The sequence below is a fragment of the Chionomys nivalis genome, chromosome 2 (genome assembly GCF_950005125.1).
Source record: "Chionomys nivalis chromosome 2, mChiNiv1.1, whole genome shotgun sequence".
NCBI classification, from domain to species: domain Eukaryota; kingdom Metazoa; phylum Chordata; class Mammalia; order Rodentia; family Cricetidae; genus Chionomys; species Chionomys nivalis.
Genome location: NC_080087.1, coordinates 78,697,975 through 78,753,404, shown reverse-complemented (window position 1 = coordinate 78,753,404; position 55,430 = coordinate 78,697,975). Strand labels below are relative to the sequence as shown.

General features: G+C 50.3%; 2 protein-coding genes across 2 annotated transcripts; both read right to left on the bottom strand.

The window, feature by feature from the left end:
* Window positions 1-15,824: 15,824 nt before the first annotated feature.
* Window positions 15,825-29,962, bottom strand: Kcnn4 (potassium calcium-activated channel subfamily N member 4). The gene is made up of 9 exons (XM_057761781.1): window positions 29,480-29,962; window positions 25,674-25,769; window positions 23,313-23,734; window positions 21,770-21,905; window positions 19,577-19,687; window positions 19,034-19,152; window positions 18,768-18,837; window positions 16,707-16,874; window positions 15,825-16,333 (listed from the first exon to the last, which is right to left on the bottom strand). Exons 1-8 carry the CDS (start codon window positions 29,636-29,638, stop codon window positions 16,710-16,712), a joined length of 1,278 nt encoding a protein of 425 aa, XP_057617764.1. The 5' UTR covers window positions 29,639-29,962; the 3' UTR covers window positions 15,825-16,333; window positions 16,707-16,709.
* A 15,602-nt stretch (window positions 29,963-45,564) lies between these two features.
* On the bottom strand, window positions 45,565-50,580 carry Lypd5 (LY6/PLAUR domain containing 5). Its single transcript, XM_057763294.1, has 5 exons — window positions 50,523-50,580; window positions 47,872-48,000; window positions 46,702-46,878; window positions 46,186-46,332; window positions 45,565-45,824 (listed from the first exon to the last, which is right to left on the bottom strand). Exons 1-5 carry the CDS (start codon window positions 50,578-50,580, stop codon window positions 45,565-45,567), a joined length of 771 nt encoding a protein of 256 aa, XP_057619277.1.
* Window positions 50,581-55,430: the final 4,850 nt, after the last annotated feature.

Below are 55,430 nucleotides of genomic sequence, written 5' to 3'. Positions count from 1 at the left end.
CTATTTCATAACTGTAATTTTGCTATTATGAATCGTAATGTGAATACCCGTGTTTTCCCATGGTCTTAGGCGACCCCTGCGAAAGAGTCGTTGGACACCCCCACCAGGGGTCGGGACCTGCAGGTTGAGAAAGGGCTGACCTAGAGAAAGGTCTAGACTGGCATCTGTGGCGAGTGATGGGCAGCAGAAGCCTCAGGTGTACACGGCCTGATTGAGGACAGAACTATCATATCAATTACTAATGGCTGCTAGGAGCCTGGGTCTGCAAAAGAGGCAGACATTCAAAAGGCTTCACGCACAGCATGAAGCTTCAAGAAGGCATAAGACAGTGGGCTGCACTCATGGGGACTCAGCCAACCACCAACGGAAAGACAGGTGAATGGCAATGTGCCACCTCCACCAGTTCTTTTCCTTTTTAAAAAGGCCTCAGTGCTGTTACCCTGCTGCCCCTGTCTCTTATCCTACCTGCGTGCACCCCCTTTCTTACCTTTGCCTCCAGAGTGCTGGGATCCCGCCCCCTCCAGCTTTGTTTCCTCCCTCTTTCTCTTTTGTACTAAGAAAAGAAAGAGAACCTTGCTATGTAGCATTTCAACACACACACGCACACACACACACACACACACACACACACAGTATGATCTCCATGCATGCTAATCTCAGTGATGGCCGGAACTCAGACAGCATCCCCCCTTCCCCACTCCCCAGCTCTTCTCTCCATTCTCCTGTGGGCAGCTGCCAAGACTTAAAGTTTGCCTTCCCTTTCTTTCAAATTTCAATACAAGTGCCCTCTGGAGTGCTGAGATACAGACATGCTCCATTATACCTGTGTGTGTGAGGCTGGGGATTGACCTAGAGCTTCATGCATCCTAGATAAGCACTCTGCCGCCTGGACCACATCCCCAGCCTCCGAAGGAGTTTTGTAATTAAAGCTTGGCGACAGAAAGCATGGGTTTACTGGCTGAAGGTGGCCTGCAGGGCATGGCTGTTGGAGGACTGTTCATAAAGAGCTCAATGCTTCTGCAGTCACTGGAGCTTTAAGCAGGATGTCTGGCCTCTGGGGGTTAGGATGAGGCTTGAATTAAAGGCTTGTCTATGTTGTAACATTTATTGTGTGTGCATGGGTGTGCACGTACACATGGAGGTCAGAGGGTGACTTGCAGAAGTCAGTACTCTCTTTCCATCACATGGGTCCCACAGATCGGACTGAGGGCCCAGGTTTGGCAGCAAGCCGGCTCACTGATCCCTGAGTTAAGGTTTTAGCATACATATATTTGAGATCAGGTATTGGGCACTGAACTTAAGCGCTCTACCACTCAGCTACAACCCAGCTCTCTGCTTATATTTTTTAAATTTTTTTAAATATTTATTTATTTATTATGCATACAATATTCTGTCTGTGTGTATGTCTGCAGGCCAGAAGAGAGCACCAGACCTCATTACAGATGGTTGTGAGCCACCATGTGGTTGCCCGGAATTGAACTCAGGACCTTTGGAAGAGCAGGCAGTGCTCTTAACCTCTGAGCCATCTCTCCAGCCCCTTTGCTTATATTTTTTAAAGATTTCTTTTTTTATGTGTATGAGTGCTTTGCCTGTAAGTATGTTTGAGCACCATGTGTATGCCTGGTGCTGTCAGAGACCAGAAGAGGGCATTGGATTCCTGGAACCAGAGTAACAGAAGGTTTTGAGCCACCACAAAGGTGCTGGGAATTGAACCCCTGCCCTCTACAAAAGCAGCCAGTGCTGTTGACTGCAGAGCCATCTTTCCAGGCCAGATTTTATTTTTTGAGACCAAGTCTTAAATTACCCATGAACTCACTCCAAAAATAGGCCTCTTCTGGCTTCCACAGGCACAGCATGAATGTGGTGCACAGACACACATGCAGCAAAACACTCATACACATAAAAACAAAAAATAGACGTCACTTACGTCAAACTCTGGCCTCCATGTTCACTCACGCGGAGTGAGTGCACTCATCTGTGCACACACCACCAAATGGGCAGGGAGAGGCTAAGCATTGACCTTGGGCCACTGTGTACCAGGCTGTGCCTCCCTCTGTCTTCTCTCGGTACAGCTCCCTCCCTTATTGACAGGAAAATGGAAGCTGAACTCGAAGGCCCTGTGGTTAGGGAGCTCAGCTACCAAGCCAAGGTTGACTCACCCAGGGAGAGCCCGACACTTCCCTGCGAGAGTCAGCCGCACAGTCCGCCACAGAGAGTTCTCAAGCTAGCAGCCGCTCAGGCTGTTCAGTTTTCTGTTGATGCCTACACACGCATCCTGAGCCTTCCTTCTATAAACACGTATTCCTGTGTATACATGCATGTGGCAGTATTCTTTTTAATTATTATTTAATTATTTTGTGTGTATGAGTGTTTTGCCTGCATGTGTGTGTGCTTGGTTCCCATGGAGGTCAGGAGAGGGCATCGGATCCACTGGGAATGGAGTTTCAGCGCTCATCATGGGGTGGATGCAAACAGCTCCTGGGTGCTGCCAACTGAGCTCCCGTTTCAGTGAGAGACCCTGTCTCATGGCAGTAAGGTAGAGAGCAGTGGAAGAAGACACTCAAGGTCCTCCTACGGCCTCCATGGGTGTGTGCACAGATATGTGGATCCACACTCACGTGCATGCACCCCGCTTCCACACACAGGCCCGTCGTATGTCTGACATTGTGACTACAGTTACGACCAGTAAATCCTCCATGTGAAAGCCCTGAAAAACAGGCTCATGTGTTCTTAGCAATAATACCACTGAGTGTACGAGGTCAGGCAGATGTCAATTAGTCAGCAGCTGTCAGGCTCTAGATCCAGGTCCAGGCGCTATAGAAGAGGAGATAAGAGAGAGGGGGAGTCAAATTTCTCACTATTCTTGCATTTGGAGGGAGTCCTGCTTCTAGACTCCTGTCTTGGCGAACTCTTTTTTTTCTTTTCTTTCCTTTCCTTTCTCTCTCTCTCTCTCTCTCTCTCTCTCTCTCTCTCTCTCTCTCTCTCTCTCTCTCTCTCTCTCTCTCTTTCTTTCTTTTAGACAGGGTCACCATGATGCCCCGTCTGTCCTGGAATTCCCTATGTAGACCAGGCTAACCTCCAGCTCACAGAGATCTGCCTGCCTGTGTCTCCGGGTTTCTGGGATTAAAGCTGGGCACCCTCACACCCACACTTTTCTGAAGAGGAAACAGAGTTGTGGGGAGACTGGGTAGGAAGGCTGCATGCTGGGCTGGATTTCCATCCCCAGAATATCTCCTTTTTCCTTGTAGAAGCTCAAAGTGGGCTTGGACTTCTGGGGGTGCGCGCGGGGTGGGGGGGCATACTTTTTCTCTTCTCTTTCAAAGGTTTTATGACCTTGTTTGTTTGTTTTTAAGCTAAACTGCAGAGCAGTTTGCAAAGTTTGTGTTAATCCACAACTGAACTGAAGGGTCCTCTGATGTCATCTGAAGGTCAGCGGGTTCTTCTGAGTTCTGTAAACCCAAGGAAGGATTATTATTTAGGGGCTAACATCTTAGTCATTTGTGTGCGGCTTTTTGGCATTAAAAATGCTAAACCAGAACAAAGGAATATAATCCTTGCCAAAGGCTTAGTGAGGGCCATGAGCTTGTCCTGAGTTTTGGGTAGCCCAGGCTGACTTTAAACCCCTGATCCTCCTGCCTCCACCTCCCGAGGACCATAGGCATGTGCCACCATGTTTGGCGGGAGGGGGGGGCACCTCTGAAAGAATCAAGGAAGGAGACTTAATCCTTGCAACTGGACAGTTGGAACACTTCACAATTGTGTTGTGGCCTACATACGTTTATACCAAAACATTGTGTGGGAGCTGACGAGATAGTTGAGTTGGTAAAGGTTCCTGCTGCTGTACCTGATGACCTGAGTTCCATCCTCAGCACCCACATGATAAAGAGAATGACGTTCTAAAAGTTGTCCGCTGCCTTCCATGTGTGTGCATGCCACACACACGTGCACATGCATAGACACACTTACACCTGAGACAAATGTAATAAAATTCATTGCCCACCATACACATTCACTTTTATGTATTAGTTTTACAAAGAAAATAAAACTCTAAGAAAAAGACAAGGGGATTGAGAGTTTTAAAAGTCATAGAGCGTGGCAGAGCCCCAGAAAGTTACTATAGGGGATGATGCTTGAGCAAAGGCATTAAAGGGCAAGGAAATGAGTCTTCAGAGGTTCAGAAGCCCCCAAGAGGTGGAGTGGGCCTGGGACAGGAAGAAACAAACTCAGTCCGCCCTCCCCCATCTCTCTCTACAGCGCGTCTGACTGCAGGTGTGGGCAAGGGGGTTCCCCACCATGCAAAGCAGCATGAACTGGGTGTCCTCTAGCTAGGGTCCCACAAGGTCATTTGCTGGCAGCAGCACCTCACAGATGGGGATCTGCCCCTAATACTGTCCCCCCCCCCAAACCAGACACAAGCCTCAGGTGTCCCATTCCCGTAGAAGTCAGGGAATGCTGGGTGCTAGCTCTTATGAAGGATGGAGTGTGTCATAGAGTTGGGTGTGAGAGAAGATCAGGGGCTGCCACATCTCTAGGGGCATGGCCAGAAAGCTTGTCTTTCTGTTTTGTTTTGTTGGTTTTTTGAGACAGCGCCTCACTATGTAACCCAGACTGGCCTCAAACTCAGGTCAATACTCCTCCTACCTCAGCCTCCTCGGTGCTGAAATTTCAGGTGTGTACCACTTGCCTTTAAACTTATTTTTGTTACATTTATTTCTAGTGTATGTGGGGAGGTCAGAGGACAGCATTTGGGTTCTCATCTTTCAACATGTGGGGCCCAGGGATTGAACTCAGGCATGGCAGCAAGGGCCTTTACCTACTGAGCCATCTTGCCATCCTCTCCCTTTGGATTCTTTATGGGGCTGCATTCCATAGGCGTACTTGATGACATCACTGGCCATTGCTAACCAAGGTGGCCTTCACCTCTGACCTGTCCCTGAAAGTTGGGATGGGACAAACCATAGAGATGGCCAGGGGGGCCAACAAAGCAGCAAGAAGAAAGCGGGGACATGAGTACTTAGGAATGGAGGCACAGGTTGGTTTGTTTTTCAAAATTTCTCACATTTGTTTATCATGTGGACATGGAGTAGGGAGACGTGGAATAGGCAGTAGGGTATGAATGTGTGAACCATGGTACACAGGTCGGGACATCAGGAATCATTTTCCTCCTCCTGCTCGTGGGTTCTCAGGAGAGCTCAGGTCATGATGCTTGTGGAAAGAGCCTGAGATGGCCTACACCCAGAGGTAATGTCTTCCTAAGTCATGTATGGATTTATAACTTCAGGTGCAGTAAGAAATGGTTGGAGGACTACATACAAGGCCTAGCATGTTCTGATGTGTTATTGTTATTAATAATAAAATATTTCCCTAGTAACCCCCAAACTTCACAATGGTGGTTGCCTGGAGGTTAAGGTGAGAGACACATGTGAGTCAGGACTGGTGGTGTGGGCGGTGGGGGTGGGGGGACACCAGAATGCACTGCGCTTTCTACAAGGACTCTCTGGGTGCTTTGAGGAGAAAGGCCTGCAGCGCTGTCAAGTGCAAGCAGGGCATGTGGAAGCCACCGGACCTGTCTAGGCAAGATGTCCCGAGATGACTTGGGAAGGTAGAGGAGCTGATTGACAGGGAACTTGGAAAGTTGAGCAGAGGGTTAAGCTGGAGTGAGAGGAAGTATGACTCAGGGTGACAGACAGTTATCTTAGGGATCCATTGGGCAACATGATGACTCCACATGATATCCACCTGGGGGATGCGTGGAGTTTGCTGAGGGAAACTTAAGGGTTCTCATGACAAGAATCTAGGTGCTAAGGTAGTGCTCATTTTAGCACAAGTTAGCCTTCTGTACTTGTGTGCACATACTAAAAACACCACGATGTTTAAAAAGTTCTTTTTGAGGGGCTTTTAGTGGTTAAGATCCAACTGCTCTTTACAGGACCTGGCTCAGTTCCCAGCACCCATATCAGACAGCTCAGAACCTCCAGTGGCTCCGGCTCTGGGAGATCTGATGTCCTCTAGCCTCCACAGCCACAAGCATGTGGCATAGGTAAACACAGGCTAGCGCTCGCTACACATGAAAATAAATGCCTTTTTAAAAAAGAGAGTTCTTTTGATGCAGTCTCTTAACCCCAGCTGGCCTCTCACTCACTACATAGCCCAGACTGACCTTGAACTTGTGACCACCCAGCTGGGTTGACAAACGTACACTGCCACACCTACCTTAAGCAAGGGTCTGGGGCCTGCTTAACTTGATGAATGATGCTCCTTATGGCATGTGGGAAAGGACAGAACTAGATAAACTTTAAGGTTGGCAGAAAGCCAGGCATTGTGGCGCACACCTATAACCCCAATCTCAGAGAAGTTGGGGTAGGAAGGTCCTGAGTTCAAGGCTAGCCTGGGCTCTACAGCAAGAGCTTCTGGCAGCAGAGAAGTTGGCGTTTGGAGATAACATTTTTTTCTTTTCACTAAATAATTTTGAAGCCTACACAAGGGTATGATGGAGTCAAGAACTCCTGCGTGTCTGCTGCCCAGTCTGGAGGCATCTTACCTTGTTTCCACCACCCCCGTGCCCTGCCCCCCAGGTGTGCTTGTTTTCTGTGTTGACTGAGCTTGGTTGCCAGCTTGGCTGACACTCTTGGAGGGGACCTCGATAAGGACTTGCCTCTGTTGGATTGGCCTGTGGACATGTCCATGTAGCATTCTCTTGATTGCTGGTTGCTGGCAGAGGGTCCACCTACTGTGGGCAGTGCCACCCCAAGCAGGTGGTCTGGGTTATAAAATACAGCAGTCTGAACAAGCCTCTGCGAGAAACAAGCCGCCAAGCAGAGCTGTTCCGCGTTCTTGGCTTCAGTCCCTGCCCTGACTGCCCTCAATGATGAGCATTGCCGTGTATGAAGTACAGCCCCTCCCCTTTCGTGGTCAGAGTTGGTTTTGAGATTTGTTTATTTATATACGGATGTTTTGCTGGCACGTGTGTCTGTGCTCCATATATGTGCAGTGCCCATTGAGTCCAGAAGAGGGCATCAGACCACCTTGGAACTGGAGTTACTCATGGTTGAGAGCTGCCGTATGGGTGCTGGGAATTGAACCTAGGTCCTTTAGAAGAGTAGCCAGTACTCCTAAGCACTGAGCCATCTTTCCAGTGCCTTGGTCAGTGTTTTTTTTTTTTAATACATTTTTAATTGGAGCTCTACATTTTTCTCTACTCCTCTCCCTGCTTCTCCTCTCCCCCTTCAGTCCTCCTCCAAGGTCCCCATGCTCCCAATTTACTCAGGAGATTTTGTCTTTTTCTACTTTCTACTTCCCATGTAGATTAGATCTATGTGAGTCTCTCATATTGTCTATGTTCTCTAGGACTGTGGTTTGTAGGCTGGCTTTCTTTGCTTTATGTTTAAAAATCACCTATGAGTGAGTACATGTGATAATTGTCTTTCTGTGTCTGGATTACCTCACTCAAAATAATGTTTTCTAGCTCCATCTATTTGGCTGCGAAATTCAAGATGTCGTTATTTTCTCTGCTATGTAGTACTCCATTGTGTAAATGTACCACATTTTTCTTATCCATTCTTTGATTGAGGGGCATTTAGGTTGTTTTCAGGTTCTGGCTATGACAAACATAGTTGAGCACATGTTCTTGTGGCACAATTGAGCATCCTTTGGATATATATATTCAAAAGTGGTATTACTGGGTCTTGAGGAAGGTTGTTTCCTAATTTTCTGAGAAATTGCCACACTGACATCCAAAGGGGTTGTACCAGCTTGCATTCCCACCAGCAATGCAGCAGTGTTCCCTTTACCCCACAACCTCTCCAACATAAGTTGTCATCAGTATTTTTGATCTTGGCCATTCTTACAGGTGTAAGATGGAATCTCAGAGTTGTTTTGATTTGCATTTCTCTGATGACTAAGGATGTTGAACATTTCCTTAAGTGTCTTTCAGCCATTTTAGATTCCTCTGTTGAGAGTTCTCTGTTTAGGTCTGTACTTCATTTTTTTTTTTTTATTGGATTATGTGATCTTTTGGTGTCCAATTTTTTGAGTTCTTTGTATATTTTGGAGATGAGACCTCTGTCTGATGTGGGGTTAGTGAAGATCTTTTCCCATTCTGTAGGCTGTCGTTTTGTCCTTTGCTTTACAGAAGCTTTTCAGTTTCAGGAGGTCCCATTTATTAATTGTTTCTCTCAGTGTCTGTGCTGCTGGGGTTTATTTAGGAAGTGGTTCCCTGTGTTCTTCCCACTTTCTCTTTTATAAGGTTCAGTGTGGCTGACTTTATGTTGAAGTCTTTGATCCATTTGGACTTGAGTTTTATGCTTGGTGATAGATATGGGTTTATTTTCATTCTTCTACATGTTGATATCCAGTTATGCCAGCACCACTTGTTAAGTATGCTTTCTTTTTTCCATTTGATATTTTTGCTTCTTTATCAAAGAGCAGGTGTTCGAAGATGTGTGGATTGATATCTAGGTCTTCTATTCAGTTCCATTGGTCCTCCTGTCTGTTCTTATGCCAGTACCAGGCTGTTTTCAGTACTGTAGCTCTGTAGTAGAGTTTGAAGTCAGGGATTGTGATGCCTCTAGAAGTTCTTTTATAGGGGCTGGAGAAATGGCTCAGTGGTTAAGAGCACGGACCTGGGTTCAATTCCCAGCACCCACATGGCAGCTCACAACTGTCTGAAAATCCAGTTCCAGGGGATCTGACACCTTCACACCAATGCACATAAAATAAAGATAAATAAATCATAAATTTTTAAAAAAAGAAGTTCTTTTATTGCACAGGATTATTTTGTCTATCCTGGGTTGTTTGCTTTTCCAAATGAAGTTGAGTACCATTCTTTCGAGGTCTTTGAAGAATTTTGCTGGATTTTGATGGGCATTGCATTGAATCTGTCTTGGTCAGTGTTTTATCAGAGTAATAGAGAAGCAAACTGATACGTTTTCCCTTGGATTTTGTCTGTCTTAAACAAACGACAGGTGTTCTGTCCTCTTACCAATAATTACACAGGTATGCTAAGTTTACATGTAGCTTGTATTTAAAGTCCTGAGACCTGCTGAGGTCATCTGGGCTGAAGGATTGGTGACGACAAGTGAGGCTTGGCCTCTTGGAACTGGGGATGGGGAAAGGAGCTGAATGCTGGAGAGGGGCTGAGGAGCAGGGACGTTAGGAAGGCCATGACTTAGAGCCAAGGGAACAAAGCGTTAGGAAGGCCATGACTTAGAGCCAAGGGAACAAAGTGCTCCAAAGAGAAGGTGATGAGCTGGAGGTGAACCTGGAGACCATCATAAGAGAGACAAAGGCTGCTTTGTCTGTGAATATGATGCTAGGGACTGAGTCCGGGGTCTTCCATTAGCTAGGCAAGTGCTCTACCACCGAGCCACGCCCCAGCCTCTCACTGTGGGATTCTAGGCAGGGGCTCTACCACTGAACCACACCCCAGTCCCTCACTGGGGATTCTAGGCAGGGGCTCTACCACTGAACCACACCCCAGCCCCTCACTGGGAGATTCTAGGAAGGGGCTCTACCAATGAACCACACCCCCAGCCTCTCTTTAATGATTTTACTTTGAAACAGTATTTCAGTGTCTCAGTAAGTAGCTCAGGCTAGCCTAGAACTCACTTCGTAGCTTAGGCAGTCCTTGAACTTTTGAGGTCTTATAAGTAATTCCTATCACAGGCCCAGGCAAAGCGTTTAAACTCTCCATTCTAACTATAATGAAAATTTCTCAAAATCGAAGTACATATTCTGTGAGATGTTTGTCAGCATTTATCTGTCGGTCCTTTCTTGGGAGAAGTGTAGCTTTGCTGAGATAGTCCATGAAGAGTGTGGTGGCACACGCCTGTTATCACGGCCCTCAAAAGGTTGAGGCAAGACGGTCACTAGTGGCCTACCTAGTGAGGTCTTGTCTCAAAAAATGCAAAGCACATGAAAGACACAAAATGGGTGACCTTCTTGCAATAATATGGAATAATTTTTCAATTCTGAGTCATTTTTCTAGGTCAATTCTCCTACTCTAGAAGGTTCTGATGCCCCAACACCTGTCATGATGGATGAACTAAACTGGTCTCCAACCTAACCTAAGTGACATGAGCCAGCTTGCCGTCTGTGTATCTGCTTCATCAGCTTTTGGTGTCAAAGTCTTCCGTGTCACGTGTCACCCACCTTGTGTTCCTTAAGGGCTGGCTTTGAATGATTTCCAGAACCAATAATTGTATGGTATTTGTTTTTGTTTCTTTTTTTTTGTTTTGTTTTTGAGACAGTCTTCAAACAAGAGATTGCCTTCAAAATCACGGAGATGGGCCTGCCTCTGGCTCTGGAGCGCTGACATTAAAGGTGTGCGCCACACCTGCAAAGTGTGCAGTGCTTAAAACCAAGACCCATGCAGCCCAGCGGAGAGCACTGCACGCCCAGCCTGTGAGAGCCTGGGTCTGGTGCCTGTATAATACAGAAAGGAATGGACGAACTGAAAGGCTGAACTTCAGATCTGAATGTTTGGCTGTTTGGTGGCTGGTGGGCCTTAAGTACCCCGTAGAAGCTAAAGTGTCTCTTTCAGTCCCGATGGGATGTTTATAAGACGCGCGTCCGAGCTGAGCGCGAGCAAGTTCTAGGAGAGATGAGAGTTAAAGTTAGTCTTTCCCCGCCTTTTGCCCCCCTCCCTCCCTTGATCCTCTTCTTCTCTCCTTCTTTCTCTTTGTCTCTTTTCAAGACTGGGTCTCACATACTATAGACTGCTGGCTGCAGATGACCTTGCCTGCCTGCCTGGTCCTCCTACCTCCACTCACTGAGCACTGGGAGTGTGAGGTTACAAGCCAGCACTGCCATGCGCAGCTCAGGAGTCTGTCCACAAGGAAATGAGGGAGGGTGCCGACAGGACAGAAGGCTCACCTCGTTTGGTAAGAGGAAGGAAGGTTTTGGCATTTGGCACACCCTCTGCCCCGTCACCGCCTGGCTCTGGTATGCTGGCAGAGACTCCCCAGCACATAGGCTCCAAGCAGGTCTCTGCACAGCCAGTGGAGTGAGGATGTTTACAGAGGATGATAAATCATGCTACAAATGCCGGAGATGGTTGTTCTAAGCAATGGGGCGAGGGAGGAGGAGAATAGTGGGGTAAGGGAGCCACAGAAGGGGACCTACTGGGACAGGGAGGGGGGCTGGGGAAGGCAAACAGAGCCAGGCCTTGAAGAAACTCCAGGTGAAGGCTCATGGAGCCCCTGACACCCCAGAACACCCCTGCCCTGGGTGGACATTATGTCCATGGAGGACCTAACAGCAGCTGTGAATCCCACTCACTTCCTAGGCCCTAAGCAGGTGAACCCCAAGATCTCTTCCAGGTTAACCGCACCAGGAGGGATGGCATAGAAAACAGCCAGGGGGTGGAGGACTGCAGTGGCCCTGAGAGACTCCTTGCTTGGGTTGAGTTGTGACTAGTCATGAGACTGTATCTGTCCAAGTGCGCCAAGCTGCCAGTGAGACGGCTTAGCAGGTACTGGTGCTCCCTGCCAGTGCTGACATTTGGTCTCGGTTTGATCCCTGTGTCCCACAAGGCAGAAGAGGCAAACCAACTCACACAAGTTGCCCTCCAACTACCACACACATGCTATGCCATGTGCATACCCACACGTGCACACATGTGCACACCCGAAGAAAAAAATCCCCAGTGAGGGGCTGGGAGAATGGCTCAAGTGATAGAGCATTGCCTGAAATTGAATCCAACAGTGAGGATGGAGATAGAGCACCAGCATGCTGTCTACTGCATATAAGGTCCTGGGTTCAATCCCCAGCAGTGTGAAGTAATGGGGGTCGGAGGCAGAGATCGAGTGTCTGTGCTAGGCCTTGCAGCTAGCCCTTGACAGAAAACCCTTGGAAGCCACTGTGGATTTTGAATGGGGAATGGTGCAATCAGTCTGGATGTTAGGAAGGTCCTCAGGGCAACGAGGAGTATGGTATACATTAAGGAGGGAGGCTGGCCTCTGGCCCTTCTGACTCCTCTATGAGCCCTGCTCCCCCACATGTCCTCGTGGGAGTGCAGGCAGAGCAGAAATAGGAGAGGGAAGTAACCCAACTCATCTCACCAGACTGTTGGAGGCCAGCGCCCTCTGACTCAACGTCTGCAGCTCAGCTCCCGCCTGGCATGGTGCTTTTAGGAAGCATTGATATGATGAAGGGGAATGTACAGCTATGGGAAGAGGGGAGTCAGGCTCTGAGCCCCCCTGAGAATAGGGACAGAGCCGAGCTACCCCAGGACAAGGGGTCTCTTGTGGGGGCTCCCACTGTCGGCCAAAATCCGCTTGTGTTTCTGCCTTTGTTTCAGTCAAAATCATTAAAGATGTGCATGCATGTGTGTTTGTGTGTGTATGTGTGTGCATGCATGCAGGTGTGCACGTGTGTGTGTGTTCATTCATGTGTGCATGAGTGCATGTGTCTGAGTGTGTGTGTGCTTGTGTGCGTGCGTGTGTTTGAGAGTCTGTGTGTGTTGCTGTGAATGGAACCCGGGAGCTCCTGCATGCTGGGCAAACACTTTGCCACTGAGCTGCATTCCTCACCGCCACCTCTAAGTCCGAGTTCTCTGATGGCAGGGTGTTTCTGACCACCCAGATATATAAAACATTTTTCCTTAGGGACATTTTCTAAGATTGCTGGTGTGCGGGGACCTTCGGTACTGAAGATGTGACAGAGAGCTAGTTAGCATGATGGCCATCCCTTCAGCAGAGCAGCTGTGAGGACTTGCAGGTCCCAGAGATCAGTCTCTGGCCTCATGGCCTTGGGAGATGGTAGAGTACAGAGACTGGGAAGGCCAGCTGAAAGGGCACGCCATCTGTAGAGCTGTGGGGAAACCATCATTCTGTTCCCATATCCCTAGCTAAAGGGTTCCAGAAGCAGCAGGGAAAGTCAAAGATGCTAAAATATAATGTAATGGGGACTGAGCGACCTCTTGACTGAGTAGTGGGGTGCAGGACCACATCCCACTTCTCTGTGACTCCTCATTTCTTTATCTATTAAGAGACAGAATCTCACTCTGTGGCCCAGGCTGGCCCCGAACTCATGACCTCTTTCCTCAGCCATCTAAGTTCTGGGATTAAAGGTATGCACCCTAACATTTGGCTTCCCCTATCTCTTTGCTATGGTTTTGGATAGGTTTCTTTGACTTTTTTGTTTTGTATAGTGTCAAGATTTGAACTCAGGGCGTGACACACTCTACTGCTAAGCTACAACTCCAGCCTGTGCAGATTTACTGTCTGTCCACTACTCAGTTAACTCATGTAGAAAACTCAACCCTCCCCTACCCCCATGTTTCCTTTCCCTGCACTAGTAAAGTTTTATAAAGAGCTTAACATGGTGCTTGGCTTGATCAATATTATGATGACAGGAGAGGTCACTAGAAAGGGCTTCCTGGAGGAAGGGGCATCTGAGCCAAGGCCCAAAGGAGGAGTAGGCAGAAGTTTCCCAGCTGAAGGGAATCTGGAAATAGTGGTCCCATAGGAGCGAGTTGACAGGATATAGCCCTAGACCTGCGGGCCTCTTGCAGGGGATGGACATCTTTGGAACCCCTCCAACCTGTTTCTGGAACCTCTGCTTAGCCACCAAGTGGGCAGGCATGCAGAGGAAGGACAGTGGAGGCAGTAGGTGGTGGATACTCCAATTTAGCCCAGGGGCGAGACTAGCAGAGGACTTGGAGGGAAGTCCAAAGATAGCTCAGCCAGAATGACTCGTAGCCTGGGCTTCCCCCTTCCAAGCCAGGATGATTCAGCCTGGGTAGCAAGAATGCAGCCTGGGTCCCAGGCCCAAGGCCACTGGGCTCTGACTCACATGGGGCAGGGCAGGCGGGCAGACCAGCCAGGGGACACGAGGGCCAGCTGGGAAGCTGGGCTGTGCAGCCGGATGTGTGGCTTCCTGGCTGGGACCTTGGATCAGGCCTGTGTGCTCTGCAAGCTCAGTTTCTAGTTCTGTGTAATGGGGAAGCTGAGGCATGTGTGATGGTGGGGGTTAAGGGTTTCTAAAGACAGAGAGCTGGAGAGAGGTTAAGGAGCAAAGGCACTTGTCTCCAAGCCTGGTGACCTATTTGGGACTCCTATCGAAGAAGGAAAGAATTAACTCTTGTAAGTTGTCCCCTGACCTGCCACATGTGCCCATGGTGTCCACACAAATACACACATACAACACACAAAATGTGTTTTTTAAAACAAAACAGGGTACTAGCCAGAGGTGGCACATGACTGTAATTCAGCACTTAGGAGGCTGAGCAAGGATTGAGTTCAAGGATAGCCTGGACTACAAAGTACCAGGGTAGCCAGGGCTACAAAATGAGACCCTGTCTCAAATAAAATAGCGGGGCTGGGGAGATGCCTCCGTTGGCACAGTGCATGTGGAGCAAGCATGAGGCTTGGATCCCAGAACCCGGTGACATCAGCCAGACGTGGCAGTGCTTGGGAAGGCAAACACAGGCTGATGCCTGGCACTCCCAGCCATGAATGGGTGTAGCGTGTTCCATACCAAGACAAATCTTGTCCCAAAAGAAAAAGCACAGAAAAGAAAGGAAAGGTAGGGGCCCAACCTAGCAGCTCACACCTTTAATCCCAGCACTCAGGAGGCAGAGGCAGATGGATTTCTGAGTTGGAGGCCAGCCTGGGCTACAAGAGCAAGTTCCAGAACAGCCAGCGCTCCATAGTGAGACCCTGCCTCAGAAAAAGAGAAAGGTAGACGAGAGCCCAAAGACGACACTCAAGCTTGACCTGTGGCCCTTACATGCATACATACTCACACACACACACACACACACACACACACACACACAAACAATACAAAATGCAAGAAGCAGGGTCCAAAGAGTAGGTGCTCTGTCAGCTCCGGCTCCTCACTTCCTGAGACCCAGGCAGCTCCACGTGAGCAGTTGTGAAACTACTGTGTGCGGCACAGTGGGTGCCTGCTCATCCCTCCGTGTGACTGGCATCTAGGACAGGGCCAGGCGTGAATGAATAGGGGGAAGTCAACGAGGACTGGGCAGCCACATACCGTGTGTGAAAATTATTAGCCATGGTGAAAACAGACCCTCCCCCTTGGGCAATATTACATGCTGGCCCGGCCCTCTATGGCACTGTTTTTCCTTAGATCTTCCCAGCAGTTCCGTGGAGACACAGCACTTCACAGGTGGTTAAAAAAAGTCTTCAGAGAAGTGAATGAAGCTGCCTGTCCTAGGTCAACAGCAAGTAGAAGGCAGACTCAGAATCTTGTTGTCCATCTGCTGAAATTCAAGTGCCTTGCTCTGGCCTCGGATCTGAACACGGTGTCCATGACAGCAGCCTGGCTTCTGAAGCTGGCGTGGGCACTTCAGGAGACTTGGATAGCGCTTTTTGTTGTTTGTTTTCCATTTATTTATTTGTGGGTAGTGGGTAGTGGGTGGGTTGTGGTAGTCAGTAGGTACCTCTACACCAAGCTGGCCTTGAACTCACAGAGATCCTCCTGCCTCTGCCTCCCAAGTGCTGGGATTAGAGGTGTGGTGCCATAGATCCAGAAACAGAGCAGGGACAGCGAATGATGCTAAAATATAACAAGCGTGGTGATTTGCATCTGTAATACCAGCTTCTCAGTAAGTGGACAGGTAGAGATGGGAAGGCCAGGGGTTCAAGGTCATCCTTGGCTACATGAGTTAGTTTGAGGCCAGCCTGAGATGCTGAAGACCCATTTTCAAAACACTTGGTGAGGTATTTGCCACCATACCCTGCTCAGGCTTCCTCTATAGATGGAAACTGAGCTTGGACAGGGCAAGTGCCTTCCACAGGAAGGTCTGAAGGACTCTGGTGTTGGGAAAGAAACGACTGCGTCTGGCTTTGTTTACCATTTATTACAAAGTGTGATAGTGGACAGGTGAGCGGCACCCACACCCCTCCTCCCAGCAGACGTCTCTGCATTCCGGGGAAAGTGGCGTCTTCCATGGCGTCCACTAGGGGGCACCAGCTCCTGCCTCTCGGACCTGGTTCCTTCAGCGAGGCCAGCCCTCGGTTAACTGAAGCGTCCCAGCATCCTGGACCCCAGGCTACCAGTTGCCTCTCTCCCCAGGAACCCGTAGTCTAGCCCTAGGCACCTTCACCTCTGACAGAGCTTGAGAGTTCATGAACAGCAGCACAGCAAGAAGGCTTCTGATGAGCACATGTGTGAGGTGGTGGCCATGATCCCATCACGGTTGGAGATCCAAGCCGCTACCACCAGAGAGTCCACGCATCTCAACGTGGGCCCGCTTTGGTCCTAGCATCTTGAAGTGCTTTATTCATGGGACTCGGTCAGAAGTGGTAGGGAGGATGTTGTTGAGGTCAGTCCTGGGGTACATAGCCTGATTCTTCTTCTGTGGGTGCTGAAGACAAAGGGGTGGTAGATGGGTAGTAGGTTAGAAAGTGCAGGGCAAGGACGCCAGAGGTGGAGGCTGTCGGAAGCCAGGCAAGGGATGAGAGAAAGGTGCAAAGGTCCAGGAGGGGGGTACAAGTGGACATGGGGACAGAGACCAAGCAAAGAAAGGGAGAGGGCCAGGTGAGGGGCTGGGGCATGATTCAGTGGTAGCGTCCCTGCCTAAAATCCCTCAGGCTCCCTTTCTCAGTCCAGCCCAGAACTCAAAAGCCCTAAGAGGTGACACAGCTTAAGAGAAAGGTGACTTTATACATGGTTCAACAAGCCACCAGATGCCTGTCTCTTCCTTAGGACTTTTCCTGGCCCAGTCCCTGCCCCCTTACCAGCTACGTGGCCTCCTGCCTGGGTTCTGGTAGCTGCTGTTGCTGCAGGGCAGTGCCCAGCAGCTCAGTCAGGGCATCCAGCTTGCCTGCCAGCCCGTCGATTCTCTTCTCCAGGGCCCGGTGCGAGGTGCTGAGACCCAGCTGCAGGTCACACAGGATCATGTGCATCTGAGTGGGAAGGGAACGCTGGAGTGAGGGTGTCTAGAGTTCCTGTCTGCTCTGCAGGGTAGGACGGCAGAACGCAGACATGCCCTCTCTGGCCCTTGAGCACTGTTCTAACCGTATCTTCTGTGAACCTCTCAGACCCTGGTGTTTGGCAGGTGCTGTTGTTAGGCTTAAAATTCTCCTAAAAATCACAGTGGAAGGGGCTGGAGAGATGACTCAGAGGTTAAGGGCATTGGTTGCTTTTGTTGGAGGACCTGGGTTTAGTTCCCAGCACCCAACATTGGGTGGTTCACAACTGCCTGTAATTCCAGTTCCAAGGGTTCTGATGGCATTCAGAGGCAGAAGGCATACACATTCATACATACAGGCACAACAATCATACACGTAAAGTAAGACAAATCTAAAGAAAACTGAAGTCTAGGGGCAGGCATAGAATGCGGCTCAGTTGGGAGAGTTCTTGTACTCCCAGAACCCTGGGTTTGATCCCCAGCGTGGTGATCCACATCTGTAATCCCAGCACTTAGTAAATGGACAGGCAGAGATAGGAAGGCCAGGAGTTCAAGGTCATCCTTGGCTAACGTGAGTTAATTTGAAGACCCCTTTCAAAATAACCAACCAAAGAAACAAACAAAAAACATGCCCCAGGGGTAGGAACCCTGTTCTGGTGGAAACAGCATGGAGGTGTCACGAGAAGGCCTAACATGAAGTATGTGCTCATTCAGATTCATTAATCATTTGTGGACTTGGTGATGCCTGGCCTCCAGACCCAGGCAGCCTTATTCTGGAGTGGATCCTGAGGATTCTTGGGGGTCTGTAAGACTTTTTGGGTTTTTTTTTGTGGGGGAGGAGCAGGCTGGAATTGAATTTACTGTGTTATTGAAGTTAACAGGCAGATGGAAACTGCCATGCGGGCGCTGGGAACAGTAGTGCCTTAACTGCTGAGCCATCTCTTCAGATCTAAGTACCCTGAATTTCTGATCCTCCTGCCTCTGCCTCCCAAACGCTGGAGGGTTGGGGACTAAACTCAGGGCATCTCACATGCCGGGCAGGCACACATCCTCAACCTTCTGAGCTTGCTGCGGAAACTCCAGTTCGGTGCTCACACTGCATCACTCCCACCTATTCTGGCTGACCCAAGCCACCCTGTCCTTCCTCCAACGTGTCATGTTGTTTGGGGACCTGTGTCTTTGTGTTTACCATGGCTTTGGTGCCAAAGGTGGCTGTTTGAGTAGTGCTGGGCTAATGACAAAAGGCAAAGGCCATAAGGAAAGAACAACATGAGCCAGGCCAAGGGGTACAACGTCACCAACGCTGGTGGAAACACGGGAGCTGAGCCTTAGCCACACAGGGACCCCTTCTACCCTCAGGCAGCCACTTCACAACAGCATGGGAACTGGCTTTCACTAAAACAATGTCATTACTTGTCATTGTCTGTCAATTTCTTTTCCAAGTTGGGCTTGTTGCCAGTGTTTGAGAGCTGTGTAAATCTGCCTGCTTTTATTTGAGTAAGAATTGTACCTGGAGGGGAATTTTATATATGTCCACATGTAAGTAATAAAGATAATTTGAAACCAAACATCGGCATTCTTTGTGTGCTTTTTTCTTACGTCTAAAAGGGAACGGTGTCTTACATGTGCGTAGGAAGCTTTTTTCTTCATTCCATAGCCTTTGCCACACATCTGTGCGTTCCAGCCCCTGCAGTGATTCCTATTTATTTATTTATATTTTTTAACCTTTCGTTTTTCTTTCTTTTCTTTTTTCTTTTTTGCTTTTTTTAAGACAGGGTTTCTCTGTGTAGACCTGGAACTTGCTCTGTAGATCTCTATTGAACTTATAGATCCGCCTGCCTCTGCCTCTGCCTCCCAAGGCCTCCCGCACACCTCAAGGGCCTGGTACCTTGGAGATGTCCACCATGGAGTTCACTTGTTCCCGGAGCTTCCGGTGTTTCAGCCGTACCTGGCGGAACCTGTGGGGAGGAGGACTCAATTACAACCCTGGTCCCTGATTACCTCAGAGAGCAGGGGTGAGGAGGGGAACAGAGCACAAAGGAACAATTCCAGGAATCCAGGACCACCGACACTGAATCCCCATCCAGGTGGACAGGCTTGAACACGCACACAGGAGCCAACAGAGAGGTGACAGGGACCCCGAGAGACCCTCACGTGTAGATGGCCGACAGCAACTTGCGTTGATGCCTCCTGGCCGCTCGGGAGTCCTTCCTGCGAGTGTGCTTGTAGTACATCCAGGCTTCCTGCAGGAGGCGTGCTGCTGACTCCTTCATCTGATGGGGGCACAGTGTCAGGGAGAGGGATCCCTTGTAATCTGAAAGACCTGGCTTGGAGTAGGGGGACTGGATTTTTTCCTTTAGGGTCTTGCTATGTAGCCCATGTTGGCCTCAGTTTTACTGCCTAATCCTCCTGGGGTTACTGGCATGAGCCTCTATGCCTAGCTTGAAGGGAAACTGGCTTTTTTTTTTTTTTTTTTTTTTAATCCAGGTCTCCTGTTGCCCAGTTGGCCTTGAACTCACTCTGCAGCTGAGGATGACCTTGAACTCCTGATCCTCTGACTCCTGGGATTACAGGCCTGTACCACCGTGCCATTTATATGGTGCTGGGCATTGAACCCAGGGTCCCATGCACCCTTGGTAAAAGTGTTCTAACTACTGAGTTACAGCCCCGGTCTGGGTGCCCAGTACCCAGCCTCACCTCTTTGGCATAATGAATATCCATCATGAAGTTGTGCACGTGTTTTTCCGCCTTGTTAAACTCCAGCTTCCGGGCCACCACAGCCACTAGCAAGGCAGTGCAACAGACCCCCTGTGAGTACAGCAAGCAAGGCATGTGAGGCTATGGGACTCCGAGGATCAGTCGTACGTCACCAGCTCCCTTCTGTCATCTCACAGCCACAGAGAGCAGGTACAACCATTGCCATTCCACCACCATCAGAGCTGCCTTTCAGGCTGGCCTTGAATAAGTTCCGATCCTCCTTCCTCCAACTCCAAAGTGCTGGAATTACAGGCACTATCACTGTGCCCAGTTAATACAGTACTGGGGACCTAACCCAGGTCTCTATGCGTGCTGGACAAGCCAGATTCCCAGCCCTGTTTATCTGGGGGTGCAGATTCACTCTATGTAGCCTGGGCTACCCACAAAGCTGCATCAATCCTCCAGCCTGTGCCTCTCTGGTTCTGGAATCACAGGCATACCCCACTCGTCCCCGCCCCACAGCTTGAATGCCTCTTTCCTTAGAGGACTATTTTGAAGAGGGGAGGTAGTGTAAATGCCACCAGCTGCCACCTGCAGAGCGTCAGAGCAGAAACTGGCAGAGGACCAGTCTGCTACAAGGCTGGGCTCTGCGACACACACCTGTGTACCCAGTGCCAGGGGAAAGAGGGGACAGCACTGAGGCAGGAGGATCAGTGTTACATGGCACCTTTGAGGCCAGCGTGGGTGGGCTACATGAGCCCTTTGTCCACCCCCTCCCCCCCAAAAAAAAACACAAAAAAGGGTCATCAAGATGGCTTAGGGGGTAAAAGGCACGTGCCTGATTATCTGAGTTTGAATCCTGGAACCCTTACGGTGGAAGGAGAGACCCCACTCCCTCGACATGAATGCCAACAGACATGCCCTCCCAAATAAATAATGAAATATTATTTGAAAATGGTGGTGTCTAGTCATCTCATTTCACGTAGTTTCAGTTTTTGGTCAAATGATACAGTCCTGAGGGTCCCTGACTCTTGGGAATATCCTCTGGCCTTTCCTTTGACCCAGACACTCACTACTGTTTGGGTGTCGCATTGACTCAAGGTTGAGGGACTCAACATGTGTGTGTGTGGGGCGCAGCATCGGAGCAGGGAGCTGGTGGCTTGGGTCCCCTGTGGGAAGGCCTAGACCGAAGCACTGGGAGCTGGGCCCTGAAGGCAGGGGCTGGGTGAGAGGAACTGGTAGGGGAGGGTCTGTGGTAAGGAGGGCAACAGTGAGAAGGAAACAGCCTGGGGCTAGGAGCTTCTGCCTTGGCCTGGTGGGGCAGCCAAATGGTGGGGATCCGTTAAAGCAACGGATCCTCCAACCCCCGCTTCCTCATGGAGAGCTCAGGAGCTGGGGTCAGAACAGATGTGTAGGATTGGTCATAGCAACCGTCATCTCCCCCACCCCCTCAACCGTCACCCCCCACCCCCTCAACTGTCATCTCCCCCCCAGGGCATTTACTGAATACTTCCTGTTTTGAGCTTTTGATATGATGTTCTTCATTTACCGCTCAACAAACCCCCAGGAGGATGCTGGGACTGGGACCCACCCACTTTACAGACAGGAACACTGAGGCCCATAAACATCAAGTGGTTTGCTTGAGCTTCCAATTGGCAAGGAGTAAAGTGGGGTTTGAATCTATGAAGGCTGGTCCCCAAAACATACTCCAGGCGATGACTCTATGCCCAAGGGGAGAACAGGAGACTGGATCCCTTGGCTCAGGAAGGAAAGGCTGGGAAATTGGGGCCTGGGTCTGAGGAAATGGAACCTGGGTTCTAGGAAGGAGTAAAAGGCAACTGTCTCAAGAGAAAATGGATTTTTAGTATGTCATTCCAGCATGCTGAAGGCTGAAGCAGGAGGACTGAGGGTTTGAGGCCAGCTTGGAGTATATAAGGAGGTTGAGGCTAGCCTGGGCTACTTAGCAAACCCAACCCCTAACTTAAAGGAGGAGGAGGATAAGCGGGGGAGGGAGAGGACGAGGAGAATGCAATGGTTCTGGGTATCTGGGTCTTGAATAAAGAACGAAGCTGGGGGTGGGGTTCAGACACCCACATTCCTCAGGGACATCAGGGAGGGCCTGTGTTGGCTCATAGTTTCCCAAGCCATGAGGTTAAGCAGCAGGCAGGGTGAGGGGTGGGGAGTGGTACTCACCATGACTCCAGTGCACAAGCAGACAATCTTGCCCCACATGGTGCCAGGTACCACGTCCCCATAGCCAATGGTCAGGAATGTGATGGGTATCAGCCACAGCGTGTCTGTGAGGTGCCCGGTGGCATTGACAGCCTGCCTATGGGCAAAGGGAACTTAGTTCTGAGACCCCAGCCTGGGGGTGCTGGTGCTCCCGCTCCTACCTCCCCACTCTTAATCCAAAGAGGCACCTGGATGGAAAGCCAAAAATGCAGGTCTTTTTCTCTGCCATGTGACCTGGCTCAGATGTTCAACCACTCTGGGTTGCAGAAATCCAGGTCTGGGATCCAGATCGTGCTGGGACAGTGGCTCTCAGCCTGTGGGTCACGACCCCTTTCCTGGGAGTCGCTTATCAGATATCCTATATATCAGATATTTACATTATGACACATAACATATAACTGTAGCAAAACTACAGTTATGAAATTAGCAATAAAAATATTTTTATGGTTGTGGGTTCACCACAACATGAGGAACTGTGTTAAAGGGTGGAAGTGTTGGAAAAGCCAACAGCCACGGATCTAGATCCTGTTTGAGCTCAGCTAGGCAACCAGGGCTGCTAGATGCAGTGTGTGGTGGTGAGGGCTGAGCCTGAAGACTCAGCCTGAAGTTCAGTGGCCAGGCAGGCTCTATCCAGAGAAAGGAACACCTCCAACACCCACAAAGAGGCTACATGGCCTTCAAGTAATAGATCAGGATCAAAATGATTGATCTCTCTTTTGTTGTTTGTTTTTTGAGTCAGGGTTTCTCCAGGTAGCTCTGGCTGCCCTAGAGCTCACTCTTTGGACCATGCTAGCCTCAAACTCACAGAGATCCCCCTGCGTCTGCCTCATCAGTGTGCTACCATGCACAGTTTGTGATTGGCCTCTCTTTGAAAAGAAAATAAAAAAAGCTTGTCTGGAACAGGACACGATGGCGCACACCTGTAACCCAGCATTCAGGAGGCTGAGGCCCTAGGGTGGAGATGGAGCTCCAAAGGTTTAACTTTGTTAGGTTGGAAACCTGCCTTTGAAGCAAGGCCCTGTTGTCAGCTCTCACACACACCACAGGCTAGATTTCTCTGTAAGGGAGACAGTGAGGCTCTGTGGGGATCCCATCGAGCCCCCATCTATTTACAGTTGCTAAGCAACTGCTAGGGACTGCAGGGAACTCCTCTGCAAAGTGGTTCCAAATGTCTGCTTTCCAGTCACAGCAAGCACTTACTGTACCTGCTAATTTGGAAAAGCTGTTCCCTTTAAACAAGGTGGTTACTTAGGATTGGCCCTATTACAGAGTCTTAATCTGGACTCAGCATGGGAACCAGAGGGTGGGGTTGCCTAGGGTCTGTGTGTGTGTTATAGGTGGCCCAGAGGATTGGTTGGGAACGACCTATTGAGGGCGTAGGATTTCCCAGCCAAGAAGGACAGGAAAGTGTGAGCCTGCCCTGCTGATGTTGGCAGGCCTTGCAGCCTGCACCACCATACCCAGCAGGCCCTGATGTCCCCTCCCTGTTTTTCAGGCCCCTCACCTCTCAGCCACAGACAGCACCCAAGCTGTGGTAAGCCACAGGCCGAGAGTGAGGCCCAGCAGCAGGCGACCCGGGTGCGTGTTCATGTAGAGCTTGGCCACGAACCAGTGGCGGAAGCGAACTTGGTTGAGCGCCCCGATGCTGCGGTAGGAGGCGTTGAGCAGGACGCCGCTGCGCAGCAGCACCGCGCGGGGCACCAGGTAGAGACGGAGAAGCATGGCCAGGGAGAGCAGCGCCTCCCCTTCGCCCAGGAAGCTCGGCCAGGGCTGCGCGTCGGTGGCCTCCCCGGTCAGGACGCAGTGCGGGCTCCTCAGGGGCACCGGGTGCACCCCGCACACCAGCAACTCCAGCAGGATCTGTGCCACCTGCCGCCGGGTTAGCGCCACCCGCCAATCCCGGAGCCCGTTGTCGGTCATGAACAGCTGCCGGGAAGGGGCAGACAGGGGAAGAGAGAGGGTCAGGTGCAGGGCAAACGGTGGCACACCCGGCCTGCGCCCCGAGATAAGATATGGGGGACGCCCTGGGCCTGGAAAGGATAGAGATAGCTGTGCAGGGCGTGGGGCTGGTGGGGGGGGGAGGAGGGCAGGCGTCGGGAACCCAGCAAGTTGTCTCTCCACTTTCTCCACTCTCAAACTCTCCTGGCTAGTTGTGGCTCACTTGCAGAAGGTATACTCCTCCTACACGAATTAAGTGCCTACTGTGTGCAGTGACAACTTCTAGACACTACGAATGTGTAGTGAATGAGACAGAACCGTCTCCCTCCCAGGGCTTAGTTTCCACTCCTGGGGGCTCTCCCCACTATGGCTCTGGAGTAAGGCCACTGGCAGAAATAATAGTCAGGGCCCGTGGGATAGCTTAATGAGAAAAGGCATTTGCTACCAAGCCTGACTCCGAGTTCCATCCCTAGGACCCACTGTTGAAGGAGAGCACTGACTGCATAAAGTGCTGTAACTTTATGTATGTACACTACGGCCTGCATGCGCGCGAGCACACACACACACAAATGTAATTATAGCCAAGGCTGGATTCAAATTTGCGATCCTCCTGCCTCTGACTCCCAAGTGCTGGGACTTCAAGAGGGTGCTGCCTAGTTCCATTTATGTAGCACTCTGGATGCCCCAGGATTGCTCTGACCCCGGTACATGTGTCCCAATAAATGCTCGCAAATACGGAGTGAGATTCATGCACTATACTTCCAATCTAAAAATCTGGAAACTGAGGCCTGGGTCTCACAATAGGTCGATAGAACAGTGGGCCCAGGGCATGAACAACTCTGTGCCCCCCGCCCCCAATGCTGAGATAAAACTCTTCAGCATGTTTGACAAGTACTTTATCATAGAACCTCTCCCCTAGCCCTCACTGGGGGACTCTAGGCAGGGGCTCTCCCACTGAGCCACACCCCAGCCCCTCACTGGGGAACTCTAGGCAGGGGCTCCACCACTGAGCCACACCTCTGGATCTCTGTCCTATATTGCTGTATCCCCACCTATTGCAATCCCAAGTCACCTAACACAACATCCCATATAGTCCCAGCCCCTAAAGTCTCCACTTCTGTGCGATTTTTTCCCCCTCCAGACTCAGCAACTCTTCTTAGCCATCCTTGAACTCTGTTCTCTCTGAGATATAATCCCATTCCCATTTCCCCAGATCCTGGTGCCCCACTCCCATGTAAAATAGTGTCTCTCAGCCATGTACAGTAACACTCAGGGAGGCACTCAGTTAAAAGTACACATTCTTTTGGGGCCTGTGTAATGACTCAGCAAGCCAAGTCCTTTACTTCTAAACCCTATGACCCAAGTTTGATCCCCCAAACCTACAAGGTAGAAGGAGAGAACTGACTTGCATAAACTATCTTCTAACTTCCACTTGTGGGTCCCTATAAATAAATATAAGTTAAAATTTTAAGTATACACTATTATTCTCACTAATAACAGTTGTAGAGAAGTTTGGAATGTAACTTAGTGGTAGAGCCCCTGCCTAAAACCCTCAGTGAGGAGTTGGGGGTGTGGCTCAGTGGTAGAGGCCCTGCCTAGAGTCCCCCAGTGAGGGGTTGGGGGTGTGGCTCATTTACCAACAAGTGCAAGGTCCTGACTTCAACCCCCAGCCCCCAAAATAATAAAAGAACAATACAAAACAAAACAAGGGGTTTTGGGACCTGGAAAGGCAGACAGGATCACCATCCCTAAGTGGGCAAGAAGCACGGGGGCATAGATCAGATACTCCAGCAGAATCTGTCTGTCTGTCTGTCTGTCTGTGCTTCACTCCATCCCAGCGGGCAAGGGCATAGACACATGCATTTCAGGGCAGGAAAAGGAGGTGGAATACACGGGGAGCCAAACTGAGGGGTAGGACCCGACTTACCTGGACCTCCTTGGCATGGAAGGCCACAATGAGGCAGAGGAGGAAGACAGTGGACAGGGTGATTAAGCACTTAACTAAGAGCAGGTACAGCACCCACTGCGGGAGGACAAGAGATAGTGAGTGGCGCTTCCGGCCCATCCATCCCCATTCCCCTCTTTCAATAAGGCCATCTTTCTCCATTCCCAATGTTCTGGCCCCCAAATCCGTCTCCTAACAGAATGTCTCAAACACTGTTCTTGAGTCTAGTGTGGTGGTCACGCTTATAGTCCCAGCCCTGAGAAAGTTGAGAAAGGAGGGTGTCTGTATCTACCTGGGCTTAAATAGCAAACCCTGCCTCACCCTGTCCCCAGCCAGACAGCCATGTCCCAGATCACCCTCTACCCTCCCAGGGTGGGAGGGGGTGTTTGAAACTCACATCCTTTCCCTTTCCCTATAAAGAGCAGTTCCTCATTTGTGTGTACATGTGATGTCCAGAATAAGACATCCACCCACTCGAGGATGCTCCTTCCCTCTCCAGCAAGCAGGGCTTATCCCCAAACCCCAGTTCCAGAAAAAGTGAGATTGTCACTCAGTCTGCCAGAGCAGAGAGATGCCCTTCCCTGCTCTCATCTGGGGAACGAGTCCCTGAGATCCCCAGCCCTAGCTCCCAGAGGGGCATCCAATCTTGCTCCTTGAACCCCTTCTTCTCCTCTCCCACCACTTCCCCAGGCTGTAAGCCCAAGGCACACAGACCCGCGGGGCGGGCGGAAGTTCAGGGCCTACAGAAACCACCAGAAGTGTTTTTCTTTCTCTCTTTGTGTGGCAATGCCTTGGAGGTATTGAGGCCTAGGGAAGAAGGAGTTTGAGAGCTGGTGATGAGAACTGCTCAAGTCCCTAAGATGGACGATGGCTACGGGAGACAGCTCTTCAGGGCAGGGGTTCCCTGATTCCTTCCTTGACCCTGCACCTGTTTCTCCCCAGTCCTCTACCAGCTTCCTTGGCTGGGCCTGGGCCAGCACCCCGCCTCCGAGCAGGGGAAGAAGGCCAGTTTCCTGCCCCTGGGGGCCTCCCCCCACCCCTGCCAGAACAATGGTGCTGTTGTCCCCAGCCTTCCCCTCCCCCTTTACCCTCCCCGTGGTTCAGTTTTTCAGTCTGCTCCGCTGCCGGGGCAGACACCTTCCCACTTCTCCACCTGGGTGGGGTCTCTTCCCTCCCTCTCTCTGAGGATTAGGTTCTGTGTATCTGACAGGGTACCACGGAGCCCCGCTGGCTGGTGCTGCACTTGCTAGTTAGTCTAGGGCGACTTCAAACTCCTCATCCTTCTGCCTCTGTCCCAAGCGGACAGCCCTGTCTCTGATCTGCCCCCCATCCTCCACTCCCCCCCAGGGAGGGTCTTGAAACTCACATTCTTTCTCTTTCCCTAGGGAAAGTAGTTCCTCATGTGTGTGTACATGTGATGTCTAGAAAAAGATCCGGCTCCCAGGTATGCATCATTACACCCAATTCGTCCAGTGATGAGGATTCGAATCCAAGGCTTTTTGTATGTTGAGCAAGTACTCTACAGACAGGGCTACTGCCCTTCCCTGGTGTGTGTGTGAGGGTGAACTCACAGAGATCCGCTTGCCTCTGCCTCCTGAGTGCTGGGATTAAGGGCATGCACCACAACATCCTGCTTTTGTACGGCCTTTCTACAGCCCTCTGGTGTGTATCTCTCCAACTGGGGTTTTTCAGTGGCTCTGGAGCCCTGTCTTGAGGCTCCATCTCTCTGTCCCTTCCTGTGTGGTCTGTCTCTGCTCATCTTTCCCTCCAGTGTCTTTTTATCTCCCCGTACCCCTGTCCACCCATCCTCTCCACTTCACCTCATCCAAAGAATTCTCTTTCCCTTCCTCCCTAAGTCTTGGCACCTGGCCCTCCTCCTGAGCATCAGGTGTCTTCATCCTGTCAAAATAAGTTTGCTAGCTTGAGATGGAGTTGGCGAGGGAGACATGAATGTCGCCAGGCAGCCATGGGAAGAGAGCGTAGGGCAGGATGTGGTGCGTTTGGTAGAGGCTTGCTTAGCACGCACGCACCGCACGAGCCCTTGGGTTCAACCCTGTCTCTCTGTAAACTGAGTGTGTTGGCACATCCTGTGGTCCCTGCACTTGCACCTGCTGAAGCAGAGGCAGGAGGAGCAGAAGCGCAAGGTTGTCCTCAGCTGCACAGCCAGTTCAAGGCCAGACTGAGCTGTGGGGGGGGGGGGGCTCAAACAAACAAACAAAGGTAGGAAGAAATGGGAGGATGCTTATGGCCATGCATCTGAAGAGGTGGGGAAACTGAGGTTCAGGGAGTTGCACCAATTCCCTGATGGTATCACAGCTGGAGGAAAGAGCCTGGGCAGGTGAGATGAGAAGGGTGAGGGCAGATCTCGGGGAAGGAAGGACCCCCTGTTTCTTCCCATCTTCCCTACCTCCCCTGCTGGGCGCGGTGCTGGAGCGTGGGAGCGCCAGGCAGGCCCCAGCCATGTTTCCTGTTGGCATGGCTCTCTGCAGCCCCACCCCCTCGAAGTGGCTGCCCTCTCCTTGGCCACTTGGCTGAAGGAAGCTGGCCTGCTCTGACCCTCCATGTGGCTGCCAGTCACTTCACAGTAACTACCCCCACAACCCCCAGTCCTCAAATGCAGGCTGAGCACTGGGGCCCAGAAGTTCTCCCGAGGAACTTCCCATCTGCTTTCCCACCAGCAGACCATATCCACAGCCCCTGCCCCAACTTTCCTGTTGAACAAGTGTTTGGCCCTCAGGCCACAGACCAACCCTTGCCCTCCACTCTCCTATGTCACTAAAGCCACAAGCCTGACCAAGGTTGGATTATCCCAGGGGCTTGTTAAGGCATGTTCCAAACATACCTGCACTCCCTGGTCCTCTGAAGGTTGATTGGTGGCCCTATCCAATGTGCTTTCCCGATTCCCTGTGTTGTTTAGTTCTCTTGGTATTTTGTCTTTAATTATTATTATTATTATTATTATTATTATTATTATTATTATTATTTTTGCAATAAGGTCTTGTGTAGCCCAGGCTGGCCTTAAACTCCTGATACTCTTCCCTTCATGTCCCCAGTGCTTGGATCACAGGTGTGCCACCACCATGCCTGGCGCAACTCTTCCGGCCTCCTCCTCTTGCGACTCTTGAGTCTGAACCCCCAGCCTTAGCTTCTCCAGGGACTAGAAGTTCAAACCACTGTCTGGCAAGTGAATAACAGGTGCATTCTGGGGGAAATCAAGCGTCTATGTAGTATGTGGGGGTGGGTGGAGGCACCACTTCCCACCTTTCCTTTGTCAGTTACTGCCGGGTGGCACCGAGTAAACGGTAAAGGCTAGATAAGGAGCAAGGAGACACCGCCTAATGATAACTTCTTCTCCCCTCGCTCCCTTCGCCGGAGCTGGGCTATCAAGGGTCAGCTTTGCAGGGTCCTCAGCAAGGTCTGGATTCCCCAGCAGTCTGACAACACTTACTCAAAGACTGACCCTGGGAGCCATCTCCCTTTCCATGCAGGGAGGGCTGGGGGAAGGTGTAGGGTGTATCACACTTGCTCAGGTCTCAGGGGTCCAGACTCTCCTTGGTAGACCCAGGATTGCAAGACCCCAGCTCTCCTCCCTCACACCCAGGGGTCCAACCCTAGCTCCCTCTTCCCTCAGAACCAGGAGGTCCAGACCCAGCCCTCCTCCCTCAAACCTTAAGAGCCCCCCCACCCCTTTAGACCTAGGACTAGATAAGACTAGCCCTCCTTTCTCACACCCAGAAGTCTAAGACCCTAGCTCTTTTTCCTGCTCTGTGGAAGGGCTCTTTACTCACCTTGCAACCCAGGAACCACAACATCTCAGCGTGCAGCACCATGAGTCCGATGCCAGTTCCCGCCAGCACCAGCGCCCAGCCGGCCACCCTCTTCTCTTGCTCCAGCAGGCGTTTTCTCCGTCGCAGGGCCCCCAGGCCAGTCACCAGCTCCCCGCCCATGGCCCCTGAGGTCTTGGGGCTCAGCCAGCTTCCTGCCCAGGGTCCCCCACCTCTCAGTACACAAATGGCAGCCAGCTTGGCTTCCAGGCCGGAGGCCCGTTCTGCTCACTCTGGGACTTTTGCTGGAAGGCACAGCCTAGCCCTGTGCCCTCTGGGGAGTGGTAACTGCGGCAGGGCAGGGCGGGGAGAGACGGGGAGGTCCCTGGGTAGGGGGAGGCTGCCCATCCCATCCCCTTCTGAGACTAAGGAGGGGCTGGGGTGTGTCTTGTGGCCCCAGGCAAGGAAGAAGAGTCCATCCACGTGGGCAAAGACACACTCTGACACACAATAGTTTGTGACTCCCTAACCGTTCGCACTCGGTGGTACACACCTACAACCCGCCACACCCAGACATCACAGAGCACCCCACGACAGACCGGAGATGGAGTCCAACACACCAGGACACACCACACAACCTCCACAGAAGTGACTCACAACTCCCGAAAGTTCAGAAACCCACAGCCACACCCAGACACCACACACACACATGCTGTATGTGACACACGCCAACATTTAGCAGGGCAGCAGCATCCCGTGTCACACGGGGCCACCCAAAGGTTGTAGTCACACACGCTGCTCAAAGTGGGCCTGGGGGAGGGGCTGGAGAGACCGCACAGCGATTCAGAGCCAATGCAACTCTGAGAAGAAGTCTAACTTCTGTTCTCAGCACTTACCCGGCAGCTTGCAACCACACCTGCAACTTCAACTCAGGGGATCGGACACCCTTTTCTGGCTTCTGCGGGCACCCCCCACACATGGCATTCATCCACATAGATATGCACACACGTAATAAATAAAAATATATCTTAAATAAAAAAATATAAAACGGAGCCAGGGACGAGTGCAGCCAGCAAAGTTCTCATCCAGCATGAAGACGCCCTGAGGTTCAGTCCCCAGCATGGCACCTTGGCATAAGGGAGCCCGAGGCAGGAGGATCAGCAGTTCTAGGTCCTTCTCAGCTGTGAGTTCAAGGTCAGCCTGAGCTACATGAGACCCTGTCTCCAAAACCAAGGAAATCCCCTTTGTATTTTATTACATAAAGAGTTAAACACCAACAGCCACACGAAATGTGCACCGAGAACTACACAGACACACATCAGGTGTGGACACAGGGACTTGTAAAAGGCGCCAGGCACAACATACATGTGTCAACAGATACCCAAGTGTGGCTGTGACACACATGGGGTTGTACCCAATACATGCAAACACCTGAGGGTGGCAGATGCTGACCCAGAGTGCCTAGAGAACTGGAAACATACAGCAACACGCACTGTGCGTGGGATTCACACGCACAGTCCCGACTGTGATCCCTGACACGTCTGACACTCCATGTGCCCCAGCACACTACATAATACAACCCTACAGTCAGAGAGTAGTCTAGATGGAAGGGTACAAGCTGCTTCTACCCAAAGCATTCTAGCCACACAAGACACAGCCCAGGATGACAGCCTTTGGAGGGGGTGGGGCTGGATTTGGACACACATGAATGCCAGCATCCAGATCAGCATACCATTGATCCAAAGTCACACACAATGCTTGCACACACCATACTCCAACATGTGTGGCCACACACCCACAACACACAGGCAAGAGAGAGACTCTTAGCGTGGGCATGCATCCTGATACGAGACACGAGGTCATTTCACTGAGGGAGACACTGTGTTACATGCATATTTACACACACAAAACCCATAGATGGGGCTGGGGAGATGGCCAGTTGGTAAAGTGTGCACAAGTGTGAGGATCTGAGTTTGAATCCCCAGCACATTTGTGAAAATCTGGTGCAGGGGTTGGAGAGATGCCTTAGCAGGCAAGAGCCCGTGCTGCTATTGTGGAGGACCCTGGATCAGTTTCCAGCATCTGCACTGGGTGGCTCACAATAGCCTTAACTCCAGTGAATCTAGCGCCCTCTTCTGACCTCTGCTAGCACCTGCACACACATGGCATATACCACACACACACACACAAGACTAGAATAAAATAAGTAATTTTAAAATTACTATTTAAAATGTTTGCCTAGGTACCCAGGCATACATCTGTAACCCCAGCCTTGAGTGGGGAGGTGGTGCAGTTGGATGGATCCCTGAAATCATCCTACCTGAGTCAACAAACTCTTGGAGGTAAAGGAAATACAGGGCTAGTGAGCTGGCTCATGGGGTGTAAGAGCACCAACTGTAAACCCTGGTTATCTGGGTTCAATTCCTAGATCCCGCAAGGTGGAAGAAGAGAGCAGACTTCTGCATTGGTCCTTTGACCGCCTTGCATCACCATGCACGCACACTGTAAACAGACAGGAGGTGCACACCTGAGGATGATCCTGGCATCAGCCTCTGACCACCACAGACACCTGCACAGCCCACTCCACAGACAACACACACACACAGACACGCACACTCTGCATACTCCATTCCAACACAGAACACACACACACTCACACAGACACACACACACCCAGCACCCACTACTCCAACACAGAATACACATACATATGCTCACACACAGACACACCCACATCCTGCACTCTCTACTTCAATACACACTCCACAGAACACACACACACATATATTCACACACTCACACACTGTCACTCACATGTACACTGTCACCTCTCTACTCCAACACAGAGTACTCTCTCTCTCTCTCTCTCTCTCTCACACACACACACACGCCCTGCACACTCTACTCCGACACAGAGCACGCACACACACACATAGTGACATTCTCACACACAGACACACACCTGCACACTCCACTCTGACATAGAGCACACACACACACTCATATACACACGAGCGACAAAACAAAGGCACACGGTGAATGTGACACAGGAATGGGATGCTGTGTGCGATACAGAGATCCAAATAGGAACGCACAGTGACAAAAAGACACATGAAGCTACACACCATGTCCTGGGACCTTAAATGCTCCCATGCATGGCAACCACACGACACCAAACACAAAGCGATGTTGTGACGTGGTGACTCACCGCATGGTCCCCACTCACAGAGAAATGCTCAGACACAACTCCTTGCCTCCCCGTGTCCTGTGGCATTCAGGACTATGGACCCGCCAGCCACAGGGAAATGAGATACCCATGGATAGGCATGTCTGGCACCACTCTAATGCAGCCGAACAGACACACCCAGAGACTCCCAACCACACACACACAGACACGCCCAGTGACAAAAACACACCCCGTGGGGGTGCTCCACCCCATGGCACACAGCATGATCCCACTCAGTGACACATGGCTGGAAAAGGAAGGAGACGCACCCAGGCACACCCGGACACTACACGTGTGTTTTCTTGGAGAAGATGCTGAAGCCGGGCGGTCCTCATGCTACAATCTCAGCATCCCTGGCTGCTTGCTGCATGAGCCTGGACAACCCCCGCCCCCACCTTCCTCCTCTCCAGGAAGATCCATCAATGGGCCTTGCATACAACTCCTATCTCACTGTCTCCCTCATTCTAAGCCTTCATGTTTTTCTTTTCTTTTCTTTCTTTCTTTTTTCTTTTTTGGTGTTCAGGATTAGAACTCAGGATAGTCTGTGTGCTCAGCATGGATTCACACCCTGAGCTCTACTGGGGCCCCTCACTGGGGATTCTAGGCAGGGGCTCTACCACTGAGCCACACCCCAGCCCCTCACTGGGGGATTCTAGGCAGGGGCTCTACCACTGAGCCACACCCCAGCCCCTCACTGGGGGATTCTAGGCAGGGGCTCTACCACTGAGCCACACCCCAGCCCCTCACTGGGGATTCTAGGCAGGGGCTCTACCACTGAGCCACACCCCAGCCCCTCACTGGGGGATTCTAGGCAGGGGCTCTACCACTGAACCACACCTTAGCTCTGCCTTTATACCCTCATCTGTCCAGTCTTTGTGTCTCTCTCCTACGGCTTCTCTGTCAGCCTCTATCTCTTCATGTGTGCCCTGAGCCTCAACGTCCTTCTGCTTCTACTTCTCTCTCTTCTGTCTACTCCTCTTTCGGCCTTTTTGCCTTTGTGTGCCGTGTATGTCGCCTCTGTTTCATTCTCTCTCTCCTTTCTCTCTTTGCCTCCCTCCTTCTGGAGTGGCCATCGTTTGTTGTCTTGGCTCTCTTCAGGCTCCTTCTCTCCGTCTCCGAGCTCCACACCTCGTCTCTCCAGCTCTCTCTGTAGCTCTCCTGTTTCCCCATCCCTTCCTCAGCCTGCATCCCTGGCATAGCCGTGGATAGCAGGTCACTTCTGCTTCCATCTTAACCCCACGGAGGAGCTGATAGCCATCCCTGTACAGTGACTGGGCCACTAATAAGTCAAAAGCCAAGATCAGTTCAAGCCACTCCAGCTACACAGCTACTGGGCCCCAGTTCAGGGATTTCTGAGAAATGTACACAGAGAGACAGACATGGGGGGGGGGGAGGAAGAGTGACAGAGGAACAGAGCTTGAGGAGTCACAGAGGATCCAGAGTATCAAACATACATAATTCCAGTAATCTGGAGCCCGAGGCTGGTGATGAAGTGGTTGAGTCTAACTGGGATGTGTAGTGACATCCTCTCTCAAAAAAAACAAACAAACAAAAAAAAACAAAAACAAAACAAAAAACAAAACAAAACAAAAACAACAACAACAACAAAAAAACACGCAAAGGTGAAAAAATGACTGTGGCACGGCTCAGTGGTAGAGCCCCTGCCTAGAGTCCCCCAGTGAGGGGCTGGGGTGTGGCTCAGTGGTAGAGCCCCTGCCTAGAATCCTCCAGTGAGGGGCTGGGGTGTGGCTCAGTGGGACCTATCTTTAGCGCAAGAAAAACAAAACACAACAAAATTAAAGAGATAGAGAAGACACATAGAAGTGAAGAGAAAGCAAAATCTGAAATCCAGTCGTGGACATTAGACAGAAATTTTGTCTCCAAATATACAGAAAATAAGAGATACCTGGAAAGGATGGCTGTGGGAGACGCGCCAGTGGGTAGCACTGACTGACGGCCGTGCCAGACAGACACCAGACTCTCCACTGAAGCCACGAGCAGTTGAAAGAGACGTCATTTTCTGCCTCTGGCCCCAGGAGGGGCTGAGCTGAGAGGGCAGTGACTCAGGGCCCGAGGTTTCCTGTGACTCAGCCCCGGGCTCAGTCTGAAACTCTGGAAGGGGTGTAGAGGGAGATGGGGATCTTCGGAGAAAGAATGAGAGGATTGCCGTCTGCAAAAGAAAGATGCAGAGCCCTGGCCCTAGACCCTACATCTAAGGGAGGAGGCTGGGCCTTGAAGCGCTGAGTCTTCGCGGGAGAGGCCTGGGGCCTGGTTCCCGGAGAGGGTGGGCTCTGGGTACAAGGCGGGAAGGGGGCTGGATCCCACAGTTCTATCCAGGAAGATTGGAAGAACTGATTCAATGTCCCCAGGACTTTTCCCTGGCCCCTTCCCAGATGCCCCACCTTTGTCCCAGCCTCCTCTCCGGACCTGGAAAAGAACCAGGAGCCTCAGGGCCCAGCCGGAAGGGGCCAAGGACAAAGGGTTGTTTAACTAGCTGGTGCTGGAGGGAAGTGGAGAAAAGGGTGTTTCAGGCGGAAAGGTCACTTGGTGCCCGGGGCATGTGCTGGGACTGGCAAGCTGAGCCCCAGGGAAGACATCCTGACCGTCCTAGGCCAGAGGTAGCACATCACACAAAGCCTGCTCTGAGAATGGCTTAAGGAGGCTTCAGGGTTTGGAAGACTCCCACCTAGTGGTGATTTTGGGAACTGCAGGCGCTCTGCAGATTTATAGCAAAAAAAAATTTCTTGTTCTATATTGGGCACCTACTGAATGACTGACATTGTTCTAAAAGCAGGGGATGTTGCCACAAACAAAACAGACAATCCTGCCCTGGAGGCACTTTCGGGCCACGGAAGAGAGCGCTCAGGATTCCATCCGTCTCAGTCTGATGTTTTTGACCAGTTCCAAGTTTTCCTTCCGCATTGGACTTCTGTGTCTCTCTTAGTCTCGAGTGCACATGTTTGTTATTCCTACACTGCAGCTTTCAACTTCCTCCATTTTCCCTTTTCTGTCATCCTTTCCTCATTAGTTTACAGAAAGTCAGTAGATTTTCTTCATTTTAAACAGACAGCCAGGCGGTGGTGGCGCACACCTTTAATCCCAGCGCTCGGGAGGCAGAGGCAGGTGGATCTCTGTGAGTTCGAGGCCAGCCTGGTCTACAAGAGCTAGTTCCAGGACAGGAACTAAAAAGCTACGGAGAAACCCTGTCTCGAAAAAATCCAAACAAATAAACAAACAAACAAAAAAAACAAAACAAAACCAAAAACAGACATTGATTGATAGATTGATTGGCAGGTGTGCACAGGCATGCATGCATTCCACATCACGTGTGCATAGGCCAGAGGACAGCTCTCCTGAGTGATCAGGAGTTGGATCTCTCCTTCTACTGTGTGGGTCCCGTGGGCCAAACTCAAGTCCTCAGGCTTAACAGCAAGTGCTTTTACCCTCGGAGCGATCTCTACCAGCTTTCTGTTTCTGAATTTTATAACTATTTACTTATTCATTCATTCATCATCATCATTCATTTATTTTTGAGACAGGGTTTCAACATATCCCTGACTGTCCTGAAACTCACTGTACAGACCCAGTGGAACAGGCTGTGTAGACCAGGCTGGCCTTGAACTCAGACATCCACCTCTCTGCCTCCCAAATGCTGGGATTAAAGGTGTGCACCCTTTGCCCAAGTAAATGCTCTTAACCAGCCATTTTCTAGTGTTTTGGAAACAAGTTCTTACGTAGCACAGTGTAGCCTTGAACTCATGAAGCCAGGATAGTACTGAACTCCCGATCTTCCTGCCTCCAGATGTCACATAGGTTACATGGTACTGTGCTATCATATCCCACTCCTTTCTTGTGCTTGAGCCAGGGTTTTCCTAGGGTTCCTTATAGTTGTAATCCTTCTGCCTCAGGTCACACAGACTACAATATCTGGTGTACACTGCCACATCTGTCTCTTCTACAGATGTGTCATTACATCTGACTACAGAGAGGGGGAGGGGAAGGGAGAGAGAGAGAGAGAGCATCAGTGTTGCCCTGGTCTCCTCCACCCCTCCCGGCTGTAGATGGCATGGTTCTCCTCCTTGTATCTGACTGACTTTCAACTTGCTTTAAAGCATAGAGTGTTGTGGGAATAGCTTGGAGCATGCTAAGAGCAAAAGGAACTTCTGTCTCTATCCTCCCACATCTCAAAGCCACCGAGCTGCCAGGAAGTTTAAGTTCATCCCATGGAGAGGAATGTTGGAGGAGAGTCCAGATACTTTAAGCAAAAGGTTCAGAACGGCAGAATACAGTCGCCTATGTGACCCAGGGGAAACCAGTAGGAGGGTCCAGACCACACTCAGAACCACAGGACCTGTTCTCAGGTGCTACATTTTGGAGTGGTTTGCTACATAATAGGGTTGCTGTGTAAAATGTGTCTCACAGACTTACGTGTTTGCACACTTGGTCCCCAACTGGCAGTGCTGTTCTTGAAGGCTGCGGACAACCTCTGGGACTGTGGACTAGCTGGCTGGAGAAGTTCACTGGGGATGGGCTTTGAAGGCAGTGTCTGATAACTACTTCTGGTGCCAGCAGGAACACTCTGCTTCCTGGTCCATCCAGGTCTATCAGGCAGCCTCTGTGTCTTCCCCACCATGACGGGACTGTTCCCACTGAAACTCTGAGCCAGAATAAGTCAGGTAACTTGGCTCAGAGATGAGTCTCTTTGTAATAGCAATAGATACGCTTTTCTGTTCATTTACATACATTTCAAGCCTTCCACTATTGGAATAATTTTTATATATGAAGCAATAATGGTTATTTCACCATGTACATTCTAGCAAATATGAAAAAAAAACTTGGCACAGATAGTGGGCCGTGGTGGTGCACATCTTTAATCCTAGCACTTGGGAAGCAGGGAACAGATGGATCTCTGTGAGCTTGAGGCCAGCCTGGTCTACAGAATGAGTTCCAAGACAGCCAGAGCTACACAGAGAAACCTTGTCTCAAAAAAAAAACATAGATGGATAGATAGATAATCTTTAAAAACTGAGTGTATATGTGTGTGTTTGTTTGGTAGTATGTACACATGAGTGTAGGTACCAGCAGAGGCCAGAAGATGGCGCCAGATCACCTGGAACTGGAGTTATAGGCAGTTGGAAGCTACTGCATCTGGGTGCAGGGAATCAAACTCTGGTCGTCTGCAAGAGCAGTGTGGGCTCCAGAAGAGCTGAGACTCTCAGACAAGACTGTTTTGCCTTAGTCTTCCTTGATCAGTCTCTTCTTTTACACTTCTCTGTCTTTTCTTATTTCTGTCTCTGTGTGTCTACTTCTGTCAAAATTCATCTCACTGTTGACTGTCCTTGGCTTCTGTTTGCTGATCTGCAAACAACATCAAAGACCTTAGGTCCTTGACTTTTGTCTGTTCTCTTGAATAGGACCAGTCTCCTCCAATCTCCTTGGTGCAATTCACTTATTTCTATACTGTATTTGGTTCTCTGCGCAGATATATAATCTCTCTCTCTCTCTCTCTCTCTCTCTCTCTCTCTCTCTCTCTCTCTCTCTCTCTCTCTCTCATCCAGAGATGGAATCCAGGATGCTATGTTAGCTAGACAAGACTTCTACCACTAAGCCACACGCAGGCAGTAATGTATCTTTGTTGATAAGATCTCACCGCCTCTCCAAACACAGCCTCCGATACTGCCAAGGCCAACCTGCAGATGCCGGTTTTGTCCTCCACCTCACGAGCCCTTGGAATCATATTCAGATATTCTCGGAGGATTTGTGTTTACCCTCTGAGCCATCTGTCTGGTCCATTTCTGTTGCAGCCATTGCATCTGTGAGGGATTTTCCAAGGAGGACATGCTGGAAAGGGTACACCCTGAGTGTGGGGCTGTGATACTTTCTGCTCTAGGATTCTGAAATGAACAAATTGGGGGAGGGGAAGCCAGTAGAGTGTCAGCATCTCTCTCTCTCTCTCCCTCTCTCTCTCTGTCTCTGTCTCTCTCTGTCTCTCTCTCTGCTATCGACCCACCACGGATTGAACAGGCAGCCCCCACACTTCCACCATGCTTTCCTCCCCATGACGGCCTGTGCCATTACAACTCATGAGGCACAATTGATCTTCCCTCCTAAGGCGTTTCTGTCAAGTATTCTGTCCCAAGGAAACAGGATATGTTGCTCACACACATCTCTGATCATTCTGTCTTCCCAGACTAGCACTTTGTCATTGCTGTGTTGTCAATGCTATAATAAAAGGATCTTGCCTCCCTTTCTATTATCTAGTTTTATTCAGTGTGTATGGGTGTTTTGTCTGCATTTATGTCTGTGTGTCATGAGTGTGCCTGATGTCCTGGAGGTCAGAAGAGGGCATCGGATCCCATGGAACTGGAGTTATGGATGGTTGTTAGCAGCCATGTGCTGGGTGCTGGGAATCAAACCCAGGTCCTCTGGAAGAACAGCCAGTGCTCTTAACCACTGAGCCATCTCTCCAGCCCCCATGAACTTCCTTCATTATTTGTCTAATTGTTAATGCAGGTCTTGCTATCCAAGTGGTACAGAATAATGTCAGGTACATTGGAAAGATGCTCAATAAATGTTTTTCTGTGATAGGGTCTTATGTGTCCCGGACTGGCTTTGAACTTACTTCATAACCAAGGATGACCTTGAACTTTTGATCCTTTGCCTCCACATTCAGAGTGCTGAGATTTCAGACGTGCACCATCACACCCAGCTTTATGTGCTGCTGGGGATGAGGTCCATCTTCACTCTAACCACTGAGTCAATGCCTCAGCCCTCCACAGATGGTCATCAAAGGAATGTTCCTTCTCTGAGATACTGACCGGCTTTTCTCCTGCTCTCGTCTGCTCCACATCATCCTATGGGGTTTGGGGTGGGGGATACCATTTCTCCATTTCCCTCGTGTTTGCCCCACCCCTTGTCAGATGAGTTGCTGTCTGTGGTCCTGATGTTGTGGCTCTGTCCTTGGTGCTGACTCTGGGGCTTCATTTCTGTGACACAGGCGAGGGTGTGAATGTCTTGCGGGAGGGACCAGGTTCTGTGTTAGATGCAAACATTGAATCACTTGTGTCATGAAGGGAAGACAGATGCATGAGTATGAAGGGGAGGACTTCACAGGCCCCTGTGACCACCAGAGGGTCCACTGTCTATTAACTGTCCTATGCACACATGTGAGTGTGTGTGTGTGTGTGTGTGTGTGTGTGTGTGTGTGTGTGTGTGTGTGAGAGAGAGAGAGAGAGAGAGAGAGAGAGAGAGAGAGAGAGAGAGAGAGAGAGGGCATGTATATGTATTGATCTACCCTGATCTTTCTTGGCATCCAGAAGGGTTGGTGCCAGCCTGCTCCAGGACACTGAGACCCAAGGGTTCTCATGTTTTTTTTTTAATATAATATGTTAGTGTTAACATTCAGTCTATGAGCACTGTTCCCACTTTTTATTCTCTTATCCATCCATCCATTCATTTTTTGTATAGATGGGCACATGTGTTAACCTATGTGCAGGTATGTTATAATCATGTGTGTGGAGGCTAAAGATCAAATGTATGTGTTATTCCTTAGGGGCCATCTATTTTAATTTCCTTGTGTGTGTGTGTGTGTGTGTGTGTTTGCATGTAGAGGTTAGAGGACTCCTTGCAGTGGTTGGTTCTCTCTTGTATGTCCTAAGGCTTGTTGGCAGTCACTTTTACTCCCAGTCATGTTATAAAGAGGCCACTTGTTTGTTTCCCAGCCACCCAGCATCTCAGACCCAAAACAATCACACGGAAACTGTATTAATTAAAACACTGCTCGTCTCATTAGCTCTATCTTCTTATTGGATAACACTTATATTAATTTAATTATAATATAATTATAATTAAATTATATTAATTTAACCCATTTCTAGTAATCTGTATATTGCCACGTGGCTGTGGCTTACCGGGTAAAGTTTCCAGTATCTGTCTCCAGCGGGGCTACATGGCTTCTCTCTAACTCCTCCTTTTTCTCCCAGCATTCAGTTTAGTTTTCCCCACATACCTCTATTCCCTGTGGGCCCAAGACAGTTTCTTTATTAACCAATGGTATTCACAGAATACAGAGGGAAATCCCACATCAGAGTCATCTCACCAACCCAACTTTTATTTTTTGAGACTTATACTGCCCATGTACTTACCAAGTAAGCTAGTCTGTCTAGCCATTGAGCCCCCAGGACCTCCTCCTCCTCTTTCTCCTCCTCCTCTTCCTCCTCCTCCTCTTTCTTCTCCTCTTTCTCCAATTTCTCTTCTTCTCCACTTTCTCCTCCTCTTCTTTTCATCTTTCTCCTCTTCTTCTTGCATAAGTACTTCAGGTCCTTGTGCTTGCAAAGAAAATACTTTACCAACTGAACTATCACTCTGGCCCTCAATTAATTCATTTTAAAGATATGTGTCCTAGAGTGGGTGAGATATTTCTGCAGGTAAAGGCACTTGCCACCTTTGGTACCTGCACCACCTAGAACTGCAATTGGGCAAAGGTCTGGGGATTAAAAAACATACAGAGACACATGGGTCACTCTTGACACAAGAATGCCAATTATATTGTGTTCCAGGGTAGCTTATATAGTGTTCTTCTTGAGTAATAGACATGCCCTAACTCTGAATTTTTTTCAGCTGCAAGCCCACAGAAAGTACTTCCTTATTATCAGGAACTCATGAGGGTCTCATGCTCAGAGCAGCTGAAAGCATAGGAAAACAAGTTGTTTACTCTGGCAGGCAAGGGGCCATAGAAAGTTCAGGGTCTGAGGATCTGCAGTCCCCAACAGCTCCCTCTTCTCTATATAATTAGACCAGGCCTGTCTTAGGTAGCAGAAGCACAAATTCACATCTTACCCATCATCAAAAACACTTGTTTCAGCACTCAAGGTCTCTGTCTCAGGTGGATGTGACAGGCTCCTGTCTCACCCGTCTCTGGCTCACCGGCCTTCTTATAGCATGCGGACTCACACTACACTCAGGAAGCCCACTTACTGGGGCAAGCAATAGTCGCGTAATTACATCACTGCTGCTCCTGCTGCTGCTGCTACCTGTTGTAGAGGCAGAGCAATAGAAACCCTCCAGCTAACAAGAGTTCCTAGGGCAACAGTCTCAGACCAGCTTTTCAGCAAGCCTAGACCATAAAGAAAGCCCTGAGTTAAAGAATCTGGGGAAGTGGGAGGAATTCACCCTGCTGACAGTAGCCCTAAGGTGTGGTACAAATATGATGGAAGGAAGGGGAGCAACTAACAAAATGCAAATCCCATAAGAAATCTAGCTGCTCTTGTAAAGGGGCTGTCTGTAGGTTAAGTTGGAAAATGCCCTGGTGAACATGCTCATTAAGGGAATTTTGGGTCTCTAAGGCAGTGGCAACCTGTCCAGCTAGGGGATCAACAGTGCTAGGCACAGCAGCTGTCTGGCTGATGGCAATTCCGGCTGCTGCAGCAGAGGCTACAGTGGTGATCCTGAAGTCTCAGCAGGGGTGGCTCAGCACCAGCTGATTCACTGGGACAGGTACAAGCCTGGAACCTGGACCACAGCAGCAGTCTGGCTGATAGCAATTCTGGCTACCGTGGCAGGGGCCGCAGCGGTGACAATAGCAGCCACTACAGCCTCGGTGACCCTGAAGTCTCAGCAGGGGTGGCTCAGCACCAGCTGATTCACTGGGATAGGTACAAGCCCGGAACCTGGACCACAGCGGTAGTCATATCATTCACCCAACAGCTGCTTAAATGACATGAAACTTGAGAGCAGTTAAGGGCGGCCTCCTTCCTCTGCCCCTGCCTCTGGTCTGGTCTTTATCTTGGTTTTCACCATGCTCCTCTCTGCCTTTAGATCCTTCCATGGCTCCCAAATGGTTGTAGGAGGAAACTGAGAAGGCTCGCTGTTGGTGTGCGATATTTCTAGGCCATTCAGAGTCAAGCCATCCTTTCCTTGCTTATCTTCCTCACCTCCATATACTAATACATCCCAACTCTGTAAATTCATCTTCTACATTTTATTTATTTTTGTTGCGTAGGTGTGTGCATGTGTGTTTGTGACATGGGATGAATGTGGGGATCATAGGACAACTTTGGGGAGTCTGTTCTCTCCTTCCACCACGTGGGATCCAGGGATCAAACTCAGGTTGACAGACTTTTGTGCAAACACCTTTACTCACTTTCTGGCCCTGTTCCAATGCTGTGCAAGTGGTCCTAAAGCCTCTCTTACTGCTTTGTCGCATAGGCTTCTTCTCAGACGTCCATGACCATCAAAACTGTCCTCTAAAGGCTCCTTTCTGGACTTCCCTTACTGGATCATACTCCCTTTGCTTATTTCTTGCTTGTTTATTTTTGAGACAGGGCTTTATGAAGCTTAGGCTAGACATTCTGTATCAGAGGATGTAGCTCAGGCTAGACATTGTGTATCAGAGGATGTAGCTCAGGGTAGACAGTGAATTCTTGATCCCCTTCTTTCACTTCTGGAGAGCTGGGATAAGGGCTGTGCCCCTTTCCCATATCTGACTCACATCCCAATTTCATCAACCATGAGCCTCCAGGTCTGTGACTGCATCTTTTCAGATCAGGAGGGCAGGCTGACTCTGACTAATTGCTGGGGTCAGGGATGCACCACCCCGGAAGAACAGGTTCCAAATGACTGCCAGATGCCTCTTCCTGCCCCTTGGTTTCTTATTCCCGCCTCTGCCCTGCGTTCTTGCCACCCAGTGAATGCTTCATGAGTCGTCATCATAGACGGATCCCTTTGCCTGGAATGCTTCCCACTGCACCCTCCTGGCAAACTCCGATTTGTCCCTTAGGATCTGGCTGCGGCTGCTTCCTCACCACAGTCACCTCTGATGCCGTGGCTGTCAACCTGACAGGAACTACTGTCACCTAGGAGACAAACTTCTGGGAACATCTGTGAGGGAGGTTCCATGTTGAGTTAATTGAGATGAGAAGGCCTGTTATTATGTTGTTGTTTTTCAAGACAGGGTTTCTCTATGGGACAGACCTGGCTGTTTTGGAACTTGCTTTGTAGATCCGCCTGCCCCTGCCTCCCTAGTGCTGGAATTAAAGGTGTGCACCACCGCCCGGCTGAGAAGGCCTTACTCTAACTGCAGGTGACACAGTCCACACAGAGCAGAAGGGAGGAAGTGAGCCGAACACCAGAATCCACTGCTCCCTGACTATGGACACAAAGTGACCGGCCACCTCCCCATCCTGTCACTGTGCCTTCTTCACTATGATGGATGGTTCCCTGGCTGATGAGATGGCTGCAAGATGAAATAAATCCTTTTCTCCCCAAGCTACTCTTCTCTGTATTGCCCTGGTTGGCCTGAAACTCACTCTGTAGACCAGGCTGGCCTGGAACTCACAGAGATCCGCCTGCTTCTGCTTCCCAAGTTCTGGGGTTAAAGGCGTGCGCCACCACTGCCCAGTTAATCTTTAAAATTTGAGACTGGGTCCCACTAAATTACTCATGCTGGTCTTGAATCCAAGATCCCCAGCGACTGGGGCTGTGACTCAACCCTGCCATTTAATGCGTCGCTTAAACATGACATGAGAAGGCAGGACTTGAACTCTCCCCTCTTACTTGTCCCTCAATAGACGATTTTAAGAAAGGGGTGGGCTTGTTGTTCCCTCTGCATCCCTCTCTGGCCCTTTCCCATAAAGAAAATTTCTTCATTTTTAAAAACCTTTTATTGCAAATAATATACATGTGGGAAGAAGAGAAAAGACAGGTGTGATGGCGTGACTCTGTCATCCTAGCATCTGGCAGGTCCAGGTGGGAGGATCAGGAATTCAGGGTCATCCTAGGCTACACAATGAGTTTGGGACTAGCCTGGGCTACATGAGCCCTTTTCCCAAAACAACAGCAGGAGGTTCAGTGAAAAGAGCAAAGCAGAACCAGTGAGTCCTCAGACCCTGTACCTCAATGTATAGACCTCCAGACACCTCATGTTCCCTCTCCTGCTCACTTGTCCCCAAAGATAACACTGTTATTTTCTTAACCATCGTCCATACTTTGTTTTGAATGGAGTCACATGACCTGTTCTTTTGTGTGTCTTTCCTGTTTTGCTCAACGCGATCTTTGCGAGATTCTTCCAAGGTCACTGAAGGTAACTGTCCACCGTCATTTCTATTGCTGGGCAGCCGTCCTTTCAGTGAGAGGTCATGGCCTCCTCCTTCCTCATTTGGCTGTTGGTATTTATTTGTGTTGTTTGCAGTTTGTGGCCATGTGGACCAGTTTCTCTTAGTGGACCTGAGAGCAGGACTGCTGGGTTGTAGAAAGGGTGTCAATTCTGTTTCAGAAATACTGAAAAGTAGGGTTTGTGTCTCTCTACCTCCCTCCCTTCCCCCTTTTCTCTTTCTTTCTTTTGAAACAGGGTCTCACTATGTAGTCTTGGCTGTCCTGGAACTCACTATGTAGACAAGGTTGACCTTAAACTCAAAGATCCACCTGCATCTGCCTCCGAGTGCTGGGATTAAAGATGTGCGCCACCACCTCCTGCCAGGGTCTCACAGTGTAGATCAAGGCTGGACCTAAACTTGTAGTGTAGTCCAGCTTGGCCTTAAAGCAGTGATCCTCCTGCCTCAGTCTCTTGGGTGCTGGGATTACCACCACCCTTGTGAGAAATGTGTTTTTAAGGTGAGTGGCATGGTTTGGCTGTGAGGTGTCACAACAGAACCATGCATTGAAGCCGGGTTAGATTTTGAGGGGCCTCACTCAATGCTCTGATTAGCTCCCAGATAAATGGGACTTCAGGAGATGGGGGCAGTGGCTGTAAGGAAGGATGGATAGAGGGAGGGAAGTCTGTGACTGGAGAGGGGGAGGAGTGAGGTTCTTTTTTTGATGTCATTTTTAAGGGAACCCACACTAGGGGCTGGAGTGGTGAGAAGCAAAGCGGTTCTGGAGGCGCTTTCTATGCGGGGAGCCTAAGGGACCCCCCCAGAGCGATGGCCAGTAGTGGAGCCACAAACAGCAAGATCAGGATTCTGGGAGCCTGGGGAGGGGCTGGGGACGCGACGCCGGGGATGGTCTGTGTCACCGAGTCCCTGTTGCAGAGGTGGCCCTCGCAGCAGTAGCCCTGCAGGTCGATGGATGTCCAGGGGCTGGTGGTGCCCATGGTGGTACAGGAGGGCCGGTGGCAGGTTCGGATGTACACGGGCACTGAGAAGTTGCCTGAATGGACAGGGAGGAGGGGTCAGGCCACCGGAGGGTCTCCCGTGAGCTCTGCCTTAGCAGGCAGGGGCAGGCCTGCGTCCTGTTAGGTCTTTCTGAAGACCAGAGCCACATCTCTCAGAGTGCAGACAAGCCTTCTCCCTCAGACCAAAGCCATGTCTCCTTCACAGCACAATAGACCTCCTACCTCAGTCTATAGACTTTTTCCTTAGATCAGAGCCGTGCCTTCTTCAGACAAGTGCCATACCTCCTCTCTCAGACCAAGGCCACAGAGAACTATGCCTCTCTGTTGTCTCTGCCTTCAGGTCTTCAGCGCCCCCACGTCTCTATCCTAGGCCGTCCCACCGTTCCAGCCCCTCACCAATGTTCATCCGGCCATTGCCCTGGAAACAGACGCTCTGGTCCTGGTGGCACTGGACCCTTCGGGACCTCTCAGGGGAACAGTCTTCAGGGCGGGTCCCCAAGCAGGCATAGCACTCGGTGCCACTGAGCGTCGGTGGGTCAGGTGCTTGTAGAAAACAGTAGATACGTTAGACCTGTAGTTAGATAGGTCGCTTCTGGCTGCAGTGCTGGCTGCTTGCTGCATCTTCTCATGCCAAAGTGGAACCTGGCATCCCACAACCTTAGCAGCACTCAACGGAGGCCTCTCGCCACTCCAGTCCACCCCCACCTCTTCAGCCCCAGCCCCACCTCTCTAGCCCCGCCCCGACCTCTCTCCAGCCCCCACCTCCGACCTCTCCAGTCCCGTCCCCATCTCTCCCACCCCACCCACACATCTCCAGTCCCGCCCCTTCCCTCCAGCCCAGCCCTGTCTTCCCAGTCTCGCCTTCCCTCCTCCAACCCCCAGCCTCCCCCCTCCCCCCCCTCCCCCGCACACCTTGACTCAGGTTGGGGAGGGTGTCATGGTTCTTGAGTTGGGTGTTGCAGAAGTCCGTTGCGCAGCCACGGACCACCGCGTAGTCGGGCGGCAGCGCGTCCTGGTTGGACTGCATGGGGCCAGTGGTGGGGCCGGTCCAGCATCCCTTCCGGACGATTGTCACCAGGGAGCGGTACCCTGGGGCGAACATCAGGCCTGGAGTGAATTCTCCCTCCTGCTTGTCTCCTTCTCTTAGTTTTGCCTCCTCCCTCCTTCCATTCTGCCTTCTGCTATCTTGCTTTGTTTTACTTTTACGTTTCTTTCTGCCCAGTGTCCATTTCATGTTTCTATCATCTCTGTCCTTTTTTTTTTTTTAAAGATTTTATTTATTTATTAAGCATACAATGTACTGCTGGCAAGGAAGGCACCAGGTCTCATTACAGATGGTTGTGAGCCACCATGTGGTTGTTGGGAATCGAATTCTGGACCTCTGGAAGAGCAGCCAGTGCTCTTAGCCTCTGAGCCATCTCTCCAGCCCCATCTATGTCCTTCTTCATTTCCTGTTCCTCATTTACCCTTTCCCTTTCCTCTCTCTCTTCTCCCCGCTTCTTCCCTCAGCTCTCTCAGTCTCTCTGTTGTTTTTAAAGATTTTTATTAATTTTAGTTTATACGTAGCACAATGCAGTGCTCACAGAGGCCAGAAGAGGATGTTGGACCACCTGGAACTAGAGTTACAGTCGGTGTGAACCACATCTAAGTGCTGGGAACCAAACCTGGATCACCTAGAGGAGCAGCCAGTGCTCTTAGCCACCGAGTTGTCTTACCAGCCCTGTTTGGTTTCTTTGTTTTTCTGAGACAGGGTTTCAGATAGCTCCTAGATGGTCTAAGGTTTGCTACATAGCCAAGAATGACCTTAAACTTGTGATCCTCCTGCCTCTGCCTTCCAAGGATTGCAAGTGCTTGGATTTGTGCTACCATGCCAGTTTCTCTCTTTCCCTTTGACCAGGTCTTGCCATGTAGCCCAGGCTGGTCACAAAAACACAGTGCCCCTGCATCTACCTCCTGAGCGCCATGATTTCAGGCATGAACCACCATGCCCAGCCATCACTTTCTCGCCCTCCATTCCTTCTCCTCCTTTTTCTCTTCCTCTGTCTTCTCCCTCCCCCTCTTTTGTTGCCCTCAGGTCCTCACCAGTGTCCAGCAACAGCATCGCCTCAGAGCACCCCTGAGGACAGGAGACACTGGGGAATGTCATGGCACTGAGGTCGAAGGGTCCGAAGTAGGTGTGCTCAAAGCTGTAGCACTGTAGGGCCTGGGAGCCTAGGAGAGGGATGGGGTGTGTTAGCAGATCGGGGGGGAACCTGTCACAGGACTGAGGGCTCCAGATGCACACCAGTTGCTGTGTCTCATGTCACCATGAGAAAGCAGTGTCATCACCAAGTGCCACCATGGTCCTCAAAGACCTCAGTCATTTGCATAAGGGGCTGAAGCGATTTCCTCCTGCTCTGCCCATTTCTCAACAGACACCCCCAAATCGTGCAGGTAGGAAGAGTGCAGTCTCACATAGACAGAGCCAGCAACACAAGTGAACTCTGGCCTAAGTGCTGACACAGGTCTGTGCAAGCCTCCTATTTAATAATGCGTGCAGAACAGCCTGGTTGCAGCCCATGTTCCCCAAGATCCCACAAGGATAGATACGACACCCTTAGACCCAACAAAGCCACTTAGAGGGGGAGCCATCCCACTCACAGGCTCTGATGTCTGCATATTTTGCATGTGTCATAATGATAGAGGACCCAGAAGCTGAGAGAGGGGCTGCCAAGAAGGCTCGGCGGGTGAAAGTGCTTGCCGCCAAACCTGGCCATCTGAGTTCCATGCCCAGGACTCACACGACGGAGGGAGAGAATCCAGTGCAACTCCCACAAGTTGTCTTCTGCCCCCTTCCCACAGAGCTGACATTTATTTTAAAAGAAGGCTGAAAATCGTGGGAGAGAAAAATCACATGCACACACCCACACAAAAAGCACAATTATGGTGTTAGAAATGACACCATCTGCCAGGCGGTGGAGGCGCAGGCCTTTAATCCCAGCATTCAGGAAGCTGAAGCAGGTGAATCTCTGAGTCTGAGACCAGCCTGGTCTATAGAGTGAGTTCCAGGACAGCCAGGGCTACACAGAGAAAGAAACAGAAAGAAGGGAAGGAAGGAAGGAAGGAAGGAAGGAAGGAAGGAAGAAGAAGAAGAAGAAGAAGAAGAAGAAGAAGAAGAAGAAGAAGAAGAGGAAGAAGGGAAGGAAGGAAGGAAAGAAAGAAGGACATCATTGGCTGGGAATCTGGCTTGTGTCAGGTGGGGGTGTAAAACTTGTCTTCAAGTGTGAGCGCCAGGGTTAGACCCCAGGTGTGGCAGCCCACCCATCAGCCTGGTGTGAGGGTACAGAGAGGCGGTCCCCAGAACGAGCGAGCCAGCTGGACTCGATCACCAGGTGGTCTGGGCTCATGACTTGGCAGAGAGTGATGGAGGAAGATGCCGGGTGCCAACCTCAGACCTCCGCACATGTGTGTGCACATACTATACACATACACATGACAAAAAGAGTAAGGAAAAGAATGACCCATCTAAGTGGTTTAAAATCATATACAGACACAGGATATTTAGAAACATGCAAATAAATACACAGAGAGTAACACACCCTAATATCCAAATACACACAGATATGAATATGTAAGCCACGGAAATAGCATAGGGACAGTGGACATATGGGTGCAAAATTACATACCCATCTTTTTTCTTTTTCTTTTTTTCCAGAGAAAGTGAAGGAGAAGAACTGGCCCTCAGAGAATTTTTGTTGTTGTTGTTTTGAGACAATCTCATGTAGACTGGCCCAGAACTCACAATTCAGTTGAGGCTGGCCAAACACTGGGATTACAGCCCTGCTACACCATGTGAAAACATTTGAAAATTTAAAATTATTGCTGAGCATGGTGGCGCATGCCTTTAATCCCAGCACTCAGGAGGCAGAGACAGGTGGATTTCTATAAGTTTGAGGTCAGCCTGTTCTACATTGAGACAGTGAGAATCTGTCTCAAAATTTTTCTATTGCATTTTTTTACAGTGTTGTAATCTGGTACAGAGAAGCACAAGCGGGTGCTAACACAGGGACACATCTGGAACCAAACTGTGTCCCATGGTGAGCAAATGCACACAAATTAAGACTTGCACGAGGTTTGCTCAATATCTAATTCTCCCCTCATGACCCATCCATGCTCAAGTGAGTACGTCCCTATAGGAGAAGAGGGTCCAAAAAAGAGCTAAGGTCCTTGCCAGCTCCAGGGAGAGCCCCGATTGCTCCACAGAAATTCCCTCAATGGGAGGGGGGCAGGGTGAGGAAGGAAGACCGATGTCAGAGGAGATGACAATGTGAGCGTGCAGAGGGGTGAGAAGGGATACACACATGGTCTCCATCATCCCGAGATTCGTGAGAACAAGCCTCTAGCCCTCCTCTCCCAGTCTCAGAGGTCCAAGTCCCAGCCCTCCTCCCTCAGACCAGGGGTCCAGGTCCAGCCCTCCTCCCTCAGACCCAGGGGTCCAGGTCCAGCCCTCCTCCCTCACACCCAGGGGTCCAGGTGCAGCCCTCCTCCCTCAGACCCAGGGGTCCAGGTCCAGCCCTCCTCCCTCAGACCCAGGGGTCCAGGTCCAGCCCTCCTCCCTCACACCCAGGGGTCTAGTCCAGCCCCCCTCCCTCAGACCCAGGGGTTCAGGCCCAGCTCTCCTCCCTCCTCCCTCAGACCCAGGGTGAGTCCTGCCTCAGACCCTTCTTCCCATTGGACTCAGCGCAGGTGGGTACCTGTCAGGTAGAGCCCGATTCCGAGGAGGCCGAGCAGGAAGGTCCTGGGGATCTCCATGGCAGCCTGCGGAGCTGAGCTGCGACACCGACACGGAGGACAGCTCCTGCCACTCTGACTTGCTGTCGGGCTGGTTTTCCCTGCTGATCCCCAGGCATCCAGGCTACCAGCCTGGCCAGGATTCCAGATTCCTCCACCCCGCCCTTCCGCCCTCCTTCACGTGGGCTGCCTCCTTCTAGGTAATCATGGTGGGGCTGCTGGAATAAGGGGTGGGGACTCAGGCTCCTGGGTGCTGAGGAAGACATTAGGGGACTGGAGCCTTGATTTTGGGGGTGATGTGTATTTTGCCAGTCTGTTTGTATCCTCTCTGCATTCTGTGCTGGTCTGCGGTTGGTCCCTAGATTCCAGCTCTTTCCCCACTCAACACCCACACAGACACAGGCTTGGAACGCCGGGATCAAATCTCCAGGCGAGACACCCAGCCATCCTTTCTCCCCTGAGGCTTCTCTGACCCCAACTCCTGACAGTACCACCTCTCCAGCATCTCCCTGCTACCCTCCCGCTGCCAGTTCTGATTCCACAGGACAGGCTGCTGCTTATCTTTTCCATTGGACTGGAGATGTCTCTGCAGCCTCTAGGGATGTTTGGGACAATGAATGAATGAATGAATAAATAAATGAATGAATGAATGGGTGGATGAATGAATGAATGAATGAGCATCAAGAGAGGGAAAGAAATAAAAATGATCACACACAAGATGGAGAATGACGGGTTAGGGCTGTGGCTCACTTGGTAGAGCATTTGCTTAGCATCCAGGAAGTCCCAGGTTCAAGCCCCAGCACTGCATAAAACTGGACATGATGGCCCCAAGGTCAGTCTGGGATACATGAGGCCTTGTCTTAAAGAAATAATAGAGAAGCTAGGCAGTGGTGGGGTATATCTTTATCCTAGCACTCGGGAGGCAGAGGCAGACAGATCTCTGAGTGTGAGAACAACCTGGTCTACAAATTGAGTTCTAGGACATGTTACATGGAGAAGCCCTGTCTCTCTCTCTCTCTCTCTCTCTCTCTATATATATATATATATATATATATATATATATATATATATGTGTGTGTGTGTGTGTGTGTGTGTGTATACATATATATATGTATACACACACACACACACATAGATACAGAAGGCTTATAAGATGGCTAGAGGGCAGGTAAAGGCGCTGGCCCCAAGATGGACGACCCACGCGGTGGGAGGAGAGAGGAGGGAGAACGCCTGCAGATTGTGCCCTGAGTTCCGTGCGTGCCCCAGGGCACACACCCTGCCCCCTCATACACACAGAAAGTGAATAAGTATTTTTAAGTTAAAGAGAGATACAAGAAGACACAATTCAGTGTGGATAATGCAGACCCACAGATTAGCTCAGAGGTGAGGAGAGACAGTATAGTAGACAGGATGTGCCCCAGAAGGCGTTGGCAAGCTCTAATTAAATAAATGGAGGACCGCCTGCTTCCACAATACCTGTACTTAAAACTGATGGAGATTTGATAGCGCAAGGGCTGCTTAAGAAAGTTCCTGAATTAGTGACTGAGGCAGGCTTGGGGGGGGGGATTGACAGAGCAGACAGCTCCTACACACACCTTTGTCCCTTTCAGGGATGGTGAGGGTGGGCAGAATGTCACAGCTCATCCTTTCAGTCCTCAGGTGGAGGCAGGAGAATCAGAATTTAAGGTCATGCTGGCTACACAGGGAGTTCAAAGCCAGCCTGTGCTCCAGGGGACTCTGTCTCAGAACAAAAACAAAAAGCATGGGGCTTGGGAGATGGACCAGTCTATGAAGTGTCCACTATGGTTGTGCCAACTCTAGCATATGTGCAAGACACAGCAGCATGTGTCTGTCACTCAGTGCTAGACAGCTGGAGGCAGAATGACCCCTGATATTCACAGAGCAGCTGACCTAGCTGACTGAGTGTGCTCCAGGTTCAGTGGGAGACCTGAACATAAGATGTAAGATGAAGAGGGGGTGCCCTACCTTCCCCAGACACTTTATTCCACAGGTGCACACACACACACACACACTCACTCACATCTACACATACATATATCACACATACCATATCTCTACCCTCCACTCCTTCCATACACATATACATATGAGACTTTGTGGGTTTTTCATTCATTCATTCATTCATTCATTCATTCATTCATTCAATATGGATGGGTGTTGGCTCGCACTGTGTACACTCAGCCAGAAAAGAGCATCAAGTGAAACCAGAAAAAGCATCAAATACCCTGGAACTGGAGTTACAGACCGTTTGTGAGCCGCTCTGTGGATGCTGGAAATCAAACCCCGGTCCTCTGGAAGAGTGGCAGTGTTCTTAACCACTAAGCCATCTCCCCAGGTCAGACCTTATATTAAGATTTATTTAAGATCATAAGCCACGTGTGTGTAGATACTGAAGAAGGCCAAAAGGTGGGCGCTATATTCCCTGGAACTTGAGTTACAGGCAGTTGTGGGAGTTGGGAAGAGAACTTGGGTCCTCTGGATGAACAGTTATGAGCATTTTTTTTTTTTGACACAGGGCTTCTCGGTGTAGCCCTGGTCAGCCTGGAACTCATTCTGTAGACCAAGCTGACCTTGAACTCAGATTCACCTGCCCCAGCCTCCCAACTGCTGGGATTAAAGACGTGTGCCACCACACCCAACCACAGTATAAGCTCTTAACCACTGAGTCACCTCTTCAGTTCCACAAAAGCTTTGTAATTTCAGTTTCTGTCCCAACCCCTTTGAGGGAAAGGTGAGTTTTCCTCTGGCCTCTGACTAAGAATTTTATTTTCAGGGACCTCAGAGCTGTGTCTTTGAAAGACAGTCAGCAGGAGAGATAGTGCCCTTATCTGCCAGGGCACTGTCTCTGCCTTAGGGCGGGATTCTGATGTTGATAAGCCACAGGAGCAGACACTGCTGTCCTAATCAGAAAGAGAACTTTTGCAGTCTCAGGAAAAGCTGCACATGCTCAGCAGGTCTGGAGCAACCTTCCATTGGCATCCTCCAACCGCTTCCAGTGCCAGTACCTCCACCTTCGTTTCAGGGAGGCGAGTTTAACCCCAGTTTATGGCAGTGGCATTGAAAAAGAGTTTCCTTTCTTTCTTTTTCTTTTGAAATGGGCACTTAGTGTGTAGTTCAAGTTTAGGGTGAACAAGAAACTCGATATGTAGATCAGGCTGGCCTCAAACTTCAGAGATCCACCTGCTACTGCTTCCAGACTGCTGGGACTAAAGGTGTGCACACCATACTGGCTAGACATTTTTATTACATCTATTTACTCTCTGTGTGTTTGTGTGTGTGCATGTGCACATGCATTTGTGCACATGAGCTCAGAGGAAGTGTACACACACACACATATGCTCACGGATGTGGAGACCAGGGTGTCGTCCCCTTATTTCTTTTAGAATTCACCATGGAGCCTCAGACATCCACCTGTCTCGAGCCAGCACACACCACACCCAGTCCCCTTTTCACAATGGGTTCTGAGGATTGAACTCTGGTGCTCGTGCTTCTGTGGCAAGCATTTTACCTACGCACCATCTCCCCAGCTCTGTGTTAGGCCTCAAACTCCCAATGGAGCCAAAGATGACTTTGAACTTCTGCCTCCTCCTCCCCAAGTGCTGGGATTACAGGTCTGTGCCCACAGAGCTCTTGTGGGCAATCAAGGACTTGGGCTCTCCTGCTCTCCTCTTGCCTGGCCTCTGCCCCTCCCACCAGGCCTCACTTCCCAGAACCTGCTTGGCATCCATGTTGTTCATCCTGCTTCTCTGGTTCCCAGAGCACAGGCTCTCTGCTGGGGGAGGTCCCTATTGGGTAGGGTGGAGCTCGGGCCCTCTGCGGAGTGGAGACTAGCTGGGAAGGGCTGGTTTCTGCAGCTAATGTGGAAGGTGGCAGAACTGAAGGATGAAGGTCTAAAGGGTAAGCAGATGACTGATGTGTGTGTGTGTGTGTGTGTGTGTGTGTGTGAGAGAGAGAGAGAGAGAGAGAGAGAGAGAGAGAGAGAGAGAGAGAGAGGTGGTCTTGGCTGATAACCTCCAAGTACTTGTGGAGCAGTTCCGGTGTCACATGGGGAGTGCTCCATTATGAGAGGCGATGATTACAGAAGGCAATGGTTCTAAAGTATCCTCTTGGGGTTCCTGGGGAGTTCCCCATCCTCCCTGTAGCCCTCTGATGATGTGGGAGCCCCACCCACATCCCTGGCATCAAATGAAATGTTTAGGAAGCTGTCAGTCAAACCAAAATAAACCTAATGACTGGGGTTCATGTCACAAGACAAAAATTACGACAAATTTAGTTGACCGTGATCCCTGGAGTCCACGTGGTAGAAGGATAAAACCAACTCCTATAAGTAGCCTCTGACCTTCTGACCCCAACGGTGTGGCATGCACACCAGACCACATAAATAATTGAACGAATAGATGTAAAAAGTGTTAAAGCAGGACTGGAGAGATGGCTTAGCCGTTAAGAGCACTGGCTGCTCTTCCAGAGGACCTGGATTCAATTCCCAGCAACCACATGGTGGCTCACAGCCATTTGTAATGAGAGCTGGTGCCCTCTTCTGGCATGCAGGCATACGTGCAGAACACTGTATACATAATAAATAAATAAAATCTTTTTTAAAAGAAAGTATTAAAGCGATGGAGATCAACTCAAGGAAGATGGCAGGGTTGACTCTGACCCCAATATGCACCCACAATGGGCCAGTGTGCTCAGAATGAGACCCAAGGGTGCTCAGCTGTAAGTAGGGGTGTGTCACATCCCCCCAAAGACTGAGCAATGAGCAGGAGAGGAAGCCAGAGATAGCAGACGTGTTTCCCAGCAGGGCACACGCGAACTCACAGTGGTATGACAAGCTCAAGCCAGACAACAAG

Coding starts and splice junctions, on each gene's coding strand:
- Kcnn4 (XM_057761781.1), bottom strand. CDS start 29,638: ATGGGCGGGGAGCTGGTGACTGGCCTGGGGGCCCTGCGACGGAGAAAA. Junction 19,153..19,576: donor ATATTCATTATGCCAAAGAG/GTGAGGCTGGGT, acceptor TGCCCCCATCAG/ATGAAGGAGTCAGCAGCACG. Junction 16,875..18,767: donor CCATGGTGGACATCTCCAAG/GTACCAGGCCCT, acceptor CTTCCCACTCAG/ATGCACATGATCCTGTGTGA.
- Lypd5 (XM_057763294.1), bottom strand. CDS start 50,580: ATGGAGATCCCCAGGACCTTCCTGCTCGGCCTCCTCGGAATCGGGCTC. Junction 46,879..47,871: donor GATGCTGTTGCTGGACACTG/GTGAGGACCTGA, acceptor TGTTCGCCCCAG/GGTACCGCTCCCTGGTGACA. Junction 45,825..46,185: donor CAATGGCCGGATGAACATTG/GTGAGGGGCTGG, acceptor CTGTCCATTCAG/GCAACTTCTCAGTGCCCGTG.